The following is a 72,089-nucleotide window of genomic DNA, read 5'->3' on the forward strand; positions in this document are numbered from 1 at the left end:
CTTCTCCAGTCCAGTCTTCCAGACCCCACTAGCTGTAGCTCCTGTCCAGTCTTCTGAAACTAGCTGACTGCTACTCTAGTTCATTTTTCCAAAGCTGACTGACCTCTGTTTTTTCAGTCCAGGCTTCTGTAACTTACTAACGGCTGCTCCAGTCCAGTCTTCTGGAATTCACTGACTGTTGCTCCTGTCCAGTTTTCTGGAACTCACTGACTGCTACTACTGTCCAGCCTCCTGGAGCTCAATGACTGCTGCTCCTGTCTAGTCTTCTGGAACTAACTGCTGCTACTGTACAGTCTTCTAGAACTAACTGACTGCTACTCCAGTCCATTCTTCCTGAGATTGATGGCCACCTCTCCAGTCTTGTCTTGTAGATCTGACTGACTGCTGCTCCTGTCCAGTCTTCTGGAACTCACTGACTGCTAATCCAGTCCATTCTTCAAGAGATTGCTGGCCACCTCTCCAGTCTAGACTTCTAGACTGCTGCTCCTGTCCAGTCTACTGGAACTTACTTAACACTGCTCCAATGCAGTCTTCCAGAACTCACCGACTGTGGTCCAGTCTTCTCGATCTCATTAACTGCTGCTCCTGTCCAGTCTTCTGGAATTCACTGACTGCTACTCCAGTCCATTCTTCAAGAGGTGAGTGACCTCTGCTCCAGTCCAGTCTTCTGGAACTAACTAACTGCTGCTCCTGTGCTGCTCCTGTCCAGTCTTCTGGAACTGACTAACTGCTGCTACAGTCCAGTCTTCCAGACCCCACTGACTGTAGCTCTTATCCAGTCTTCTGAAACTAACTGACTGCTACTCCAGTCCATTTTTCCAGAGCTGACTGACTGCTGTTCCGGTAGAGTCTCTGGAACTTAAAACTGCTGCTCTAGTCCAGTCTTCCGGAACTCACTGACTGCTGTTCCTGTCCAGTCTTCTGGAATGGACTAACTGCTGCTACTGTACAGTCTTCTAGAACTGACTGCTACTCTAGTCCATTCTTCCAAAGATGGCTGGCCACTTCTCCAGTCTAGTCTTCTGGAACTTACTAACTGCTGCTCATATCCAGTCTTCTGGAACTGACTATCTGCTTCTCCAGTCCAGTCTTCCAGAGCTGACTGACTGCTGCTCCTATCCAGTCTTCTAGAACTGACTAACTGCTGCTCCTGTCCAGTCTTTCGGAACTCACTGACTGCTACTCCAGTCCATTATTCCGGAGATGACTGACCGCTTCTCCAATCTAGTCTTTTGGAACTGACTAACTGCTGCTCATATCCAGTCTTCTGGAACTGACTAACTGCTGCTCAAGTCCAGTCTTCCAGACCTCACGGACTGCTACTCCAGTCCATTCTTCAAGAGCTGATTGACCACTGCATCACTCAAGTCTTCTGGAACTGACTAACTTCTGCTACTTTCCAGTCTACCGGAACTGACTAACTGCTGTTCCAGTCCACACTTCCAGAGCTGACTGACCACTGCTCCTGTCCAGTCTTTGGGAACCTCTTCTCTGGTAGCGGCTACTGATTGAAACTTTGGTACGGTTCTCGCTCTCCATGGTCAGTGAGTGGCTATGAGAAGATCCCCTTTTGTAAGCAGTGGAGACTTCAATGACAGGTACCTAAGTGTTCATGCCTTGTCATTCAGATTTACAGGGCCTACTGGGTGCAGTGCCAGTGTCCGATGCAAGGGAGCGTTTTGTATTCTTTTGCACATTTGACAATCCAGATAAAGACATAGGTGCGAGTATGATGCATGGGAGAGGCACGGTGTCAGAAATGCTCCTTGTTGGGGCACGGGTGATGGTCAGCTCAGCTGCCCACCTACATAATGGTGTTGCACAATGTCGCAGTAGGGTGAAGGCGGAAATATACCACAATTGCCCTCCTTGAATGGGGCCTGTAGTTTTTTTGAGCAGAACCCTTATAATAGTTTCCTAGGGGGGCTTGATCATTATATTGCTACCTTCACACATAGCTATTGCAGGACATTTACTTTCTATACAACCTCTGTTATCTACAGTAACAGCGCTGTTGACAATGGTAGCACCACGACGACCTAGTGACCGTATCTCCGACGCGTCACCGCTACATAAATCTAGCCGGGAGTTATATTGTGGGTTCAGCCCACTGGAACTATTGTGCCGCATCACCTAAGCATTAATATCTCGGCTGAGATCGCACGTCACCTGTTTTTATTGCGCCTAAGTGTTTCCACACCGGTTGCAAATAGCTGTGTTCACTATTAAGTATCTATTATGGCTGTCATAAAGCTTTAACTAATACACTTTGTAGTATCTGCCTCTCCCTCAAGGCAGCCGTTACCGCAGTTATCTGCCAGCTTATTACAGGAACAGTTCCCCGCTGCTCCGCGTCCAGCCTCAACTTGCTGAGCTCAAGTTTGCTGCCGTCGCTGAGGACCTGGGCAGACAAAATCTCCTCAGCTTGTGGCCAAGCGAGAAGCTGCCCTATGCCTTCAGAATGCGGCCATTAGGTCTACAGCAGGGATGGGGAACCTTTGGCCCTCCAAATGTTGTTGAACTACACATCCCAGCATGCCCTGCTACAGTTTTGCTATTTGGCCATGCTAAAACTGTTGCAAAGCATGCTGGGATGTGTAGTTCAACAACAGCTGGAGGGCCGAAGGTTCCCCATCCCTGGTCTACAGGGATTAGGTTGACCAGTATAGGTCGACAGTCACTAGGTTGACACTTGAAATAGGTTGGCATGCATTTGGTCGACACAGTCATTAGGTCGACAGAAGCATCAGGTCGACTTGAGAAAATTCTAGACTTACTCGGCGCTTCTTCCCATTTACAAAGTGCCCGGGAATACGATGGTGCTATGAAAATCGATGGTCACGTTCGTCTTCTATCTAAGTTCAAGAACAAAAGATAACGCCGGGCATCCTCATACGACTGCAGGCGGGTGGGTGATGTCACAGGACGTCAGCTCTCCGCCCCATTTTTGGACCGGACTCCGCAAGTCTAAGGGAGCCTAAACTGACCAGCAGGGGATTTGCGAGCAGGGGAAAATTTATCCGATGGTCTGCAACCATCAAATGATTTTGCCCCATACGATACCCTGCAAATGGATGTCTATCCATTCGCAAAGCGGCAGTGATGTGTGGACCGTGGTTGGGGGCGGGCATTAGCACGCCTGGTGGGCGGCGTTAGAAAGCTTGCTAAGCAGCATTTGTGCCTCTTCCCTTTTTTCGTAGAGACCTTGTATTTCCTTTTCCAGAGAAAGCTGCCACTTGTGGCTTCTCCGCCAACCCCCGGCACAGCCAGTGCCCTGCGGATGAGAAAATAAAACAAAACCGCCTCCAAATAATTTTTATTATTATTCTTCAGGGAAAAGCGTAAGAGAACGGAGCTGCAGAAGAACGTCCCCTGGATCCGCTGCGTGCCAAGTCGTGTTGTTCTTACTCCTGTTATTCTACTTACTAATGGCAGAGGATCTGACGGGGTGCCAGCTTCCCCTTGGTACTGTCTGGTTCTGACTCCATGCCAGGGTTTGTGCCCCTCGCTGCTTCCTGCTGAGCCCCACGCGCCAGAGGGCCTCAAGGAGCTGTTTATCGATCACCTCTTGGGAGTGGGCGGGAGTGGCGAGGTCAGAGCGAGCTGTGATGTGCGTCCAGGCTTGTACATTATATTACAGGCCTGTTGCTCGCCCCTGCTGTGGTGACAATGCCGGGCAGGAAGGCATGCTGGGAAAGAAACCTTTCTCCCGGCTGGAAAAACAAAACAGACACATTTATTCTGAAATGAACGACTGCTGCGCGGCCTGGCGCTGTGATCGGTAACAAGTCGCCTGGCTGGTGGTGACAGGACGGCTTTGCCTTCCTCCGCAGCGTTTTTTCTGCTCTGTTATTTTCTTGTAGGAGATTAGGTTACGAAAGAAATTATTAAAACTTGTCGTTCAAGGTAAAGAAAATATGGGGCCAATTCAGACCATACCTGCCTCGTCTCCGGGAGGGAAACCTCATGCAATAGTGTTGATCTCCCAGATGGGTAGGAAAAACAGCGATGAACACGCAGGAGAAGAAAACGAAAAAATGTGTGCTACAAGAAAATGGTCGCCGCTCTCCGGTAAACTGATATTACCCTATGCATTTGTCATTTTTAGGGGATATTTTAGGGGATACCTTGGGATATCTCCAGTGGCAAGTGCAAATTAGTCAGAGGCGGCCATTTTTATAGTGATTTCTGTATGCAGTGCAGGGACTCCAGTACAGGACTCCGGAGGGATAAGAATAATAATAAGAATGGGTGCAGGTTGCATGGTGTGGTCTGACCGGGGTTAAAGTGAGAGGGAACAGGGTGGAACTGAGTTCCACCACCTCCTATGGTCAGGTGGAACATTTTACCCTCCACATTGGCCCTGTACAGTAATTTTCACAGAAAAGCATTCTAGATTGCTGGGGGATAACAAAAACCCTACCCCTGGCCCTGTCTCTGCCTAATAGGGGGAGGGGAAGGGGGTAATTAGGTGTTATAGAGAAATGAGTTCCCCCACCTCTGCATGACCACTTTTAGCCCTGGGTCTGACCTAGACTCAGGGACCCGTGCGCCCTGCACACCTTGCACCCATTGTAGAAATGAACCCGGTAGCAATTGCTTTCATGTCCCAGTGACCGCTGGGCTACTGTCTATGTGCTGGGCTACTGTTCTGTTCGCTGATACGCCAGGGGTGAGTCCCAGGGAGGGATCCCATCTGGGCCAAACTCTGAAATGGGTAAACTCGGCAATACAGCAGCCCCCCCATAGATTTCACACAGGAAGTCTGGTATACCCTGCAAAATTGTGTCCCCCCTCTCACTTATCATCTATATATATGTCTAGTGTCAGTGAGTCTCCGAAACACTGCCACCTGCTGGCAGAGAGTGAAACTACATCTCTTTCTCAAACAAACACAGAAGCTAGCAGACTAGCTTTCGAAGCTTTTGCTTCAAGCGGGCTTACTAGTATGAAATATTTTGCTGCATCTTTTGAATTTTATATTTTTGCAGGTTTGAGAGAACATGTATTTTCGGGAAAGGCAGCACTTCTGTTCAGTACTGTAGACGGGTACAGCATTAATCCTAGCAATTGCACCTGATTTTTGTCGCTGACACAGGGTCTATTCGAGCGGACAGCGCCACTCACTAAGCCTCTGGTTGATGAGGCTCCGAAGCTCCCAGTAGCTGATTGTGAGGTGCGTAGTGTCTCTCTGACAGCGAAGAGACTCATAGCGACACTTAGGAGCCGAAATCCATCCTGTAAAGCGGGAATCAATAGCTATAACTAATATTAATGATGATTACCCCGGCTTCATACAGCTCGGCAGCTGAAAACGAATGGTGTTAGAGACAGATCAGCAGCTGGACAGTGCACGGGGTGGGCTGGGGGGGGGGGCGGCACTTATCAGGAGATGGAGAAGATACAGAAATGGCTCAGAGGAATATCATCATTTCTCATGCATTCTTTATTGTCATCATCGTTTCCTTTGTAAGTGGCAAGAAGCACCTGGGACTCGTGGTTTGTCTGACGGTAGTGGCTGAACAGGTGCCACCCATTACAGGCCAGTTACATATGGCCACAGAATGAAAGTTATATAGTGTGCGGCTTTTGCCACTGCAGGCTGCCGCCAGCCATATCCTCAGATATAGGGTAGGTAAAAGACACTGCGCTCTCTGATGTATCCCAGTGATTGGGGTAGCTGCTGGTCTGAAGCAAGATGGCGGTGTTTGTGGTGGAACAGGCTTTGGCACCGGAATGGCAGGAGCGGGGAGTTCTTAGCAGGGCACGGGCCACAGGACTGTGCGCAGCAGTCAGAACCAGGATCTCCTGTTGTTCTGTTACGTTATGTTTCTCCTGGCAGTCAGTGGAAAGTAACTTTTATTTGCGAGTGCCTTCACGAAGACCCAGGCACACATAATCCCACCCGCGTAGCCATGAGAAGGCCCAGCATTTTCATGGAGATGCCCATAAAACTCTGTCCGCCCCAGGCCCACCCCGATCCCTGCGAACAGCTCGGCGACTATGCAAGTCGCCAAAGCCATACACAAAGGGGCACTGCATACGCGCATAAAAGACCATACACATGCGCAGTCCCACAACCATTGGGACGGGCGAGAGCAGGACAGCACCACCTTGATCCGCCTGGAGGTCGTGGGTATTATTCCAAGCCCAGCGCCAGCAGTTCAGGACCGGTAACTGGACTCTTGCAGCATTTACCGTCTAAACCTTTTATTAGAACTGATGGCATCTAGTTCTCAACTGGACTCTGTAATTACCCTCCACCTGTAGCTATAGGATTCAATGTGGCCCTACCTTTTTATTGAATGTATATGCTTATTTGAGAACTACAATATGTAAGTTCTCCACGAGATTGGGTAATTGTCCCATTTATATGGAAAGATTATAACCCTTATTCAGGTTCACCTGCAAAGGCAAATTTCGGTACTTATGTAGTATCTGGGCGCCCGATTTTAAGATCGGGTTGGAAAATCGCATCGAATCTTATCGAAATTGCATGTGAGATCGCATGCAATCTGATGCAATTCGATGCGATTTTTCATAGGATTCAATGTTAACAAGGTCATGTTCATTTCCCCACTATCCAAGTGGGCATAGAGTTGATTTTATATAGCGTGGCGAGCGCAGCGAGCCACCGTGCCCGAAGCGTGGCGAGCGCTGCGAGGGGCCTTGGATTACTTAAAATGTTTTCCGCGTCCCCTCGCGGGGCATGCTGCGCTCGCCACGCTTCGGGCTCGGTGGCTCGCTGCGCTCGCCACGCTATATAAAATCAACTCTATGCCCACTTGGATATGCCCACAGGACCTTGTTAACATTTAATCCTATGAAAAATCGCATCGAATCGCATCAGATTGCATGCGATCTCGCATGCAATTTCGATGCGATTTTGCCGAAAAATCGCATTGAATCGCATCTGATTGTATGCCTTAAGGCAAGGCATACAATCACAAAATCGGGCGCCCAAATACTACATAAGTACCCAAATTTCTTCTCAAATGGGCAAAACCATGTGCACTGCAGGTGGGGGGCAGATGTAACTTGTGCAGAGAGAATTAGATTTGGGGGGAGTTATTTTGTTTCTGTGCAGAGAAAATACTGACTGCTTTCTTTTTACACTGCAATATAGATCTCACTTTGAAGTAAAGCCCCACCCAAATCTAACTCTCTCTGCACATGATACATCTGCCCCCCCCCCCCTGCAGTGCACTTGGTTTTGTCCATTTGAGAAGGAATTTGCCTTTGCGAGTGAACCAGAATAAGGGCCTATATGCTTTTTAAAGGAATATTAAATGTGTTATGCTGTGACCATTGTTCTTTTATCTTTTATATAACATCACGGATGCTTACCTGAAAATTGAGGATTAATCCTTCTGTAATTGCGGATTTCCACAGGAAGTTAAATAAGGGGCATATTTTCTGTTTTACACGTGTGGTTGTGTGGAGGCGCAAGAATATAATATCTTTTTTCATTTATCTACATAAAGGGGTGTTGAGGAACACCCCATTTATTTTATTTATTTATTAACAGTTTCTTATATAGCGCACACATGTTCCGCAGCGCTTTACAGAGTATAGTTGAACATTCACATCAGTCCCTACCCCAGTGGAGCTTACAGTCTATATTCCCTACCACATGTACACGCACACACAGACATTCTAGGGTTAATTTTGTTGGGAGCCAATTGACCTACCAGTGCATTTTTGGAATGAGGGAGGAAACCGGAGCACCCGGAGTACACCCACGCAATCACGGGGAGAATATACAAACTCCGCACAGTTAGAGCCATGGTAGGAATCGGACCCATGACCTCAGCTCTGTGAGGCAGTAATGCTAACCATTACACCATCCGTGATGCATTTGTATTCAATTGCACTTCAGCTGACTCCGCCTTGTGCGCACTGTATGTGATTTCATATACCTTTATGTACTTGTTAGTCATAATTGTAATTTCACTTGTAGCTTCCCACCTCTTCGAAGCCAAGCATCTCCTAACCGCCCCATCCCCGCCCTTTCTGCAGCTAATACCTATACAACACTCATGAACTTAACTTGAGAGCTCTTTGTTCTTCTATCACCCTGTCCTTTATTGCATTTAAAGATGCTGACATACCCAGGATTCAAACCCTTCACCTGTGGCATTGCAATCCTACACTCTATTCATGATCTACTCTGTAAATATGTGTGTATAATATAAATTGTGTGTACTGTGAGTTCAGTTTTGTCATGCCTCTTTTCCACAAGGGCATAGTATCATGTGCCTAGCGCAGCGGGGTAGGAGCCAGGCACCTTGCCCAAAGCATGGCATGCATCTACGTTTTCACTAATCGTGGTCACTTGCTGTATGCACGCCTGGCGCCAAGTGGAACCTTTCCACCTGCTACATGTGATAGTACAGACGCTTCAAACACAGACCATGATGCCTTGCAGTAAACCAAGCCAATATAGTGGTGGTGGCATTACAGCATGCATATGTGCAGGGAAATGTGCTATTTTTCTGCGTTTGTTTCTTTTAAGTCATTTACACCCAATTTGGTGCTGATGCTATGGGGGGCATCGCCAGCCCCATAGAAGCATATGGGCTTATATCGCGACCAAACTCCGCCCCTTGCGGACCCCGCCGAACCCCCTCACCTGTGTTCAGGCAGCACAGCACTGTGGACCAGTGACCTCCTCCTCCCTGCACTGTAAATCCTCTTCCGAGTGCAGGGAGGAGGAGAGCCCGCCTGCAGCAGCAGCAGCCCCGGGTAAGGGAGGGAGGGTGGAGCCGCCGGGACCCGTCCCACATCGGCAGCCAGACCGCAAAGGACAGCTCTTAACGCAAGAGTTTTACAAAGTGGCCAGCGCAGACTTTCTGACCGATACGCTGAGAGCGAAGCGCGGGCAATGGATACGAACTTGCTCTGCAATTTAGAGACGGCCGCTATTGGGTGACACCATTTCAAAGATCCATAAACTGCCTTAAAAAAAATACACCCATCTTCATCTCCTTTCCCATGTCGGCTCATCTTGCAGAGACCCAGTTCTGATCCGTAGCGCCACCCTACCCCTGGGCAAATGCTAAATTAACAGCGCAACGTGTGCCTGTAATTTCATTAGCGCGTCTCATTGCTGGTGTGCTCCCAAAGCCCATAGCTACATTCAAGGCAAAAATCAATTAGCACGTGTGGTTTAATGGTGCGGAACATCTTCCCAGTTCTGGATGCTGCGAGACGATGTAAAAACCTCTTTATTTCTCCCCAAAAGATCTTCAGACGCCACTCAGGGAGACATTAAAGAACATAGGAGAAAATGGCCAAATTACAAATCTAACTTAATGCTTATTCATTTCTAACGCCTCCTGCTGATGCTGATGGAGTGATCAATTCTCCTCAAGAGGATGGGTGGAGGAGTTGCCTGTTACAGCCTATAATATACCAGATGTCATAGAATGTACTCGATAATTCAATGCCAGAAGCTGATTGGTACATACTTGCTTACCCTATCGGAAGTTGCGGGAGACTCATGGTTTTTTGGTTAAACTGCCATATCCCTGCAGAAGGCGGTGGATCTCCAACATCCCGGTCATATCCTAGGGAAGCAGGGTAGATGATAATTGCTGTAAGCGTGGCGCTGCATTGAGGATGCAAATGTCAGGAGATCCTGGATGTGTGCATACCGGGAGTGTCGGGAGCTGCGATCATGAACCCCCTGGTAATGAGCTTGTTACTCCCCTAGCAATGAGCATGTAATCCGTGGTAATGAGCATGTAAATGAGCAAGTAACCCCTGGCAATCAGCATGTAACCCCTGGCAATGAGTCAGAAACCCTTGGCAACAAGCCACAAACCCCTGGCAATGAGCTTGTAACCCCCTAGCAAAGAGTATGTAATCCTTGGCAATGAGCATGTAAGCCATGGCAACAAGCAATAAAAACCCTGGCAATGAGCATGCAGACCCTGGCAATGAGCACGAAAACCCTGGCAATGAGCATGTAACCCCTGGCAATGAGCAATAAACCCTTGGCTACGAGCAAGAAACCCCTGGCAACGAGCATGTAGGTAAAAAAATGATATATTTATTGTATGGTGGGGGGGACCTTTTTTGGCTGGGGGGGTGCAAATTTTTTAGCTATGCTACTGTGCGTGTTGGCACAACATTACATAAAACATCGAAAAAGCATTCAGTGGGTTTGCCGTGCCTGTAAAGATCAGGGCAACTAATCCCTATGAATCCCTTGATCCCTATAGATCCCTACGCAGGGTAAGCAACTGACCTAGTCCAGCACCTGTGTTAAACCATGACTGCAGGTGTCACACACACGTTGGCTGGGACCTCCCAGAAATAGTGGAGTAATTGAGGTCATCCGTGTAATATAACTATCATTTCTTTTTACAGAACAATGTAGACAAAGTAAACAATCCTGTTGATCGTCTAATTTATGCTCATTTGACTTCAATGTCAGATTTATTGGGTTAATCTATAAAAACTGGTAATCCTCCCTCTCATGTTTGTATTTGCATTTAAAGACACATTTTAGTGCAAATTGTTATTTTTTGGGGGTATGGGTAAAATCCGGAATCGGATAAGACACCGGAATGCCGGACTGGACATCAAACTCTGCATTCCGGAGCTTGTAGTATCCGGTCCGGGGGTGTCCTGTCCGGGGGTGCTCCATCTGATGAGGCTGCTCTCGCACCTGTCACCTGGGAGAGGAGAGGGGGGAGAATACAGCCTCACCGCATGGTCCGGGGGTGTAATAAAAACTGGAACGGTCCAGACCACACGGGGAGGCTGTAATCTCCCCTTCCCCATGTCCCTGGTGTGAGCAATCACAGGCATCCCCCCGGACAAGACACCACCCGCATGGGACACCCCTCGGACCAGACACTATAAGCTCCGGAATGCAGAGTTTGATGTCTGGTCCGGCGTTCCGGTGTCTTATCCGGGTCCGGTTTTTACTTAGTCCCATTTTTTGGGGGTTTTAAAATGCACTTAGAATTCGCTCCCATGTCCGATGGTGTGGGTTTGCAAGCCCACAGAGCGAACGTCTTCAGCGAGTTTCACACTCACTGGGGTGTTTGCTCTATAGTGGGCGAAATAGGGGCGGGCTTGAGGCGGAAGCAGGGAAAACATTTGTCAACACTGAAACAAAAAAATGCAAAAAACTCATGTCGTCGGTTTCAGGTGTCTCCCTTTGTTCATGTCAACCTTTTGATTTGGTTGACATTTTGACCGTGTCGACCTTTCCCATGTTTGACCTTTTGACCATGTCGACCTTTTGATCCTATTGAACCTTTTGGGGTCAACCTATTGCCTGTCTTTCTAGACACGGTATATCTAATAATCCACACCCCCAAATGGGAGGGGCGGGATTAATGTCACAGGCAGGCCCTTGCGACGGGGGGGGTGGGGGCCAAGTGGGACATCTGCCAACGCACAAAAAAAAATGCACTCCATTTTTTTATTATGCTGTCTGCTCCGCCGCTGGCTCGGAGAAGACAACAAACATGCAGAGCGATCACCCTCTCTCCTCTTCCCCCTGCCCCGGTTACCTGTAATCTGGTATCTGCCATCTAGCTGCGGAAGCCAGGGTAGGCAGAGGATGGCTCTGCTCCTGTATGCTGCTGAGCATGCAGCAGAAGCTAAAAGAAGATGGCTGCCCCCATACAGACTCCACAAAGATGGCCGCCGCCCACCAATTAGAAGCCAGGGTTTCCTTCTCCAGGAAATATAGAGAGTACCGAAAAAAAGGGGCGGGGCTTAACGGAGGAGTGTGAGGAGAAGATTTGCAGGAAAAAGGTCCAGAGAACCTGCTTAATGCCTACTCCACCTTTTTAATTAACCAGGTAAGTGCCTTGGGGAGGGGAGAGAGTTTCTATCTTTCAATCTATCTATCAGAAGTAGTTTGTACAAAAAAAAAATCTAGACACATACATACTATACAAACACACACACAAGCACACAAAGAAGGTTTTTTTTGGGAGGGGGCCCGGAGATGTCCATGTGCTAGGCCCCAAGATTTCTGTTGCCAGCCCTGGGCACTGGTGTGACTACGCCCATTTTTATAGGCATAAACTTTATTTGTGCAGGCGTACGCCGTGCAGGGGGTGCCGGTAGAGGTGTCGGTGGGAGCGCACACAGGGAGTGAGGAGAGAGGACAGGCTGCCGCTGCAGCAGCAGTTCTCTCTCTCCCTGCCCAACGGTATCCGGACTGATCATAGACTGAATCATGATAGACAGTCATATAGTTGACCACTAATGGTCGACAGTCACAAGGTCGACAGGGTCAAAAGCTTGGCAGTCAAAAGGTCGACATACAATAGGTCAACAGGGTCCATAGGCCAACATGTAAAAAATCGACATGGTCAAAAGGTCGACGTGGTCAAAAGGTTTTTTACAAAATTTTCAGCCAACATGTGCCGACAGGCGGTATTTCATGCCCTACCATCCACTGGGGCGTGGAGGGAGAATAAAATAGTGCGCCGAGCGCAGCAAGGCACCGTGCCTGAAACATGGCGAGCGCAGCAAGCCATGCGAGTTGATGCCGTACTCTTAGTGTCCATGTCGACCGATGTCAACATAGACACCTTAAAAACAATAAAAACTCATGTTGACCTTTTTCCATGTCGACCTTTTAACCATGTCAACCTTTTTACCTGTTGACCTTTTGACCATGTTGACCTTTTTAATGTCGACCTTTTACCTGTCAACCTTTAGACCCTGTTGATCTTTTGACCCTGTTGACCTTGTGACTGTCTCTTTTGGCCAGAAAAGTAATAAGTGACAGAGGATAGGATGGGAGAGAACGAGTATGTACTAATGGATAAGGGGCTTATTCAGTTAGTCCTGCGGATCTCCAAAAATCTCTATTCGCCCGTGAACATGTGTGGAGCAGCGACAACATGATGGGGGTCACCAACCAAACCGATAACGCAGGCATGTCTGACTGCACGGGCCGTAGTCAGACTCTGCCACCCAAAACATGGCCAGCCTGTGACTGGTATCGCAGCTGGGGGGGAACCCAGTAGGGCAGATGTTACCCCAAAGCAACCAATCAGCCTCTAACTGTCATTTAAACAATTGTGCCAGATAAATGGCAGACAGGAACTGATTAGTTGCTTTGGCCAACTCCCATTTTATCTCTTTCCGAGGCTTGGTACCTCTCCCCCTGAGTTTTGAGACTATAAACTAAGCTGAAAGGGCAGGAAGAAACTGAGGCAGCCACACGTCACGCCAAGGCAGCAGCAGCATAGCGGCCACTGATAGGAGGAAAAAGTGCTATTTGTTCTAGGTCTCCCTGGGGGCAATGAGATCAGCAGCCAATCAAATTATATATGTTGTTCCAAGCAGGGAGATGTAAACTCTGGTTGATGCTTATTGAGATTTATGGCTTCCCCTAAGCCTAATTGTCTTCAGGAGGCCTGGATGCAGCTTGGATAAGTGGAGATCAGAGCGATGGTGATGGGCCAAGCGTCGCAGTGTTATGGAGGCCGGAGAGCTGATGTATGTAGTGATGGGCAGGTGTCGGCTAATAAGACGTTTACACACCCGCCCGCTGCCTCTGAGAATAACCATTTAGGCGGTTCGGGGTGATTGGCGCATTATTCTGCTTTTTGCTGATATTTTTTTTTTTTTACTTTTTTGCTTCTTAGAGACCTTCAAAAGATAAAACAAAAGCGGTTGAGAAAACGCAAGAAAGTGCAATGTAGTTGACATGGTGAAAATGTCAACGCGGCAATGGTCGACTCGACACATGAAAATGCCGACCTGAGTTTTATTAGACTTTTTTATACTTTACAATCGATGTGGACTGTGACTGGTTAATCTTCCTGGAAGCATGGCGAGCGAAGCGGGACGTTGGACACTAACCTTTTGGGGTTGACCTAGACATTACCGGCCGTCTACCTATTATGCCGCACCCTGCGACACGGAGAGGATCATCTACAATATGGGTAAAACCAAGAGTGAGCATATTCCTTTCCATATTCCTATAAGTACGCAATAAGCATTCAGCCAATCATTTCAGCAGGAACCAGTGACATCAGTGGCGGTGATATTAGTGATGTCACTAATTCCTAATAATCTGATTATGTACCAATGAAGAATGGTTGTCTTTGATACAATCCAGTTGGTGGACGACTCCATATTAGGGATGGACATCTGAAGCCGATGGTTGGCAACTATCGATGAACCCAGGTCGATGAGTTTTCTCCAAGGGTTGCCGCACCTTTGCACATACATGACTTTCCAGCACCAACTGGGTTTGCATACCAAATAACTATCGATGGTTACCTTGTAATAACTGCATGCCACCCCAAGGCGTGCTGTGATGGCGATGCCAAAATTTTTTTCGATGCAATTAGCATCTTCAGGCTACATAGGGGCCCTAGTGTCGCAACTTATGGGGGTGCGCTCGCAACTTCAAAAACTAAACGGTACCCATAGCACCCTTTTCTTCCCAGAAATCTCCCCTTAATTGTTGCACATACCATAGACAGCATCTGTTCACCATGGGGCTTGGGTAGACATACTGTCTAACTTCCCAGTGGTCCGGAAAGAGATGCAAACTGGTGGCCATACTGGGACGACAGTGCAGCAGAATTCACCATCATTGGTGCGGTCATCGGTATAAAACCATTGGTTAAAGATCAATGATGAAGCCATCGAGGGTTTAACTTTACACAAGAGTCATGTAGTGCAGCGGGAGATCGATTAGCATATATGTTACTTACATAATCACATTATATTGCGAATCATCGATGGTTGATGGCCAGCCCTATGTTGGAGGAGGAATCACCCCACAAAATGTCTATCCCCCCTCCACACAGCATGTTGGGGACAGGCTGATGGAGTATAGTCAGCTGCGCACTGACTGTTATGCAGATATTTTGATTCTTGTTCTACCATCGATGGCTTAAGGTTTTTATTCAATCGATGGTTTAACTTCTCACCTGTGCACAGTACGGCCAGAATTTGCCACCAGGTCTCCGCTAGCAGCATATACACCATCACTGGCCTCCCATCTAGTTACCGTGGCCATTAGACCATTGATGAGTGCATTGATGGTCGATGCTAGCAGTTGGAAGGTAAGCGTTAATAGGTGGATTCACCCTACAAACGTTCTGCCGACCCTCCTCCTTGCAGTGGACAGGGTTTAGACCGGCAGCAAAAGGTCGACGTGGAGAAGGTTGACACATAAAAACATTGACATGATTTTTTTTCTTCACTTTTTTGGTGTCAATGTCGACACCTGACGACATGGACCCACCGTTCCCTTGCTCGGCATGCTTCCAGCCATTTTACCAGTTCCAATCAGAGTCTATGTGGATGTTAAATTATGGGGAAAAAAACATACAAAATTAAGAAAATCATGAAAAACTCATGTCGATCTTCATGTGTCAACCAATGGCGGGTCCAGGGGTGTGGCTGCAGCACAGTTCAACATTCAAATAGGTGAGCCACACCAACTGACACACTGGCAGTAGGTGTTTCTCCCCTATTTGAATTTTGGGTACTTGTTTCCTAGCACGGTGCCACCGATTTTAATTGTATGAAATCGGGTCGCAAAAATCGGGTCGTTCGCATCGTATGCAACCAAATCGCATGCGATCGACCTGACCGACCCGATTTTAAAATTTGGAACCAATGTTAAATGCCCCCCCAGACCCCATTTTTCATTGGATGCCCCCCCCCATTGTTAACGCCACGCCACGATCAATGTCAACCCGAAGCGTGGCGAGTGCAGCGCGCCCGCGACGGGCGGCCGTACGCGTCCTCCGACCTTTTCATACCCCCACTATCCACGTCGGCGTGGAGTTGATTTTATATAGTGTGGCAAGCGCAGCGAGCCACCGAGCCCGAAGCGTGGCGAGCGCACGCGCATTACTTGCGGGGCTTGCTGCGCTCGCCACGCTTCGGGCTCGGTGGCTCGCTACGCTCGCCACACTATATAAAATCAACTCCACGCCGACATGGATAGTGGGGGTATGAAAAGGTCGGAGGACGCGTACGCTTCGGGTTCACGTTGATCGTGGCATTGCGTTAACAATGGGGGGGGGGGGGGCATTTGACATAATTAACCATCAGGGTGGGTTTACAATTAAAAATCGGGTCTGGGGGGCATTTAACATAGGGTACAATGTAAAATCGGGTCTCAGGGACCCTTTTTACATTGGTTCCAATATAAAAATCGGGTCGGTCGCGTCGGATGCCATTATAATGCCATGCGATGCGACCGATTTTCAAAGTGCGTTAAAAATGTGTTTAAAGCCCCAAAATCGGGTCGGCCGGGTCCCATCGCATACCTTAAGTTAAGGTATGCGATGGGACCCGACGGGCGCCGTGCTAGGAAACAACCGAATTTTGAACTGTGCTGCAGTCCCCCCTCTGGATCCGCCGCTGGTGTCAACCTTTGCCACATTGACTTTTTGCTTGTGTCGCTGTTCCGCATGTAATAGGATTATGTTGCGTGCTTCAATTTCATGTCCATGATTAACCTGAGCTGTATTCTGCCTGACAATTTCTCCTTACATGCGGATCCTGCTGCAGGTGAGTGACCAGTTAATCTCCGCTGACACGGAACGCCGACTTGCTTTGTAGATGTCAGGCTCGGGGCTCTCATTCCTGAGAACGCAAAGCATAGCATGGGGATGGAGGCTGATAGCTGACATCAGCGGAGGCTCTGCTGCTGCTGGACCTGATAGAGGCAGATCCGGTGAGATCACCCAGGCAGGACAGTTAATAACAGGGAGATACATTAGCAACAAGGAGACAAAGAAGCGCTCGGATATGGCGCACGGTGACCTTCTGATCATTGTGCTGCATTGTGGCTGTGCAGACATGTAGACATGTTCATTATACTTTCCCCTGACTCATACAGAGGAGCCGCGACCGCCACAGGCGGCACAAAGCACCTATATTAAATGGCGCCCGCATTATTAATTGGGGGACAAGGTCTTTCTTTGTTTTTATTGTATAGAATGTTCCTGTCTGAAAACCTGTAAATAATGGGCCTGATTCAGCATGGATTATAAATGATAAGGTGCTCACAGCAGATTAGCGTATGTGATCCGAAGCAATGCAAAGGCAGGAGGAAGTGCATACAACCCCCACCCCCTTGCCTGCATTCCACCTCCTGCCTGCATACCACCTCCTGCCTACATACCACCCCCTGCCTGCATACCACCCCCTGCCTGCATACCACCCCCTGCCTGCATTCCACCTCCTGCCTGCATACCACTCCCTGCCTGCATACCACCCCCTGCCTGCATACCACCTCCTGCCTACATACCACCTCCTGCCTGCATACCACCCCCTGCCTGCATAACACCTCCTGCCTGCATACCACCCCCTGCCTGCATAACACCTCCTGCCTACATACCACCCCCTGCCTGCATACCACCTCCTGCCTGCATACCACCTTCTGCCTGCATACTACCTCCTGCCTGCATACCACTCCCTGCCTGCATACCACCCCCTGCCTGCATACCACTCCCTGCCTGCATACCACTTCCTGCCTGCCTACCACCTCCTGCCTACATACCACCTCCTGCCTGCATACCACCCCCTGCCTGCATACCACCTCCTGCCTACATACCACCTCCTGCCTGCATACCACCCCCTGCCTGCATACCACCCCCTGCCTGCATAACACCTCCTGCCTGCATACCCCCTCCTGCCTGCATACTTCCATCTGCCTTCATAACCCCCCACTTGCATACCACTTGCTGCCTGCATTCCTCCATCCCCTGCCTGCATACCACCTCCTGCCTGCATAACATCTCCTGTCTGCATACCACCATCTGCTTCATAACTCCCCCTCCCACCTGCATACCACCCCCTGCCTATATACCACTTCCTGCCTACACTCCTCCCTCTGCCTGCACACCACCATCTGCCTGCATACCACCTCCTGCCTGCACACCACCTCCTGCCTGCACACCACCCCCTGCCTATATACCACTTCCTGCCTACACTCCTCCCTCTGCCTGCACACCACTAGGGATGGCCATCGTTGCCATTGCCATCGATGGCAATTCTGCAACAGGCCATCGATAGTGCTAAACTATGCAATGGATAACCATCGATATTTTTACATATCGATGGTCATCCATTGTGTTTGATTGATTGGCCTGTGGGCCAATCAAAACATGGGGGCGGGCTTTGCGAGTGTCAGGGGGCAGGGCTATGCTCAGTGTCCCGGCACTTTGGAAAAAACCCCCCGACAAACATCGTTTTGCTGTTCCATCGATGGAGGGAAACCATCTGGTTCTCCCCCATCGGTGGCAAAAGTATTCAACATCGGCCATGAACCATCGATGATTTTGAATCATCAATGGTCAATGGCCATCCCTACACACCACCATCTGCCTGCATAACACCTCCTGCCTGCACACCACCTCCTGCCTGCACACCACCTCCTGCCTGCATACCACCTCCTGCCTGCACGCCACCTCCTGCCTGCACACCACCCCTGCCTGCACACAACCTCCTGCCTGCATACCACCTCCTGCCTGCACGCCACCTCCTGCCTGCACGCCACCTCCTGCCTGCATTCCACCGCTTGCCTGCACACCACCCCCTGCCTGCATTACCATCCCCTGCCTGCCTACCACCCCCTGCCTGCATTACCATCCCCTGCCTGCCTACCACCCCCAGTTTTTGTTTTTTTACTCTTTTTTCCCTATTATAAAGCACTGCAGCATATCTTAGCTCTACATGAATAAATTATATATTGTTGCTACTAATAATGCTAATGATAAATAATTCTCTAAGAGTCTCTTTAGCCTGATCTTGTTTTTACATTAATAAATGATCAGTTTACTAAACTCTCTGGGGAGCGGCAGAATATTTAACGGTTCCATTTAACCTCACATGGGCTGGAACGCTGCAAATTGGGAATAAGTGGATTATGCTGAACTGTCATTGAATTCAGTTACTATTATTCCGGCGGGTCTGCTGCAGCCAATTTCTCCTATTCCGTATCACATAACGACTGACTGACTGTACGGTACATTAGTAACAGTACTACAGACCAACACTGTGATGGCTACGTATGGTACTCCGCAGCATACTCATATGGCTACTGGCCTTCTGTGCCGACGCTAGTAGGAGACAAGCTCACTTGGCATTCTATTAGTATAAAAAGGAGGATCTGTTCTGACGCTGTAGCTCCGGAATACAAATTAAGCTCTGCAACAAATTAAGCTCTACTCCTAACACAGCAAGACGCAATGCACTCCTTCAAGCTTCTGTGACATCATTGGGCCCGCCCCTCTAACAGTGCACCAATCCACACACACTGCACCATGCTTAAGCAAGTCTGGGAAACTGGGCACAGGCAGGGCACAGACAGGACTCACTCGGCGACCCCCCCCCTCACCCCGGCCGGGACAGAAGGCACATCAGCTAGGGGGACCCCCGGCATTACACCCAGATGCCGGTAGGATCCCCCCAGACCCCCCCCTCAGTGGGCCGCACCAGCCCCAGGTAACTCAGCGGCGGTGCACACACACACACACACACACACACACACACTGACTCTCCCCCGGCCTCACTGACTGACTCTTTCTCCCCCCACCACCACCCACGCTACCCAAGGCTCTCCCTACAGGAAGATTAAAGATGGTGCCGCAATGGCTGCCTAGGAACTGTGCACCTCTTCCGCTGGCCAGCGGCGGCGCCGCTTCTCTTCCTCAGCCAGATGGCGCCGGAGGTCTCCTTCCTTGACTCCGGTGTCTTCTGGCCTCTTCTGCGGCCACCGGAGCTGTTCTCCTCGCTGCCCCTGTCTTCTTCCTCCAGCAGCGTCCTCTTCCCTCTTCTGGAGCACTCCTGTGTTCCGCTGGCGGGGGATCCTCTTCTTCCGCCTCCCGGCGGCGTGTGACATCAGACGCCGGGGGCAGGGTGTAGTACGACACGCGAGCGCTGATTGGCTCGCCGGGGCCGGTTTCTATTGGCAGCCGATTCGGGAGCCATGATTGGCTCCCAAATGGCACCAGGGTTTAAACACTGAGGGTGGCGTTTTCTATTGGCGGCCACAATGGCGCCAAGTTTAAACAGCCCACACGCCGCAGCTCGCGCTGTTGGCACAGGGATCAGACAGCTGGGGGGGGGTCACAGCACCATCTCTCCCTGTCCCTGCTGCTGCTGCCCCGGTGCTGGGGCACATTGTTACACCCCCCCCCCCCCTTTTTCCTTTGTAGTCCCTACAAAGTCCTCACTCCGATATCCGGGGGTTAGGGCATTCCGAGGTACTACTAGGGAAGTCGTCTTCGAGGGCCCAGCCTGGACCGACTGTGGCCCCACTTTCTTCCACAGGCTCGGGACTAATCTCCGTACCTCCTGACACTACTCTTCGTACCATCTGGGAAATTGGCTGCTTGTTATGGCCATTCACCATAGGCCACCAGGGAGAATCCTCTTCAATGGGTGCAGTGTCCACCCATGCTTCATCCTCCACCTGGTCCGGGTCGTCATCATGGGCTCCATGAGGCGGAGCTGACCACCATCCTATGGTGAATTCCTCTGGGGCATCTCTTTCCTCCCGGGCAATCGTCCCCATCGGACAAGCTTCTTCATGGGGCACCTCCGACGGTTCCATATCTCTAGGAACGGTGCCTCCCATGGAATCACCATCCTCTCTTTCCCCTTTCCTCACACGTCCTCCCTCCATGGTTCCTCCCATGGACAGCTATTATGCTCATGTCCATAATTCCCACAGAGCAAACAACAGGGCCGTTTCTTCTCTTGGACCTTCTGTCCACACCTTGGAACGACATCCTGGACCATCTGGGTCGTCTTCCTCGGAGGCATCTGGCGGGCTTCTTCTATCGCAGCCTCACTCCAGGGACAATCACTGGCGAAGTTTCCAAGCTGCTGACATGTCCTGCAGGGGGTAACAGCAAACTTCTTGCGCCCCTTCTCCCAGCGCTCTTCTTCGGCTCGCTGGATCGACCGCTGCACCATCATCCTAACTTCTTCTCCGGTTACCGTCACCCATCCGCCGTCGTCCTCAACCACACGGAGGATCCTTTCCCATGAAATCAGCTGGGGGGTCTTCCTGGGGACGTTCCACATCATGTCCATGGTGCGTATCCTGCCGACTACGCCAAATGTGAGAGGGGTGTTGGGGGCAGTGCAGTGTGGTGCCTGCTGCCCTGCAGGTGTCTCCGGACCACTTACCTGGTGCCACACCCTCTCACCTTCAGGCCATGTCAAACCACGGTCCTGGAAACTGCGGCACCTGGACACGATGGATCTTCTTCCCGATGGATCTTCTTCCCGATGGATTTTTCTACCGGTATTCTTTGCTATACGGGTGGTTGAGCAGGCTCCACAGTTCAACTCACAGAGGGTTGAATTTGGAGGGGGTGTGGGTGGCTGCGACCTTCACCGGCTGGGTGAATGGTCATCATTAGCCGGAGCCTCAGCCACCCAGTTTCACCTATAGGTGCTTGCGCACCCAGGTGTTTAGATAAGGGACTCACGTCTGTGTGCAGTCCCTAAGCCGGTACATAAGGGAAGGGGAGACAGACAAAAGTAAAGACTACTAACTCCCAGGCTCTTGTTACCTTGACGGGTGCTCTCCAGCACCTGTAGGGGAAACACAACCTCCCTATCCTATAACTTTCTCTAACACGGGGCTAACTGACCTACGCTCCCTTAACAACGTTACATTAAAGTGCAGATATCTAATTGCTCAGTACATGTCAAAAACACACAGACAATAACCTTAAGCAACAGAGAATACAATCAGTGGGAATTTACTTATCACCCTTCCCCTCACTTAACACCGGCTCTTCCCACGAACAGCGATGATGCGAGGGAACAGCTGTTCCCTTTTTCCTACAGAATCCTGGTCCCAGAAAGAGCTACCACAAAGCCTACTGTTCCCAGCGACAAGACCCTTTAGGGGAGTGAAAACCACCCCCAACCAAAGAGGAGACGCAGGCCGATATAGGCCCGAAACACTTCACAGGCCTTAAAAGGCCGAACAGACAGGCCTTAAGAGGCCTAAAATTCCTGACACGCCTGAAGCGATTGCGCAGGCCTAGAGCCTGACTAATCAATTACATTAGTGACTCTGGCCTAGTGCCAGAGACACTTACCATTTAATCACTCCTAACTGTGGCTCAGGCCTAGTGCCTGTCAGTAGCCACAGGCCTAGTGCCTGCCTGGGCCCAGGCCTAGAGGCCTAAATGGGGGCACAGGCCTGGGGCCAGATAGGGTGCACAGGCCTCGGGCCTGGTAATTGAGCCTATGGGCCTAGCGCCAAACTTAGTAGGGGCCACGAGCCTGAAGGGCCCGACTATATGCCACGGGCCAGGAGGGTCCAACAATTAAATACCCCGACTAATGTGGCCACAGGCCGGAAGGACCTGATTTTGCCTACGGCCTAATGCCCGAACACCCGGTGGTCTAGGGAGGGGAGTAGGTGGCCCAAGGGCCGCCTACCTGCTGTTGGGAGAGGCCGCGGGGGGAGCTTAGTCAGCTGTAGTGCTTTCCACCCCCGCTGGCCTCTCCAGGTCCGGCCGCCATCTTCTTCTGCCACTGGCCATTGCTGGCCAGCGGCGCCGCCGCTTCTCTTCCTCAGCCAGATGGCGCCGGAGGTCTCCTTCCTTGACTTAGAGCTATTCTCCTCGCCACTGCCGTCTTCTTCCTTCAGCGGCGTCCGCTTCACTCTTCTAGAGCGCTCCTGTGCTCCGCCGGCAGGGGATCCTCTTCTTCCCGGCGGCATCTGACGTCAGGCGCCGGGAGCGGGGTGGAGTACGGCGCGGCAAGTGCTGATTGCCGCTTTCTATTGGCTGCCGATTCGGGAGCCATGATTGGCTCCCAAATGGTGACAGGGTTTAAATGCCGAGGGCAGTGTTTTCTATTGGCGGCCACAATGGTGCCAAGTTTAAACAGCAGCCGCACGCATGAGACACTCGTGCGTCCCAGGCAGATGGAGCGCATCTCCGCTGGAGCCCACATGATCGCCTCTTCGCCGGCGTCCGCCAGTGCAGGGGATCTGTGTGAAAGGCACTCACTAGGCTTGCCAGGGATGCCGGGGACAGAGCTGCAGCTCGCGGGGACAGTACGGTGACTACGCAGGGCTACTGCGGGGACACTATGCTGACTACGCTGGACGGCCGTTGCCCTATGCTGACAACGTAGCTTGGCCTATGCTGACAACGTAGCATAGTGTGGCACCATGAAACTACACAAATACCGTCCCTATTTTTGGACAAAACCATAATGCATCCACGTTATGTACGTGGATAAGTCAGCACCGCCACCGCCATGTCACTAGTGGATCTGCAGCACACTGTGGGTAGGGTGGTTTGGACAGGGAGGGCACCAGCGTGAGAGTTCCAGGACACATTAGACAAGGACAGATGACTCATGTGATCTGATTCCATACTGCTCTTCAGCAGAGCGTACTAGTCCCCCCCCCCCCCCCTTTCCCATCCTTCTTCCTCTGTCATTGCAAGCTGCTCATCTGTCTCTGCACTGGTCGCCCCTGAATTCCCCCAGCACGCTCTTGTCACGCAAGTTTAAAGGACTCATGTTCAAGATTCACCAGAAGCGATCGGAAAAGTAGGGAGCGCTCAGCCAGACGTAAGTTGGGATTATTTTCTGGCCCACCATCCCGCTATTGGAGCAAGGCAGATAATTTAACCACTTCAGTGCCAAAGCAGCTCCTAGTCTATAACCCCTGCCGCCAATGTGTCCCGGGGGCTGCATCCCCTGCCTTTCTTGCCGACCCAGCTCTCAACTCTCAAATTCCCTTACAGACTCTAGTGTATATCTTCCATCCAGATTGCTGACGCTTCTATATGGGCGTAATTAGTGGGGGCATCTCCCAGTAAGCTGAGACTTGTGGTACCACAACGGCAGTGAGCCTACTCCTGCCTGAAAGGGCATTCTGCACCTTGTAGTTCCACAATATCTGACACAACTTCCGTTTCATTACTTTATGACTGTGGGTATACAGATCGCTCGCAGACAATAGGCCAGATGCACTAATCTTCAAAAGTGATAAAAAAGCCAGCCAATCAGCTCTTGTCTAACATTTTTAAACACAGCCTGTGAAGTGGCAGGTAGGAGCTGATTGGCTGGCTGTTTATCACTCTCCATCACTTTTTAAGCTTAGTGCATCTGGCTCAATGTCTAGGTCAACACCAATAGGTTGGCATAGACTATGTTGACTTTAGATAAAGGACGACTGGCACTAGGTCAACTAAGGTTGAGATGCACTAGATTGACACTGACAAAAGGATGACACAAGCACATGTTGACATGTGAATGGTCGACACGTGGGACTTTTTCAAGCGATGATACGCAGTACACTAATTGTGGGTCCGCCTGCTCAGGTATCGACATTAACACCATTAAACTCATGTCAACTTTTCTATGCGTCGGCCATTATCTTGTCTATCATTTTCTAGGATGCAATAGAGAAAAGAAAACAGGATCTCATTGGTTGCTATGGGCAACATCACCAAATTTACCGGCAAATTTACTACAGCTTCTAATCAGATTCTGCCTATCATTTTCTAGGATGCAATAGAGAAATTATAGACATAGGCCCTTATTCTGGTTCACTTGCAAAGGCAAATTCCTTCTTAAATAGAAAACATGTGCACTGCAGGGGAGGGGGGCAGTTAGATTTGGATGTGTTATTTTGTTTCTGTGCAGAGTAAATACTGGCTGCTTTATTTTTACACTGCAATATATATCTCACTTTGAAGTAAAACCCCACCCAAATCTAATTCTCTCTGCACAAGTAAAATCTACCCCACCTGCAGTGCACATGGTTTTGTCCATTTGAGAAGGAATTTGCCTTTGCGAGTGAACCAGAATAATCCACATAATCTGATCGGTTGCTATTGGCAACATCACCTCTTTTACGAGGACATTTACTAAGATGGGAGCTCTATTTCACATGTTGGTATGGGCAACCATTTGGTCTACAGCATGATGGTCGACAGTCATTAGGTCGACACCGTTAGGTCATAACGACCTGTCGAACTAATGACCTTTCGACCTAGAACCATGTCGACCTAGAACAATGTCAACCTAGACCCATGTCGGCCTAATGGTGTCGACCTTATGACTGTCGGCCATCATGCTGTAGACCAAATGACCGCATCCCTCAGATCCTATCTATTATCTTCTAGAAGATGCAAAATAAATAAGTGGTAGATTCCGATTGGTTGCCGATAGCAACAGCCCATGTGAAATAGACCCCCATCTTAGTAAATTTCCCCATTAGAAGCTTTAGTAAATATAGCCCTAAATGACAGAATTAGCGGATGCTTCCTTTTCTGTAACCTGCATTGTTCACATTTGTGCTGAAAACGTGTATATAAAAAAAAATACAATAGAAAAAACCTCAATGTAAACTATAGGCACTATACATGGCAATGTACGCATGACGTGCGCTGCTGGGCGGGCGCTGGAAGTGTTCACTTCCCGCAGGTTTAATTACAGTGTAATTGTCACTCTCGGAAAACACCGGTTGCTTTCAAGGCCGTGTCGTGCGGTAATTGTCATATTTGTTGGATACCCAGGTGACAGGCCAGCAGAGCATAATTTCTAGATGGATTTCGGAGCGTACACAAACCATTTAACTCCTTTCTGTCACACATCCCATCTCCTATCAGCGTGGTCCTCTTACGTGCAGTTTCATGGTACGCAGGCGCAGATTTAGTGGACTGGACGCCCCTGGGCACAACATTTTATTATTTTCATTATTAGGTGATAAACTTTTCTTTGGCGATATCCGACGTATTTTAATATAATGGAGGTGAGGGAGTACCCTCCCATCGCACGTCCTAAAGCCTCATTCTCGTTCTCGGATTGGTTCCACAAATGTCACACGTCGTCACCAGAGTCAGATGGGGCAGATGGAGAGATGGCTTGGACCTCCACATAAATATTGGCCCATCACCATGACAGCAGGATGACCATATGCTACCGGCTAGCCAAACGATTGGTCATAAATCATAAGTATTAAATTGTATTTCTAGTTTTCCACACAGAATGTCCAGGTTGGGCACGCTCCACAAGCCACACCTTCATTCATGGTAGCCCCACCCCACAATCAAACCACTCCCACTTCAGGCTATTGGGTCTGTCCATAATGAGACTTGTAGGACACACCCAGGAAGATAAGCAATAACCGTACCTGTGGGCGCTGCCTAAGCTGCTGCTCTATAACTATAAGATGAAACATGTTGGGCAGGTCAATATGGATGCTGAAATATTCTGTATATAGAGGGTATGGTACAGTCTTATTTAGGACCTAAAGGCATTCAGTCTCTATTAGGGTAGGTCAGATAAGTAGGTACATATATATATATATATATATATTATTAACAGTTTCTTATATATCGCAGCAGATTTTGTAAGTCCGTCTGGAATAGTCCGTGTATACGCAAATGGCACTCCGCAAGCAGACAGCGGAGACGGCAAGGTCCAAGGCCTCAACGGTGCAGGTGCTGGTCCGGAACACTGCTCCTGAGAAAAGTGTTAGCCTAACACCGAAACGCGTTGAGCATTTACCGCCACCTTTATCTTTGTTCCAGACCAGCACCTGCATCATTGAGGACTTGGACCCTGCCGCCTCCGTTGTCTGCTTGCTTAGTGCCATTTGCTTATACTATTCCAGACGAGGGAGTCCCCTGTAATCCGGTGAGTAGACGCGGTGCGCACCGCGTCTATTCCCGCAGCAAAGAGGCTGGGGGCTGACCAGCAGCTTACAGAGACGCTGGTCAGGCCCCCACAGCGGTGAAAATGGTGGGCGAACTTTCAATTCAGCTTAATCTCAGGGTAACCCAGGGTTGCCCATCCTCCCGAAAAATCGTGTCCCCCTCCTGGCTCCCTTCTCCGCATCTTGATGGTACCGGGCTGGTAACGTCATTAAATAAATAACATTTCTCAGTTAGAATCACCTCCTTATATCTTGTCTGCGTTTGTCTCCAGAGAAGGGAGCGGTCCGTCCGTATGTCATAGAGGAACCTGTATCTTATCACGTTCTATCTCTGCACTAATCCCATACATCAGCACATATAAAGGGGATCTCGCTGTGATACAAGTAATCACTGGCGCACCTCCGGGGCACAGCTTTCATCCTGATAATGTTGTCTTTGTGCCGCTAAATACTTCATATGGAAAAGATAATTCTTCCATTCCATTAAGATGCTGGAAACACAAGGCACAGGGCCTAATTCTCATCTCTGGACTGCTACTATTCGGAGCCTAGCCATCAGTTAGCCGCCGCCGCCCGCCCGAGTGCACAGATGCAAATGGCATCGCCGCCCTGAAACCTGGCAAATCAATTGACTGGCTTTTATTGTGAGGAGAGCTTGCGCTTGCGCACTACGATATGCAAACGTGCACAGTCTGATCATCGCTGGGGCTGCGAATTTGCTGCCCAGCATACGGGCCAGAATTAGATCCATAGAGAACCAGCCTCCCATGCAGGAACCTGTATCTGTCTGGGGACGGTGATAGATAGATAGATAGATAGATAGACAGATAGATAGATAGATAGATAGATAATGATACATAGATTAGATAGACTGACAGATAGATAGATAGATAGATAGATAATGATACATAGATTAGATAGACTGACAGATAGATAGATAGATAGATAATCATACATAGATATGAAAGATAGAAAGATAATGATACATACTGTAGATATGATAGATAGATAGATAGATAGATAGTAAGAAATGATAGATAGAAGTAAGAAATGATAGATAGATAGATAGATAGATAGATACATACATACATACATAGATACATACATAGATAGATAGATAGTAAGAATAGATAGATAGATAGATAGATAGATATTGCAGGAATGGGATGGATATATATTACACACAGGGAATGTTCTGCGGAGAGCGCGGCCAGGCTCCATCCTATCACATGATGCGGGTTAATATGTTGCTTAGAAACCAGGTGACACAATGTTGCAGATGCAAATTACAGGCAGTAAATGTAATTGCAGAGATGGATGTAGACACTCTCTGTCCCCAGACGTCTGTATGTGACGTGACCACTGCTGTCTGCTAAAAAGCGACAGATGTTTCTCACCGAGGAAGAGTATAAGCATGGCGCATGCAGCGGCTGTAGCGCGCTGCGGGAATGGCTCAGAATGTACTCAGTAACTGCTGGACAACACAAACACGCAACGTGTGTGTGTATGTATGTGTGTGTAATAGTTATACCAGTCTTTGGTGTGCCATCGGTCTCTAATACACGTGAGCCTTGGTGCGTTCAACCACCAAAGAAATACATATATGATTGCATGACCAGTGAAGTACAGATGTGCTGCTGTCAGTGAGGCAGGGATGTGCTGCTGTCAGTGAGGCAGGAATAAGCTGCTGTCAGTGAGGCAGTGAGGTGCTGCTGTCAGTGAGGCAGGGATTCACTTCTGTCAGTGAGGCAGGGATGCGCTGCTGTCAGTGAGGCAGAGATGTGCTGCTGCCAGTGAGACACGGATGTGCTCCTGTCAGTGTGACTGGGCGCTCCTGTCAGTGAGACAGGGATGCGCTCCTGTCAGTGAGGCAGGAATGGGCTGCTGTCAATGGGGCGGGGGTGCGCTCCTGTCAATGAGACGGGGATGGGCTGCTGTCAATGAGGCAAGGATGTGCTGCTGTCAGTAAGGCACGGATGCGCTGCTGTCAGTGAAATATGTATGTGCTGCGGTCAGTGATGCAGGGATGTGCTGCTGTCAGTGATGCAGGGATATGCTACTGTCAGTGAGGTGGGGATGTGCTCCTGTCAGTAAGGCAGGGATGTGCTGCTGTCAGCAAGGCAGGGATGTGCTACTGTCAGTAAGGCAGGGATGTGCTGCTGTCAGCAAGGCAGGGATGTGCTCCTGTCAGTAAGGCAGGGATGTGCTGCTGTCAGTAAGGCAGGGATGTGCTACTGTCAGTAAGGCAGGGATGCGCTTCTGTCAGTAAGGCAGGGATATGCTGCTGTCAGCAGTGGTGCAAGTAGGATTTTTTTATTGGTGGTACTGATAGCCTCCACCAAAAATGGGCGTGGTTATGTGTCAGGAGGGGGCGTGGTCACACAAAGCTAGAGGAGTGACTAAATGACAATAGTAGCATGGAATCAGAAGACAGGGAATGAAAAACAGGGAATGACTGGGGGTGGGTTGGCTCTTGCTTGGGGGAGAGCCGGGCAGATTGTGCTTACAATTGTGGAGCCTGCTCTTCATGCTGTCGGCGCTGCTGATGCCTGTCAGTGTGACAGGCTAAATCAGCAGTAGCCGGTAGCTGCATACAGCACCAATCATAACGCTGGGTGGGGGGGCTGCGGTTGCATTATATTTAGACTTAAAATAAAAATAGAATTGACAGTGGCTCAGGCAGTAAGTGGTACTGCGTACCTGCAACATATTTCTTACAGGTACTCCGTACCACGCCGTACCCCCTTACTTGCAACACTGGCTGTCAGTGAGGCGGGGATGTGCTGCTGTCAGTGAGGTAGGGATGTGCTCCTGTCAGTAAGGCAGGGATGTGCTGCTGTCATTGAGGCAGGGATGTGCTTCTGTCAGTAAGGCAGGGATGTGCTGCTGTCAGTGAGGCGGGGATTTGCTGCTGTCAGTGAGGTGGGGATGTGCTGCTGTCAGTGAGGTGGGGATGTGCTGCTGTCAGTGAGGTGGGGATGTGCTCCTGTCAGTAAGGCAGGGATGTGCTTCTGTCAGTGAGGACCTTGTACTTACCGTATATCATGGTGTATGCACTATTTTTGTTTCTTGGATATTCCGATAAGGGCAGCAGGGAGTCTGTCCAGGTCACGATACTTTTTAGTGGGGAGGTGGCCTCATTCTGGAAGACGTGGCCATGCACCCCTTAGAATAAAATACAGGAAAAATAGTACACTAAAATAGTACAGCAGTATGTGCTGGATTGAGAAGATCTGCTGCTGCTGCCAGGTAATATGGGACCCCACTGTTCCCCTCAATCAGACCTTGGCCCAGGCATATTGGTAAAGAGGGCTTAATTCAGAGACGTACGCAAAGCAAGAGGGGCAGAAGCCAACGCGTTGCCACCAGTCATTCTTTAATACTCAAAAAAACAGACCACCCCATTACGTCCCTGATCCCTTTCATTGCAGCGACCGTTCCTTCATTGATAAGTATTTCAGATAAAAGAGCCTAATTACTTATAGTGGGGTAAGGACTCTATAAGGACTCTATACCCCTACAGTTAACTGTGTACTGTCTCTTTTACAGCCACTCTGCGCCGCCAGACACGTGTAACATTTACATCGGCGCCCACTTCTCTGATGATATGCCTGTCAATATCTATGCCATAATATTATCTTATAGTCAGCCACTTGTATCCATAACTAAGGGAGGAGGAGGTGCGGCTGCAGCATTGTGCAGATTACTCCGACGGAACGTCTTCGATGGATTGGAGAGTCAGCTGAGAGCCGGGGATCAATGCCGCCTCCTCCAATAGCCACTTACAATGGGTCTCCTAGAGCCGAGCACAGACGCAATGAGGGTCTAATTACAGCCAGGCCAATAACGTAACATAAAAAAGCACTTTCTCATCTCCATGGCAAACTATTTTTGAAGAATAAACAAAGCACTCAAGTAGCATTACTGCCTACTTCCCCAACTCCAGAGTAACAGATTGCTGCTTTATTTCGACAAATGTCTTACGGAAAACATTTCTAGCCCAACATCTTTTTTTTTTTTAAACCTTTTAGGAGATAGATTTAAGCCATGGGTATTGTGTTATCCCGTCTCTTTCCCTGTCGCTAAGTAAAACAATAATCCACCTGTCGTTGTGAGAACAGTAAAAGATGGCTGTAAGACTACGGCGTCTATGTACTAAGCCTTGGAGATTGATAAAGTGGACATTCATTTTTCAAGCACAACCTGTAGCATGGCAGTTAGGAGCTGATTAGCTGGTACTTCATCTCTCTCCACTTTAGCTCTCTCCCCCTAGTACAGGAATGAGGAACCTTTGGCTTCCAGATTTTGTTAAAAATACACATCCCAGCATGCTCTTCTACAGTTTTGCTATTTGGCCATGCTAAAACTGTTGAAGGGCATGCTGGGATGTGTAGTTCAACAACAGCTGGTAGACCGAAGGTTCCCCCTCCCTGGTCCTAGTACATAGGGGTGTGGATTCAATGGTCTATAGTGTGTAGGTAAACAGTCAATAATTCGACAGCAAAGGGTCGACATGCAGTACCTCGACACAGAAAGCGGTCGACGCGCGGTAGGTTGACAGTGCCGAAATGTCGATGTGCAATCAATCAAAAGGTTGACACAAGCAAAATGTCGGCATGGATTCTTTTTTTTTCTTGTTTCGCTCTTTGGTCAATGTTGATCTACTGCATGTCGACCTTTAGTCAAAAAATTCATATAGACATATTGGTGCCATCCCAAGCTGTGACAGTGTGACAGACACAGACTGATATCTGGAAAGGTGTGGTGAGCACCAGCCACCCCTTGGCCTGTCTCTCTCAGCTATGTGTGACATGCGGCCCGCTCACAACTGGCGGGTGATGACGATCACACACATCGGACTTGTGGGAGCAAACCCTTTCCCTGACTTGTCGCTGTTTTCTCCAGTCAGCTGTGTTGCCGTTGTCCTTGGCAGACTAACTCGCTGACAATGGGTCCCCAGACGGGCCGCAGCCAGAGGAACACTTCAGATTAGGGATAAACCAATCTCGCGATTTTATTACATGGCGGTTTATTGGACGACCATCTCCCATAAAGTTCCTAAGACCTCGTGTCCAAGTTTTACTGCTGTTGTCTTTCTGGTCCATTTAGGCCGTTTACAAGAGCTCAGTGACACACACACATATACATACACACATACACACACACACACACACACAACAGCTGTTTCCATCTCTGTTTAGCTATGGGTGTGCATGAAAAGTTAGCCTATTAAATATCGACCAGAGACACTTTCAGGCTGCACGGATGGGGTAATAGTTAATTTTACTAGTACTAACTACCGCAAAAATATACCCCAATCCCCCCCCCCCATTGTTATCACTATAATTCCCCCTAGCATGTTACCGAGGGGAATCGGCGGGGGGGAAGCAGGCATCAGCCCATGGGAGGCGTCTCAGGAACTAGCTGCAATGTTCACAGTTTATTGAGCTAGCAGGTCAACTTCAGCGATGTCCAGAAATTTGTGCAATTTCCACCTCTCCCCCCAACCCCAAATTTAAATTTGAAGGAGTAGATATTGGGTGTGGTGGAAATTGCTTATATATGAAGATGTTATTAAACATATTTGAAATTCACCCTTACCTTACACAAGACAATGCTAAAACTCTAATCCATGCTCTCATCATCTCATGCATTGATTATTGCAATAGTCTCCTTATTGGCCTTCCCCAATACAGACTCTCACCACTACAGTCCATCATGAATGCAGCTGCGAGGCTGATCTTCCTAGCCAGACGTTCATCGTCTGCAAAGCTACTCTGTCATTCACTTCATTATTTCCCTGTATTCTACCGTATTCAATACCAAATTATTTTACTTACACACATAGCCATAAACCAAAATACAATAACATACATCACTTCTCATATCTCGAAATATCTTCCAAATCGACCTCTACGCTCCTCACAAGACCTACGTCTCTCAACCACATTCATACCTCGCTCCCATTCCCAATTGCAGGACTTTCTTCGGGCTGCACCCACTCTGTGGAATGTTCTCCCAAGCACAATAAGACTCTCCTCCAGTCTCCAAACCTATAAGCGTTCCCTGAAAACTCACCTCTTCAGGCAAGCTTATCAAATTCCAGAACCAGTCACTTAACTTTCAGGTACTTGTTTCCTAGCATGGCGCCTACGATATTCAGTCGTATGGCATCTTATACATTGTATAGCATCGCATGCCATATACCCGCATGCGATGCGATTTTAAAATTGTATAAGCACCCTAATGGGTTTTTTCAATGTTAAATGGTCCCCCTATAAGATTTTTAATTGTATAAGCACCCTAATTGGTGCTTACAATGTTAAATGCACCCCCATGCCACCCCCACTATCAATGCCAACCCGAAGCGTGGCGAGGGGCGGCGGTACGCATCCTCCGACCTTTTCATACCCCCACTATCCACGTCGGCATGGAGTTGATTCTATATAGTGTGACGAGCGCAGCGAGCCACCGAGCCCGAAGCGTGGCGAGCGCAGCGAGCCCCACAAGGGGACGCGTATTACTTTACATCTATTCTTGCGAGGCTCGCCACGCTTCGGGCTCGGTGGCTCGCTGCGCTCGCCACACTATGTAAAATCGACTCGACGTGTATGGTGGGGGTATGAAAAGGTCGGAGGACGCGTACAGCCGCCCCTCGCGGGCACGCTGCGCTCGCCACGCTTCGGGTTAGCGTTAATAGTGGGGGTGCTTTTAACATTGTAAGCACCCATTACGGTGCTTATACAAATAATAATCTTATAGGGGGCCATTTTACATTGAAAGCACCCATTAGGGTGCTTATACAATTTTAAATCATATACCATCGCATTGTATGGCATTGTATGCCATATACAATGGTATACGATTTTAAAATCGGGTGCCATCGCATCGCATACCATTGTATGGCTTATGGTATATGATGCGATGGGCACCGTGCTAGGAAACAAGTACCAACTTTCATATACCGTTCCTATCTAATCACATGCCCACTGTACAGTCCACACATATCCACTCTTTCTTTTTCACATTTTCCATCCTCCTGACCCCTGGCCAAACTGCTGGGTCACCGTATCTTACAGCACACCAGGAAACCTTGCATTCTGGTGGAATTAATGCAATAAAGAGTATCTATCCTTGTGTATCAGTGCCTATTTCCCTATAGATTGTAAGCTTGGGAGCAGGGCCCGCATACCCTTGACTGTAAAGATCCAGTTTGTTGTAGCGCTGTGGAATATGCTGCGCTATATTAGAAACTGTTAATAAATAGATAAATATGCTGCAGAACAATAATTGTCACTTCAGGACAATTACACAACACAAATAACCACAAAAAGGAAATCTAATCGTAAACCGATCAAATTGCAATGATCATGAGGACGGACCACGTCCAGACTGAATGTTGGAGTGCAGATACAAAGATGGCGGCCCGTACTGCAAGCAGGTGCTATTCTGCACTGTTACTCCTTGTAATGAGCCCATTCCTGATCTGAGCAGCTCCACACACATGTATGGTGCAGTAATGTAAGACGTCTGCAGACCCCAGGAACTGCTCCACTTCATGTGACGGGACAGTAAAATAACTGGATTTATTTATTTTTAAGTATTTCACCATGTTTAGCCTTGTAGTAAAACAGTGTGCAATTTATTATCGTGTAATTATATCCTCCGTGCTTTATGGTCTGTCTTAGGCTGAGAAGTCAGTGCTGGCTGAGATTTTTTTTCTTTTCACTTTCTTTTATTGGTATTTGTCCCATGATTACATTGTTTCCTCACCGAACTGCATCCGTCTCTGAGGTAAATGTACTAAAGTGGGATGTTGGCCATAGCAACCAGATTCTAATTCTTATTTATTTAGCACCTTCTAGAACAGGAATGGGGAAACTGTTGCTGAACTACACATCCCAGCATGCCCTGCTACAGTTTAGCTATTTGGCCATGCTAAAACTGTTGCAGAGCCTGCTGGGATGTGTAGTTCAACAACAGCTGTAGGGCCGAAGGTTCCACCATCCCTGTACTAGAACACAATACAGTATATCGAATCTGATTGGTTGCTATTGGCAACAGCCCGTCTTCAATACAACTCCCATTTTAGTAAATTTACCCCAGAGTACCTCCAATGACTACACAATTCTGTCCTTTTCACCCCCTTGCACATCACTTCTCACGCCTTGATGATGTCACTAGTTCCCGCCAGTTGGCAGCCTTCATTCTGAAGTCGTTGGCACGGCTCGATCAATAGCGGCCTCCAGTGTTAGTAGGCGACGTGTGTTCAGTCCCTGAAATCTCACTATAAAGTAAAGTACCAGTTAATCATCTCCAACCCACCAGATTACAGGCTGTGTTTGGAAATGACAGTTAGGGGCTGGTTCTTTATTTTCAGACACCTTCGGGGGGATGCACTAACATCCGCAGCCCCAATCCACCGCACATCGCCAGCTACCGCATAGATAAATATCGCATATGCACTAACATATGCAATAGTTATCTCAAAGGACAGCTCTTGTGCTAAGAGCTGTCCTTTGTGATGTGCCCGGCGATGGCAGCGGGTCCCGGCGGCTCCCCCTGCTCCCTTTCCAGGCCGGCTGATGCTGCTGCGGGGCGGCTCCGCCTTCTCCTCCCTGCACCCGGAAGGGGATGCAGGGGCTAGGGGGGAGGAGGTCACTGGTCCGGGTAGCACAGCAGACTCAGGTGAGGGGGGTGGCATTCATTGTTGCAGTACGGCACTGGTTGGTTGGCGTGGGGCAGCCTGGGTCACGGTAAGAAGCCCATAGGCTTCTATGGGGTATCGACAGGTTTTGCTGGCGATACCCCATGACGCAGTAACCCGCGGTAAAAATCCAGATGACGGGGGTTTTACAGCATTTTTTGCATTAAGGCATGCTCCCCCCCCCCCCCCCCCTTTAACTCTCGCCGAAGCTTGTCATGAACAAGACCATGTAACAGCCTTCAGTAACATTCCTGCGCCGTCCCGGGAGTAAACAGACTATAGAGAAACGACGGCGTTCTTGTAAATAAGCCCTCAGCGCATTACGTGCAGGCAAAACGCCTCCAGATCTGCAGCCTGTTACTCTACAGATATTTCATCGCATGAATCATGGCAGGTGTTGAGACCTTTGATGGAGCAGTTGAGAGGTTATAGAGAGTTGAGGATCCAGCCTAGGACTTTCTCTCCTTCATCTCCAGAACGCTCCTTCCATCGAAATTGACTCCATAGGGAATTACGTCATGTCAGGTCCCGTGAAAGGTGTTCAACCCTTAACCCTCAGTTTGGACGTTAAGCAGAAGCTTTAGGGACAGAACGATGCAGGACTCATAAAAGTGATTTTAAGCAACTCATAAGATGAACTTTCAACCCGCTCTGTTTCCTATTGTGGGATTTTTCCCCCTTATTGAAATATGAAGCAGTCTGCGGATTTTATCCTGACGGTGTAATTTGAGGAGCGCTTATGCTAAAGAGAGAAAAAGAAAAGAAAACGTATATATAAGAAGAAGCCAAAATTCCTTAGCAATAAGTAGTTCTGCCCGTTCCTTAATGCACCGCCCACCAATGAATAAACAACAAACTGGATGCGTTGCTAAGGGGTAGATATATGAAGCGGTGATAAGGGAGGAGAAGTGAGCCAGAGCCGGAAGTGGCCCTTGGCAACCAATCAGCTGCTCTGTATAATTTGATATTATGCAAATTAATAGATGTTACTTCACTGCTGATAGGTTGCCACGGGCCACTTCTCCTCTGACTCACTTCTCCTCATTTATCACTGCTTCATACATCTGCCCCTAATCCTTAAAGAGAGATAAAGTGGATGACAATAAAGCACCGCAGCTCCCAACTGCCATTTTTCAATCACAGCCTGTGGCAGCTAGAAGCTGATTGGCTGGCACTTTTTCTCCCCCCCCACTACACACACACACACACACACACACACACTGGCTGTGGTTCGAAGGGTTGAAGGTGTCTAGGTCGACATTCATTAGATCGACACCAAAAGTTTGACAGGCACAAGGTCGACATGGAAAAAGGTCAACATTGACAAGGGTCGACACAAGGAAAATGTTGAAGCGAGTTTTTCCACATATTTTTCTGTTGATGTGGACATCTGAGGACACGGGCCCCCCGTTAGCGAAGGGCGCACCCTCCTAATGCATCACTTTGCTTGACACATTTCTAGCACTTCCCTATAATTGTCCACGTAAATCGTAAAGCATTGAAAAAGGCCCAAAAATGTCACATTTTCATGTCGTCGCTTTTCACGTGTCGACCATGGACACAGCAACCATTTAGTTATGTCGACATGTTGTCAGTGTTGACCTACTGTATGTTGGCATTTTTTTTACATTTGCGACCTAGTGCATGTTGACATTTTGTTGTTGACCCCTAGACACTGTTGACCTATCATTGGAATAGCCCCGGGACTGTATCCCTTAGACAGCAGAGAAACAAAAAATCATGTTAAAAAATGTGCTGGAGACATGGCGGCGAGAATTACAGCAATGCCGTTTCCATGACGACAGAATGCTTTCTGTAATCTGACAGAACACTCCCCTCTGTCCCCATGTAATTGCCAGTGTTCTGGTCTCTGGTGGTATCTGACTATACTATTATTACACCAATGAAATGAAGCCTGCGCCGTAGATAAATCACCGTTGATATGGCATTGGTTCAGGAGAGAAATCTACGGGGATATGGCGTCTGCGCAGTAGAAAAATCACTGGGGAAATGGTGTCTGCGCCATAGAGAAATCCCTGTGATAATGGCACAGGTAACATACTCAGGGACTTTGGTGCCATACACCCTGGCACAGAGGGGGGACATATAGAGACTGCACACAGGCCTCCTCTCGTCCATATGATGTGTACAGTATCATCGTGCCCCCCGTGACCCACCCTGACTACAGTGAGTTGTCCTTCCCTTCCCCTGTACCTGTCACTCCTGTCTGTGACTGTAGTGTGTGTGTGTATATATATATATATATATATATATATATATGATTTCTACTCACTGTGTCGCATTGTAGTAATGATTAGTTTTAACGCCTACCTCTTGTACAGCACTAAGGGCCCAATTTAGACCTACGCATTGGCTGCGTATATTCGCAGCGTAGCGTGCAGTTTAACACCCTCTCGGCAAATGCATGCCCCCCACCACCACCCGAGTCACCTTGCTTTGCGCCCACACAGAGAAAAATATGGAATCTAATGATTTTTTCCTCTTTTCACAGCTAACAGTAACCCTGGACTTAGTTTTCAGCTGGCGGTCTTCTGCGACTTTGGGGCAGGCACTGACGTCATGTGACGTCATTTGTCCGCCCCGGGCAGGCAGGGGCACTGTTTTTGTGGGCATTCCCATGACATGCATAGTGTCTACCCCAGAACGCCCACTGCCTGTAATTAATAATTAGAATATTGGTGCCTAGCAATTAATAATTAGAATATTGTGATTTTTTTCATGCCTGCTCAATTTCCCTATGTCTACATACCGGCTTCCCAACATATTGCTCCAGAAAACGTTGCCCGCGATGGGTTTTCTCACTTTACCCTGACTCTTTGCACTGGCTGTAACTAACTGGCTGTAACTAACCCATAGTACTAATAGCAGCTGTTCCAATGCTGTCCTTACATACGTAAGTCTTTCTCCCTCGGCAAGGAAGGGGTTAATGGGAGACTAATGCGTTACTATTTACGATCCGAGTCCCCTGTGATAGAATGTTCTGTACACTGCATCTCTGCAGCGATCCATTAGGGCTCCGTCTCATCCACGCTGAGTGGTCCTACCATCAGCTACAGACTCTCGCTGAAAACCTCCATTTCCACCTATTTCTGCACATTCCAAAAAGCATGCCAGGATGACTCATACGCCCGCATGAATGAGGCTTTTGTGCAGACCCGATGGAAAAATGGAATACAGCGGATGCAACCAATATTGGTCGTATTTAGCTGAATATTCTATAGAACTGAAAATGCTCTCAAGAGCACTAAGTAAAAATCCTTTACTGCAAAAACGAGCATGACAGCGATCTAGTAAACAAGTCAGTGTCTTATACATGCTCTTTATCCTCCTTAGACATGATCATTTATTGTTTAAGTGAAAAGCACTGATTTAAAATATGTATATATATATATATATATATATTAAAGTTGGAGAGCGATATAAATGACATCATCATGTTGGCATGCAATGGCAGTTGGTCTGACCCCTCCCACCAGTGTCAGTGATGTCACTGCCAGAGATTTCCAGCCTAACACACATCTACAGTGTCCAAATACTCCTGATATTTCCAATATTTACTCATCACATCACACCTTATGGTGACAACTCCTAATAATCACCCAATAATAGCATTATCTACAATCAGTGCAAAGAATGGGAAAGGCACACAGAGGTGCTGAGATGTACTAAAATAAACCTTAACCAAATCTCCTATGTAGCTTTCCTCTTCCTCTCAGTACCCCTCTGCTAACATCTGCACACCTTCCAACCTCATACAGTATCTATCCAAGAAGAACGTCTTCAAACTAATCTTTTTAGCTGATTCTGATTCGCATACTTCCCATCCCAGATACAGCAACCAAAACCACGCACAGTAACTATAGCCACAGATGCTGATTGACATATACTTCCTGCGTGGCCAGCCTAGATACAGCAAATTAAACCACGCATGGTAACTATACACACAGGTGCTGATTCTGATTCTCACATACTTCCTGCGTGGCCAGCCCAGATACAGCAACTGAAACCACGCATGGTAACTATACCCATGGATGCTGATTCTGATTCTCATATACTTACTGCATGGCCAGCCCAGATACAGCAACCAAACCACGCATGGTAACTATACCCACGGATGCTGATTCTGATTCGCACATACTTACTGCATGGCCAGCCCAGATACAGCAACTGAAACCACACACGGTAACTATATATATATATATATATATATATATATATATATACTAGGTGATTCATCGCGCCCTACGGGCGCTCTTCACACCGTCGTAAGGGATTGCGCCCCCTTAATTTGTGAACATTTGTATATGAGAAAGATGGTTAGAATTGTATGAAAGATGCCTGTATTGCAACTTCAGTTATAGGTGAAATGTGTTAAATAGAGAGCATATGATGTGGAAGGGGGTGTGTATTGTTTTGTTTAATTAAAAAGCGGTTACAGAGTAAGATGTACATTGATAGTGTGGATGGTACAGTGACATTTGTGGGTGTGGGGGGGGGGCTGTGTGTGCATGTTGTTTAGGTGTGTGTGTGTGTGTGTGTGTTTGTGCAATAGTATAGTAGGGTGTTTCTGAGTCAGCGGCTCCCCACTGGCGGAGATCACGACACAGGAAAACAGGAGGCTGGGTAGTGATAGGGGTGTGTGGGAATAAGGGGGACTAAAGATGAGGGTGGGAGATACTGTGCTGCTTCTGCCAGTGGGTGAGGGTCCAGTGTGGCAGCACAGGAGTACAGGATGGTGGCCCTTAGTCAGTGTCTCCTCCTACTGGGTGGGAGTTCGGGTGCATGAGAGCAGGAGGCTGGGCTATGAGGCATGATAGGGGCATGTGGGCAAAACAGCGTCAGCGACTCCCCAGTGGTGGAAGTTACGGTTCAGGAGAGCAGGAAGCTGGGTAGTGATAGGGGTGTGTGAGTATACGGGGGACTAAAGAGGGGCTTAGGGGTGCCGTGAATTGCGGGAGGGGCGCGGGGGGTGCCGTGAATCAAGGGAGGGAGGGGGCGCAGGTGTCGGCGAATCGCGGGAGAGGGCGGGGGGTCCACAAAGCGTGGGAGGGGGCGTGAATTGCGCGAGGGGGGGTTGCGAATCGCGGGAGGGGGGGCTGGGGTCCGTGAATTGCGGGAGGGGGGGGGGGCACGGGGCGCGATGAATCACCTAGTTGGTTATATATTCTTGTAGAAGGATGGTAGGATGTTGCTGTCATTCAGAATGCATTTACATAAACAGTAATAGTAGCAGTAAAAGGTCTGACTTAAAACACCTACAGTAAAACAGAACAGGTGTTATATATTATACAAAGACATCGTGTAGGTTGACGTGCACATAGTTCATAGTTGTCACTGGCAAAAAAATGCTACAAGAAAAAATCAACACAGAAAGTTCAACACATGTAAATGTGACATAAGTGTGGCACTTCATCAGTGTCCATGTCGACACATGAGAATGAATATGAAAACATTCAAAAAAATAAAAATAAATCTTCAAAAACTCATGTCAACCTTTTTCATTGTCGACCATAGCCGTGCCAGTGTTTTGCATGTGCCATTTAATCCTGGGGTTGCCGTGAATCACGCGCGGGGGTGGGGGAGGGAGGAGGTGAGGGGTGTCCGCGAATCACGGGAGGAGGGGTCGCGGGTGGATGCCGTGAATTGCGGGAGGATGGGTCGCGGGGGGGGTGTGGGTGCTGCGAATCGTGGGATGGGGGGGCGCAGGGGGTTGCAGTGAATCGCGGGAGGGTGGGTCGCGGCGTCGGGGGGTTGCCGCAATTACAGGAGGGGGGGTCAGGGTTGGGGAATCGCGGTAGGGGGGGTCGTGGGGGGCACCGTGAACCGCGGTAGGGGGGGGCACCGTGAACCGCGGGAGGGGGGGCCCGGGGGTTGGCGCGAATTGCAGGAGGGGGGGTGTGTCACGGGGTGGTGCCGCGAATCGCGGGAGTCACCGGGGGTGCCGCGAATTGCGGGGGGTGTGCTGCAAATCGCGGGAGGGGAGTCGCGGGGGTGCCGTGAATCGCCACAAGAAAAAAATCAACACAGAAAGGCCAACACATGTAAATGTTGACATAAGTGTGGCACTTCATTGGTGTCCATGTCGACACATGAGAATGAATATGAAAACATTCAAAAAAATAAAAATAAATCTTCAAAAACTCATGTCAACCTTTTTCATTGTCGACCATAGCCGTGCCAGTGTTTTGCATGTGCCATTTAATCCTGGGGTTGCCGTGAATCACGCGGGGGGGTGGGGGAGGTGAGGGGTGTCCGCGAATCACGGGAGGAGGGGTCGTGGGTGGATGCCGTGAATTGCGGGAGGATGGGTCGCGGGGGGGGGGGTTGCTGCGAATCGTGGAATGGGGGGGGCACGGGGGGTTGCAGTGAATCGCGGGAGGGTGGGTCGCGGCGTCGGGGGTTGCCGCAATGACAGGAGGGGGGGTCAGGGGTGGGGAATCGCGGTAGGGGGGGGGGTCGTGGGGGGCACCGTGAACCGCGGTAGGGGGGGCACCGTGAACCGCGGGAGGGGGGGCCCGGGGGTTGGCGCGAATTGCAGGAGGGGGGGGGGTGTCACGGGGTGGGGCCGCGAATCGCGGGAGTCACCGGGGGTGCCGCGAATTGCGGGGGGTGTGCTGCAAATCGCGGGAGGGTGGTCGCGGGGGGTGCCGTGAATCGCCACAAGAAAAAAATCAACACAGAAAGGTCAACACATGTAAATGTTGACATAAGTGTGGCACTTCATTGGTGTCCATGTCGACACATGAGAATGAATATGAAAACATTGAAAAAGTGAAAAATAAATCTTGTCAACCTTTTTCATTGTCGACCATAGCCATGTCAGTGTTTTGCATGTGCCATTTAATCGTGGGGATGCCGTGAATGGGGGGGGGGGGGGGAGGGAGGGAGGTGCATACCCAATATGACCATCTCCAGGAGGGACACATTGCTCTGTTTCTGGACTTTCTTCTTAATTTATGGATTACCATTACCTGTGCTTAAACACCTTTCTTATCAATTACCCTGTTTAAAATGACAGGTGATGACAATCATAAATTAAGATGGAAGTCCACAAACAGAGTATTCTGTCCCTCCTGGAGAGGGTCATGTTGGGAGGTATGGAGGTGTGGGGCGCTCACCTGGTGTGTAGCTGTGTCTTTGCTGTGTAACATGGAGAGGCAGAGGGTGGCACTGTCTGGCACTGTCTGTGTAGCCAAATATATAAGAGAGATATATATATATATCACCCCAGCGGTTGAATATTTTTTGTATGGAGTGCGATCTTATTGCATATATATATATATATATATATATATATATATATATACGGATTCTGATTCGCACATACTTCCTGCGTGGCCAGCTCAGATACAGCAACTGAAACCACGCATGGTAACTATACCCACGGATGCTGATTCTGATTCTCACATACTTACTGCATGGCCAGCCCAGATACAGCAACTGAAACCACGCATGGTAACTATACCCACGGATGCTGATTCTGATTCTCACATACTTACTGCATGGCCAGCCCAGATACAGCAACTGAAACCACGCACGGTAACTATATATATACGGATTCTGATTCGCACATACTTCCTGCGTGGCCAGTCCAGATACAGCAACCGAAACCACGCATGGTAACTGTACACACAGATGCTGATTCTGATTCGCACATACTTCCTGCGTGGCCAGCCCAGATACAGCAACTGAAACCACGCATGGTAACTATACCAACGGATGCTGATTCTGATTCTCACATACTTCCTGTGTGGCCATCCCAGATACAGCAACTGAAACTACGCACTGTCACTATACCCACGGATGCTGATTCTGATTCGCACATTCTTCCTGCATGGCCAGCCCAGATACAGCAACCGAAACCACACACGGTAACTATATATATATATATATATATATATATATATATATACGGATTCTGATTAAACTCACCATCAGGTATCTCCAGGCCCACACTTTAAAACTTACAAAATCAACCATAACTTAACCTTAACTTATCGAATAACTTAACCTAAAATAAAGACACAAACACAAGTGCTGGTGTTTAAAAATGAATGTCAAAATTTATTTTGACAATTAACTATATAACTATAATTGGTGGCAGCACCAAAGAACGGTCAATATAGGAAAGTGGGGGTTAAACATGCATACACATCGCTGGTGATCACTCTCCCTACAAAAACCACCCGGGCAGATGGTGTGGCCATCCCCCGTGCAGAAGCATATCCCATGACAATCGATGTCAAGGGAGAGTGCACCCACTATCTACATACACACAGGTCTATTAGAGATGACCATTCTTTACCGCCGCCGAAGAAGAAAAATAGGGAAGGGTGGGTGGGGCTTCTCAGGACAGAGGCAGATCACTCTAGCACGTGATCACTCCTAACCATTGTAATCCCTCCCCCCTGATAGGCCTGATGGTCTTAAAGGGGCTGCAGTCTATCAGGTGTGTCCTGGACACCCTGTGAGGTACTATAAGAAAGAAATGGATAGACTGCGCTCACCTGTGATGCGCTTGTGATGAATATACAAATATAGTGTGTAGATGTAAGCAAAAGAAGAGAGTAAGATGGTAAGTGGTTAAAAATTAATGAATTTATTAAATAAAAATGAAGTCGCAGTGGGAGAATGTGTGGAGTCCTGGTGATGCAGGAATAGGCCAGCGGGGTATCACTCCACTAGGCCTATTGTTTAGGTGTAAGAGTGACCTAGGTAGGACTCTTTAACCATAGGTCCCTTAATAGGAACCTATGTGGGTGACCGCAGCGGTCTGTATGGGCAAGGGGATGGGGGATTACGTTTATACAATGTCCAAGTGCACAGTATTGCGGGGTGCAATTGTCCTGTGGTACTGTGTCAAAGTCTCATATTAGCGGTGTTACTGCAGGATAGGAACGAATAAGGATGTTGTCCAAAACTGTGTGCCAGCCCTAGTGGCTGAAACGCGTTGGTACACCCACAGACTTCAGCCTCAGACTTCAGCAAACATCAATCTATGTAATCCACCCCCTTCTGCCACAGCCTCCTCCCAGCCGGGAGTACGAGCCAGCAGTACGCTGTCTATCGTTTCCAAGGGAACTGTGCTCTCACGAGAGCGGAACCCGGAAGTCACGAGGGACAGACACTGTGGAGCCGGGTGCCGGCGCACGGCTGTGCATCCACCCGCGCCATCGACAACAGCTCCCTAGAGGCGGCAGAACTCCTACAAGGATCCGGTAAGAGTACAAAGCGGGACGCCGCTCACTGTCCTCCACCCCGGTCATTTTTCCTGGCACACAGTTTTGGACAACATCCTTATTCGTTCCTATCCTGCAGTAACACCGCTAATACGAGACTTTGACACAGTACCACAGGACAATTGCACCCCGCAATACTGTGCACTTGGACATTGTATCCACGTAATCCCCCATCCCCTTGCCCATACAGACCGCTGCGGTCACCCACATAGGTACATAGGTTCCTATTAAGGGACCTATGGTTAAAGAGTCCTACCTAGGTCACTCTTACACCTAAACAATAGGCCTAGTGGAGTTATACCCCGCTGGCCTATTACTGCATCACCAGGACTCCACACATTCTCCCACTGCGACTTCATTTTTATTTAATAAATTCATAAATTTTTACCCACTTACCATCTTACTCTCTTCTTTTGCTTACATCTACACACTATATTTGTATATTCATCACAAGCGCATCACAGGTGAGCGCAGTCTATCCATTTCTTTCTTATAGTACCTCACAGGGTGTCCAGGACACACCTGATAGACTGCAGCCCCTTTAAGACCATACACATACCTATAGGACCTACGCTAATGATAAACTTGAGCGCATATTACCTAATATTCACTACAATGAGACGTGCGGCTCTACACCAGGCACTTGCATGAAGACGCAGACATTTGTACAGCAAAAAAACACAGACAGGTATGCAACTACAAGTATAGAATAAGCCCCTTTGTGTTTATAGATATCGAAGATTTTTTTTTTTTACACAAATTATTTTTTTAACAGCTGCATAATGGGGTAAAGTGCAATAAGGGAGATTGCTAAAACCAGTCAGGGAGTTAGGGAGATTGATTCTCTTTAAGGGAGTCTCCTAAAGAATGCAGTGCGGACAACTAGTCAGGAAAGAAAACCATACGCTCGTCTTTTGATTTGACTGTGATAAGTAACTTGCCTCTCACCTACATAACTGTCTGCAATATCGCCAGCTCTCTTAGAAAATCAGTGCTATCATAACTTGGCGATGATGTTTGTGCTTAGTAACCCCTGACTGGCCCGGATCTGCTCAGCGTCTGAGCAGCCATGTTATCAGGAAGGGAAAACGAGGGGAAAAGCTAATTAGGAGAAGACTTGGAACGGTCACAATTAACAAGTCTGCATATCTCATTGCATAACAGTGACTGCACAAAAATAGCACAGGAGCAGACAGGGTCCCTCCCAAAATATGCGGAACAGGAGTAGTCTGCAGCCAGACGCTGGCTGCTCGCAGACTTTTATGGGGCTGCTGTGTCTTTTTCACTATTTCTGCCCCAGCCAAGAAAATATTGTACAAGCTGGAACGTGCAGCAATCCCCCAGCATGCAATGCGCCCAGGCCCAGCCTCTCGCAGTCCGTGGGTTAAATTTTAACTCATTTCACATGTTTTTTGTGAACTTTGCCTGACATCTTCAGGCATGCAAATTCTGTCATCAGGTTACACTTAAAGAATCACTTTGCAGGGGCTCACTTTGAATCAATTAAAAACACACAGTTTCTGAATCTTGCTTTCCTTGGCCCCGGGGCACTTTCTGCAAGGAAAGTTTCCATTCAGAGTATAGAAGGAAAGGGTGAGACTGAAACGGAGGGCAGAAATGCGCAGAATATAACGGGATACATGACCCCTGTACTTTCAGTTTTGGAACCACATGTGGAATTTTTGAATTTATATGTGCTTTTTTTTTTAAATATTCCCAATGTAAGGGAAGTACTGATTGTGCTTCAGATATGATAGGCCTCATCCGAAGTCAGAATCTGCGGCTGCTTCATTGTTAGCCTTATACTACAACTACATCTGCCCATGTATACTGAAAATCCCTGCGTCTGAATGTGGAAGTCCCTGTACTTTGCTGTCTGCAAATCACTCACTTTAGTCCCTTAACTCAAGGGTGTAACTTCCATAGGTGCAGCTGCTATGGGGTCCAGATCTGAGATGCGCCACCTTCCCTGTCACAGTTATGTACATGTGTTATATACAAGGTATACTGTAGCTACCATAGGTGCAGGGGGTGCAGCTGCTATGGGGCCCAGAGCTGGGAGGGGCCACCTTTCCTGTCACAGTTACATGTGTTATATACAGGGATGTAGATACCATAAGTGCAGGGAGTGCAGATGCTATGGGGCCCAGAGCTGAGAGGGGCCACCTTCCCTGTCACAGGTACATGTGTTATATACTGGGTGTAGCTACCATAGGTGCAGGGAGTGCAGCTGCTATGGGGCCCAGAGCTGGGAGGGGCCACCTTTCCTGTCACAGTTACATGTGTTATATACAGGGGTGTAGATACCATAAGTGCAGGGAGTGCAGCTGCTATGGGGCCCAGAGCTGAGAGGGGCCACCTTCCCTGTCACAGTTACTGTGTTATATACAGGGGTGTAGCTACCATAGGTGCAGGGGGTGCAGCTGCTATGGGGCCAGAGCTGAGAGGGGCCACCTTCCCTGTCACAGTTACTGTGTTATATAGAGGGGTGTAACTGCCATAGGTGCAGGGAGTGCAGCTGCTATGGGGCCAGAGCTGAGAGGGGCCACTTTTCCTGACACAGTTACATGTGTTATATACAGGGGTGTAGCTGCTATGGGGCCCAGAGCTGAGAGGGGCCATCTTCCCTGTCAGTTATATGTGTTTTATAAAGGGGTTTACCTACCATAGGTGCAGGGGGTGCAGCTGCTATGGGGCCCAGAGCTGAGATGGGCCCCCTTTCCTGTCAAAGTAACATGTGGTATATATTTTTTTTTCCCATTCGGTTGTACATATGGGCCCTTACAAACTTTTGCTATTGGGCCTACAAATATCTAGTTACGCCACCGGTTGAACCCCATTCTGCCGCAGGTGTCCCAATTTATGTCTGCAGGCGGAAAACACATCCTTGTCACATGCAATCACATAGTCACCACCAAGTTACTTCCTGGAGTCAACAGGCGGGACAGTTGGTACAGTATGTACTAACAAGTTCTGTTTGTGTGCGGACTGTGTTTTTTATCCCTTTGGCGTGGGCATAGGTGCCAATTTATGTTTTTGCTGGTGGGTGCTCAAGCCAAAAATATAGGGGAGTGGCTTCATTGGAAAGGGGCGTGACCACAAAATAATACTGATTTATATTATGCAGCACAGTTGTCTCTAATATTCAAATTCTGGCAACAGTGCAAATTATGCCCACACAGTGCAGGTACAAAAATCCCCCCCACAGTGCCAAATACATAAATGCCCCACACAGTGCAGGTACATAAATGCCCACACAGTACCTGTGCCAGCGAGGAGGGGGAGTGCAGTGGGACACGGGCGGGTGGGCCGCTGCTGAGCGGGTGGGTGCTAATCAATTTCCGTAGGCGCTCGGGCCCTCAAGCACCCACAGAATCGGCTCCTATGGGTGTGGGTGCAGTATGCAGATGCCCGCAAGATCCATATTCAGGTCTTTTGCTTTTTGGGATCCTCTTTGCTGGGGATCCTTACTGTCAGGATCCTGACCGCATCCCAACATAACATATAACAAAATGGTACATTAGATGCTTAGTTTTGTTATCTTTCCCTCTGAGGAAATAAAAAAAAACAAGTTGCACTCAGCCTCTGATTATGAAATATTGGTTTAATGGTCTAATTAGCAATATAATTACTTACAAACATCGACATTGCTTTGCCTGGGCTATTGTGCTTGGGGCTCATGGAAACTGTAAAGCACATGAAACATAAAATACCCATCGATGTCCTCTCCACATACCTACAGTATGTAGCCAGCAAACCAGACATTACATGGACAGTAGGAAGACAACAAGACTCTGGACATCCAAGTCCATCATGTTATCATCCTATAATTAGCTGGTTATATACACAGCTCACGAATAACCCTTTTACACCAAAACGCCGGGTCGCACCCGGCTTTTTTAGACCCAGGTTGAAGCCGGGTGCGACCCGGCGTTTAGTGCAATTTACACCGGTGCTTGGAGATGACAGGATGATGTCATCTCCAAGCGCCAATCACCGCCGCCGCCGGACCGGAACGCTGCTGGGGGCAGCCCAGCACTAAAGGTGCCCATACACTAGTAAGATTTATCATCAGATCTGGCTGGTTGGAACAAAAACATGGTTATGGATGAGTGACAGTTTTCCAGCATTTCCAAGCAAATGGTCAACTGTCATTTGCACTCATCCATAACCAGGTTTTTGGTCCAACCAGCCAGATCTGAAGATAAATCTGCGTGTGTATGGCCACCTTTAGGTAAGCTGCTGGGCTGTCCCCAGTCCCCGCGCACACTCCCCCCGCCGTCGCACAGGAGGTGAATGGATGCCGCACACAGGCATCCCTTCACCTCCCTCCCCCGCCGCCGCTGCTGTCTGCAGGGTATAGCAGACAGCAGCGCCGGCTGTCAGTGTCAGGCTGACAACCCGTCCAACATGCGGACGCTGCGGTCCGCAGGTTGGACGTTCCCCATTCATGTAAATGGGAGCCGGGTCATCCGACCCGGCGTTCCCATTTACACCGCCCTCTACCCAGGTCCTAGCCGTGTTCTACCCAGGTCAGGACCTGGGTAGAAGTCCCGTGTAAAGGGACACGGCGTTAGGGATTTACACCGCCGAAGATCCGGGTCTGACCCCCCGCTGACCTGGATTTTTCGGCGCTGTAAAAGGGGTTTAATTAGACAACAGAAAAAAGAGGAAAACATCTGAAACACAATTTTAAAAATTAATCAGTAAAATAAGATTATTAGGAAGCTACATGACTTTTTTTATATTGTGTCCTTTGCTGGCTTCACCGTTCCATCTTATTACACCTTTGCTTGGCTTTGCAAATACATCTTGGTGCACCTCTGTACAAAGCTCGATCACTTTATCTTGGTACACCTTTGTATGGCTTCAGCAGTTTTTCTTGGTGCTCCTTTGCATGGGTTCAGCTCTCCATCTTGGTACACATTGGCGTGGCTTCCCATTTCCCACTTGGTCCACTTTTTGTTTGCTCCACCATTTCATCTTGCATGTATTCCCATTCCATCGTACATTGCATCACCTCTCCAGCTGCACAGTTCTACTAAACATAAGCTTCTAGCTCATCGCTGGTACCAGAAGCTTTCGCTAGCACTCAGCTTCCTGATTTGGCTCCAGGACTTACTGGGGGAGCCCTCCACGAAAAAATAACAATTCCCAGATACAATAGCCCAAAGCCTATTATAGGACTTAGATGCCGGGTCCACGGAATGTGTAGAATTCTAGAAATTGCTAATTCCATCTGCATCACAGCTGCCATAGAAACATAGAATTTGACGGCAGATAAGAACCATTTGGCCCATCTAGTCTGCCCCTTTTTTTACCCTTCAGGTAATCTCAACCCTTTTTGATCCTTATTTCTTTTTAAGGATATTCATATGCCTATCCCAAGCATGTTTAAATTGTTCTACTGTCTTAGCCTCTACCACCTCTGATGGCAGGCTATTCCACTTATACACTACCCTTTCTGTGAAGTAATTTATTTCTAACATTTCCCCTGAACCTACCTCCCTCCAGCTTCAGTGCATGTCCTCGTGTTCTATTACTTTTCATTTGAAGAAAATGTCCCTCCTGCACTATGTTAAAAACCTTCATATATTTGAAACTTTCTATCATGTCCCCCCTTTCCCTTCTCTGCTCCAAACTATACATGTTAAGATCTTTTGGTCTTTCCTGGTACATTTTGTGATGTAGGCCATGCACCATTTTAGTTTCCCTTCTTTGTACAGTCTCTAATGTATTTATATCCTTCTGGAGATATGGCCTCCAGAACTGGACACAGTATTCCAGATGAGGCCGTACCAATGACCTATAAAGTGGCATTATTACTTCTTTTTTTCTGCTACTGATTCCTCTCCCTATGCGACCAAGCATCTGACTAGCTTTCCTCATTGCTTTGCTACATTGCTTTCCTGCCTTTAAGTCACTTGAAATAGTGACTCCTAGATCCCTTTCCTCCTCAGCAGTTTCCATTATAGTACCCTTGATACTATATTGAGCTTTTGGGTTTTTGAGTCCCAAGTGCATAATTTTGCATTTTTTAGCATTAAACTGTAGTTGTTGCCATGCTCTTGACCAATTCTCAAGTTTACCTTCCTGGGTTGCTTTGGTAAACCCTGGACATCATAGATATTTGCAGGTGCAACCTTTTCAACCACAAAAGAGATGAACTGGTTTAAGTCAGGTGTAGACATAAAAAAAGAAAAAAGAAAAAAAAATACATTGTGAGACTACAGGAGGAGCACGGAGAACTCTTTCTGCAAGGTGGATGTAAGACATGTCCTGTGTCAAGGACATAAAGGCCCCAGAATGTTTTATGTAATTCTGGGCTTTCAGAAAAATGAATCAATTATCTAAATGCATCTTATAACACTAACTAATCTAGAGCTGGCCGTACATCTACAGATTTATTGTCCGATATGGGTGGGTTATTTGTTTTGAAGAATGACGTAGCGCTACACTGAGGGATCAGCCTATCTGGGCATATTGAGATCTGCCCCCAGAATTCCTTCAATAGACAGTAAGAAAGTGTGGTTAATACCCAGCAAATGGGCGCTCCCCTTTCTGGGCACACAAGGGTGTATCAAATTGAAATAAAATAATACTCCCCTTTATGCGTTATCCTTGTGTCGTCATAGAAATTCTTCCAAATCACGGTGGTTCCAGGTGGTCAATGTGGTCACGATGGATATGTGGAAATGAAGTACATAAGCGTACATGCAATGGGTGAATCTGATTAAATTCTTATAGTTTCTGTACAACCTCTAAAGACAAGATGCGTACCAAACTCACACGAGTAATGGTATGATAACACATAGAAAGGTATCTTTATGAAAATAATGGATGACGTACCGGTACTCACGGCGTATGATGAAGTTATACGTCCCTAAAGGTTTCTTTTTTCCCAAAATAAAAGTATTTATTTTAATACATGTGTGGTAAAATGATTTAAAAGTCAGCTAAAAATAGGTAGAGGCCTCGGTGGGGTGGATGGGTGTAGCGGTACTCCCCAAGGAAATCAAGGATCCGGATCTGTTCTCACTTGGTACACCGCAGACTCACTCACCCAAAAACTTCAGCCTGTTCCTATACTCGCACACTGAGTATGATCAACATGTTTCGAGATCCATAGTCTCTTCCTCAGGATCCATTCTTACGCATCTTGTCTTTATAGGTTGTACAGAAACTATAAGAATTGAATCAGATTCACCCATTGCATATACGCTTATGTGCTTCATTTCCACATATCCATCGTGACCACATTGACCACCTGGAACCACCGTGATTTGGAATAATTTCTATGGCGACACAAGGAAAACGCATAAAGGGGAGTATTATTTTATTTCAATTTGATATACCCTTGTGTGCCCAGAAAGGGGAGCGCCCATTTGCTGGGTATTAACCACACTTTCTTATTGTACAATATGGCTGGTTGGAACAAAAACCTGATCATGGATGAGAGCAAATGACAGTTGACCAATTGTTTCGAAATGTTGTAAAAATGTCAAACTGTCATTCAGATATTACCAGGTTTTTGTTCCAACCAGCCAGATCTGACAATAAATAAAGGAGCATCGGGTGTTCACAATGCATTTCCCAGGGGAAGAGAGTGGAGAACAAGTCAGGAACGAAACCTATCTGATTGACGTCTGTAGGCTCACCGCCATTGGGTGCCTGAACCACACCCCATATACTAGCCACACCTCTATTACTGTGTTATTCCTGTCTTAGGGCATAATATAGGGCCTTATTTTGGTTCACTCTTTCTGACAAAATCCTTCTTAGATGGACAAAACCATGTGCACCGCAGGGGAGCATATGCAAAATGTGCAGAGAGAGTTACATTTGGGTGGGGTTTTACTTCAAAGTGAGATCTATATTGAAGTGTAAAAATAAAGCAGCCAGTATTTACCCTGCACAGAAACAAAATAACTCAACCAAATCTAATTCTCTCTGCACATGTTACATCTGCCCCCCTGCAGTGCACATGTTTTTGTCCATCTTAGAAGGATTTTGTCAGAAAGAGTGAAACAAAATAAGGCCCATAGAGACACTGGGCCATTGCTACAGGTATCCGGATGATAAGTCGACAGTGTGTCTACAGGTTAACACCAAAAGGTCGATGTGCACAAGGTTGATGTTGACAAAAGGTTGACATATGCAAAATGTCAACGTGCCAATGGTTGACACATGAAAAGATCGACATGAGTTTTTCCTGATTTTTGGGGAGCCATTTATGCTGACTGCACACTGTAATTGTGTATCTTTGCGGATTTAATATGCAGCCTGTATATGGCGCTTATGTATTCTGTTGTCAGATGTACGGAGCAGCAGAACCCTTGTGGCGCCTTATAAATGAAAGGTAATACCAGTCATTGTCATCCTCTCTCACAGAGCTTTGGAGAAACAGACACCAGTCATCTGGTTCAGCACTGAATACATTTGCAAAATACAATAATGATTGCACAACGGAAATAATAACGGTGTCAGTGCTCGTATGTGTCTTTGCACCAGTTGCCTGATTTTGCCTCCTTTGTTCTGTGCCGCTGCTCGGCGCGCTGATTTACTCCTGGAAAATAGTCATGCACAAGTAGCCGCCGCTTCCGCCACGCCTGATAGTGGTAATTATAATAATAAAACTAAACAGCTGTTGCTGAACAGCAGAATGAGGCTCTGGGACAGTTTGCGCACATTGCCTAAATGATCAGCTCGCGGGAGGACCCAGGGAGGGCTACCAAACCCACTGAATCTTAAGCTAATTATTTAAAGAGGGGAGGGCGGAAAAACGAGGACATGAAAGAGGGGCCCAGATGCCCAACCTGACGTTTATGTTTCTTTATCAAAGATTTCTGCTGCATAGCAACGCGGAGAGATGGGGGTGAAATCAGGGGGCCGGATTCCCCCTATTTACATCGCCTGTCCCAGGACAAGCCATGGAACAAAGAGACAACATCATTTTTCAAGTGTCCTTCTCCATTATTCCCCCCTCTTTTATATCAAGGCCTGGAGCGCCCATGTGTCCTGTGCTATCCCAAGAGAAGAACAAAAGGCACAATCTGAGAATGTGGCATCTCCTTAACGCTGTCACTACCCAGAGGGAGGACGGAATACTCCGTCCTTTGTCTCCCCCCCTGCTCCCTTGGGAATTGGTTTACTGGACTTGCTAAACTGTAAATGGTTGACGCCTCGGCCAGAATGAAGATCACTTGAGGATGACTTGGCCTGAAGCTTCGGGATCACAGCTAATTGCTATCATTTCTATACCTGACGAGCATCAAAAGACGCGGCTGGGCCTTCCCGGGCTGAGGCGGAAAATATTAAGGCACTCAGTCAGCGGTGACAAGTTTACGAGCGTGGATGTCACAGCAAGAAAGAAAGTTTGATGGCCACATATTTTTTAAAAAATAGTTTGTGAAAGTGTGACGGGTAATTATTACAGCGCCAAAATATTATACGTTAGTTATCCCCCCGCAACAAGAGGAGCTTGTAATCCTTATACATTAACACTCAGGGCTGCCATCATAAATTGTGGGGTCCGGGACTAACGAAATAGGCAGCCCCCCACCCCCCATCCGGGGTCTGCAGGAATGGCCACACAACTCTATCTCTACATTTCTATAAGAGAAATTTCGACTGTGGTTATGAAATTTATACTTGATAGACTCCAGCACTGGGCCCCCTTTTTTCCTTGGCCCACAATTGGAGTCCTGGGGAGTCCCCCCTTATGGCAGCCCTGGTGGGACTGATTCCTAATCAGATGGATCTTTGTGTATTAATGCAAGCTGCACATTGGATTGCACGCAGTGTTTGCACAGATCAGTTTTCCTGTGAAATTGGGTGATTCGGTGCGGCAATAAATGCAAGCATAGGGGCATAGGAAAACTGATTCTGACGGATCCCTTACGCCTGTCATAAGGCTAATAATGATGGTTACCAATGATTACATTAGCTGAAGGTAGCAAAACAGGATTATGTGGCTGCCAGCAACTATGGCCACATTAACTGTGGCTCAGAATGAGACCTGGTAGCTATAGAGTGAAGGTAAATGATGCAAAAAAAATGGGGCCTAATTCAGACCTGATCGCTGGGCTGATAATTTTCAGAGCCCTGTGATCAGGAGCCCCACCAGAGTGACATACCGCCCTGTGCAAGCTTGAGAATGGCGCGGTTTGTGAAAATATTGCAGCCCTGCGGTTATCTGAATATCCAACCGCAAGCCGCTCGCCATGGAATGATTTCCCAGTGTGCCCAGTCTGTGCGTAGCCCAGGACTTACTCAGCGGCTGCAATAGAAACAGGCTGATCGGGGCCAGAGCTGACGTCACATGACTTCCTCTCAAACAGCTGGCCACGCCTACGGTTTCCCTGAACCCAGTAAAAGGCCGGATACCTCCCCCAAACTCCGGCTTCCTGTCAATCATCTTGCGTATTAATAAAGTAGCTGGATTCTATCGCAGGATGGCCTCACGCATGAAAACTGTACATATGCTCAGTCTATCGATAATCACTTGACCTTCTCATTTGCAGACATGCGATCAGTACTGAATCAGTCCCCTAGTCCTTTGCATGTTGCAACGTAATACTGATTGACATATTTATTCCCAGTAGTTGGGGAATGCCAAGAGGCCTACCCCAGGCGTTGCATTTCCACAGCAATCTGTGCAAGCGGCAGTTTTCCCCTCTCTTACATGGATGTTTAAATTGTGGGGGGGGGGGGGGGAGGTGCTGGTCCCCCAGCACAGCCATCTCTGGGTGTAAGATCACAGCCTTTGGGACCTTGCTCTGCCTGCAGAGTAGCAGAGGGAGTCGCTTTGTGCATCTCCCCTACGTGAGGGCTTTAGATATCAATGAGGGCACATTTGTCGCTGTCAGTAGACGCTGCTGATACATAAAAGCTTTTGTCCTTGCATCAGATCAGGCTGCACCAAGTGTCCTGTCTATAGATGGGAAGGTGACCTTGCCATGGGTCCCTCATGACTGTGCCCAAATGACCTGTCTCTGACCTGGGAGCATTTACGTGAGAGGGCCTTTCCCCTACTCTGACAGGACGCTTATGTGATGGAGGAGCTGATGATGTCCCTTCTGTCTCCAGTATGTGGGGTTCCAAGGCAATCATTAACGGTCCTGAGCCCGGGGCGGTCGCTGTTTGTCAGCTTAAAGGGTAGCCACTGCTTACTTCTGGAGGTTTGATTCTGCCTTACAGTATATTGCTAATAGCATTCAGAACGTTGTGTAAGGAGGATTGTTTTTGCTCTTGGTTATTTTTAGGCCCGGAGAGCATTTTCTCTTATATGCTTGTTTTTTTAGGTAAATATGAAGGACCCCCTGAATGCATTTATGGGGGGGGGGGGGGACTGCACCAGAATCCTCTGAGCCTCCATTTTTGTTCACAAAAGCCTGTAGGTTTCTATGGGGCTGCTGATATGCAGAATTGGGCAATCGATCCATAGCCTGGTCCCAGGAGCTGATGCCAAGCTGAAAAACCAATCCGGGAAACACCTTGGAGGTAGCCTTCATAGAAGCGGGGTCTGAGGGGAGGGGTCTGTTGAAGGGGTGGGATCATAGCCTGCCACTTTGTACCCCCGAACACACCCACCCCAGCATGCCACCGTTGACCCGTAACACAGCCAAGCCACCAGTCTGTCACCTTCTACCATCTCCCAGCCACCAGGGACTCTTCCCTGTCAATCCAACCCTGGCCCGATCTTGGGTATAAACCAGGCATGTCCAAACTGTGACCCTCCAGCTGTTGTGAAACTACACATCCCATCATGCTTTGCCATAGTTTTAGTATTCCCTAATATCAAAACTGTGGCAAGGCATGATGGGACTTGTAGTTTCACAAAAGCTGGAGGGCCGTAGTTTGGAAATGCCTGGTATAAACCATTTCACAAACCCACAACGGCATCTGGATTGTTATTCTTAGTCTTGATGATTTTAAGATTAGTAATGGTTCATTATAATGCCTCTGTTTGCAAGGATGTACACGATGACCACTCAGGCATAAATATAATTGTAGCAGAACAAACACCCCAAGGCCCAAAGTCACATGATGGTCTAGGTCATCATTCTTTATCAGTAAATATAGTCTGGTCTTATGCGCATCCCGGCATTGACGGCGTTAACAAGACCCTATATGAATCAAAGGCTTTAGTGCGTTTTTTTTTTTTTTTATTCCATCAACTGCTAAATAAAAAAAATCTGCAAGTGGTATTTTAAGAATTCCTTTTGATGGCTGCTCTCTCGCCTGCAGAACTTTGAAATCCAAATCCCGCCTCAGATGGGGAGAGTTGGGACGTGGAGAAATTAGCAATTTACAGCAAACGTGTTGTCTGTAATTGAAGCGGATCACACTCTCGTCCCTCCATGCCTAAGGTGGATAATCAATGACAGGACCCTGCAGACATATCCTGATCGCTCAGCAGATGAAAGTATCCAGACAAGTCCAATATACAGCTTCATCCCATCGCCACACGTGGAATGGTGCGGGATGCAACCAATCACATCACGCACCAACACCTACATGAACACTAGCAGCCAAGATGGCGTCCGCTGCCGCTGTGTTAGGGTTGCCATCGCCTTCTCAGACCTTAAGGCATTATAGGGCTTAAGTAATGACCTGGTTCCACAGGTGCTATCAGAATTCTGAGCAAGATTCATTGATGGGCATCTACAGTACACAGATCACGTGATGACACATGGTACAAGAAACATTAATGGGTGTGATGCCAGTTTAAGTAGGGTATCTTATAAGAATTTGCTGTGCTCGCTATGACCAGCATAGTATGCATGGGCATCTCAGACCTTACACATTCGGCCACACCTCACCCTGAGAGGCATCTGGCACATGTACAGGCCTCCTATTATACCTATAGATTGTAAGCTTGCGAGCAGGGCCCTCCCACCTCTATGTCAGTTTGTTTCTACCCAGTTTGTATCATAACTGTTGTTTCCAATAAAGTGCAATGGAATATGCAGCGCTATATAAGAAACTGTAAATAAATAAATAAATACAGTACATCTGCCCCAGTATACCCACCTCACTATCAGGTGCATGTGGCACATGTACAGAACGTCTGTGCAGATAGTCCACCCTCAGAGTACCAGCCTCACCCTCAGAGGCACCTGGCACATGTACAGTACATCTGCCCACATATCTCACCCTCAGAGTACCCACCTCACCCACAGAGGCTCCCGGCACATGTACAGCACATCTGCCCCAGTATACCCACCTCACCATCAGGTGCATGTGGAACATGTACAGTATGTCTGCCCAGATATTCCACCCTCAGAGTACCAGCCTCACCCTCAGAGGCACCTGGCACATGTACAGCACATCTGCCCCAGTATACCCACCTCACCATCAGGTGCATGTGGAACATGTACAGTATGTCTGCCCAGATATTCCACCCTCAGAGTACCAGCCTCACCCTCAGAGGCACCTGGCACATGTACAGCACATCTGCCCCAGTATACCCACCTCACCATCAGGTGCATGTGGCACGTGTACAGTACAGTACGTCTGCCCAGATATTCCACCCTCAGAGTACCAGCCTCACCCTCAGAGGCACCTTGCACATGTACAGTACATCTGCCCACATATCTCACCCCCAGGATACCCACCTCACCCTCAGAGGCACCTGGCACATGTACAGTACATCTGCCCACATATCTTACCCTGAGAGTACCCACCTCACCCTCAGAGGCACCTGGCACATGTACAAAGTGCATCTGCCCCTGTATACCCACCTCACCATCAGGTGCATGTGGCACATGTACAGTACAGTACGTCTGCCCAGATATTCCACCCTCAGAGTACCCCCCTCACCCTCTGAAGCACATGTCACACATACAGAACATCTGCCCACATATCTCACCCTCAGAGGCACCCGGCACATGTACAGTACATTTGCCCAGATACTGTATTACACCTTCAGAGTATCCTCTGAGATTTTTTACTTATGAACATTGATGCTTGTGTGGCCCCATAAGTTACCATGGGCAACTACAAATGCTTACAGATTCATTGTTTAGCTGTTTGCCCAGTTCCCCCCTCATCTGTGTCTAATGCCAGCGGTATTCTGTCAGAGTCATCAATAAATGACTTGTGGTCTAGTTGCATCTGTGGCGGAATGTATACTATCTGTATTTGGCTAACACGTCCATGTAGAGTATTGGGTTCCTTTTAATGACAAAACTTTTTTTTGGGAATGGAGGCAGCCGTGTCTGCTCCTGTCACAATCTGATAATCAGACCAGACAGAATTGACCGCTCTTATGCAACAATTTGTCACTGTCTAACAATTGCTACCGTATGTAGCAGGAGAACGAAGTGTGTAACAGAGTGAATGTGTAACAGAGAGATGCTAATACTAATTATTTTCACATTTCCAACATGGTTTTTAGTATTTTTTTCCCTAACTCTCTGGGTTCTGGATCATAGCTATTAAAGTCAAATAAAACCATACAGAAATGCTCTTTGCCAGCTCCTCCGCATCCTGTGATGTCCCCGCCCCTGAGGAGCACCACACAAGGAGGTGGGGCCTATAGAAAGTGTAGGGCAGATACAAAAAGAAAACATACCTATCTCCCTAATGATGCCCCGAACAATGTTTTTATTCCAAATGGACGAACAAAAGGACTTGAAATGTTATACATTGTTATATTTTTATTGCAAATAGTGTGTGTCAATGATATTCTTTTATTCCAATAAACACAAGTTTCAAAAAAGAAAGTGTAGGGCAGCCCTGGTACAGGGTGACACTACAAACTGCAGGGTGCTGCAACATCTTTGATTGTCAATGTTGACATCTGTCAACATGGATCCCCAATAAAGTGTATTGCGTACCCTCACATGGCAAGCGTCAGGCCAGTTGCCTTGCTGCACTCAGAACACTTTGTCATTCCCAATTGGAGTTCATACAGTATGAGAAAGTCCACAAAATGAAGAAAGAACTCTCCTGAAAAACGAATGTTGACCTTTCATGTGTCTTTTGGCATCGGCATTGTCTGTCAGCCATCCGGATACCGCCTCTAGATACATGCCTGTTATTAACATGTGAAAAATGAAAGGTCATCACGTGTACAGTATCTACATATATACAAAAGGCTATATACTCCTCACCTCTACGAGGTGAGGTACTGCCACTGACCACTAGAGGCCACTGGAGGGACCAAATTACTCATTTGTGTGCTAAAAGATATAACAGAAAGTGAAACCAATTTTTGCAGGGACACTGATCTGTTTCAAACTTGCTGAATATGAGAGAGGGAGCTGGGAAGACAGAGATTGGAGGTAGGAGCAGATAGGAACTGGGAGTGGGGTGGAGGGATTGTGGGCTAAAAACTGTCACCGCTCAAAGCTAAAGTAAAAACGGTCACAGCTCAAATATGAAAGTACATTGCAGAAGCTGTCATTTTGACAGGCTTTTAACTAGTTAAGAAATATTACAATAGAAATATCGGTACTCTTTACCTAGCACGGCGCCCATCGCGGGCATCGCATGCACTAAAAAAACGGGCAGCGAGCCCGCGAGGGGCGGCGGTACGCGTCCTACGACCTTTTCATACCCCCACTATCCATGTCGGCGTGGAGTTGAGAATAGAATAGTGTGGCGAGCGCAGCGAGCCACCGAGCCCGAAGCGTGGCGAGGGGACGCGGATACCTTCACAGGTAAACGCGTCCCTTCGCGGGCTTCACAGGTGTCCGCGTCCCCTCGCGGGGCTCGCTGCGCTCGCCACGCTTCGGGCTCGGTGGCTCGCTGCGCTCGCCACACTATTCTATTCTCAACTCCACGCCGACGTGGATAGTGGGGGTATGAAAAGGTCGGAGGACGCGTACCGCCGCCCCTCGCGGGCTCGCTGCGCTCGCCACGCTTCGGGTTCACGTTGATCATGGGGTGGCGTTAACAATTGTGGGGGCCATTTCAGACTTCAGGGGGACTATTAGGGCTCTGTGGCCCATTTAACATTGTTTCCTATGGACAAATCGCGGGCATTGAGGCATTGAACACAAAAATCGGGTCCATTGACACTTTTAACATTGATCCCTATGGGAAATCGCGGGCATCGCGTCACACCCGTTTTTTTAGTGCATGCGATGCCCGCGATTTTTTACCCCCGATGACCGCGATGCCAATCGCGGGCGCCGTGCTAGGTAAAGAGTACCGAAATATCTGACCCAGATTAAAAAAAAAAAAAAACATTAATTGATAAACTTAGTGTCCAGATGTGTGCCATCCCCTGGTGTGCCAGGGGTTCAATGCAGAGATGCCATTTCGCCCATCGCTGCTGTCACTGCCCTGTGCGCGGGCAGGCGAGACTTCCAGGCCTCCCAGGGGTGAATCCGCACCAAGCTGGAAGTGACTGGGACTCTGGATACAGACAGCTAGTAGAATGACACTTGCTTTCACCAGTTGCTGAGTCCTCTCTGCTCAGACACAGAAGAGGAAATCATTTGCTGGGACCTGAAGCCAAATCCAACACTTCTATAATCTGCCCTTATCTGCTGCAGACCACAGGACATAATATAATTGCCCAGCTAGTTTGCTCTGTGTTATACAAATGGCCACTGTGTTGGCATTGCCCTCACATTCGCTCCGCTCCCCGGAGAATTTTCTGTGCAGCAACTGAAACAAGATTTCATGGAGGAAGAGATTGCTACAGACATACGCCCTCTCGTGTTTACAGTCTATGCGGGAGATTTATCCCAGCTTGGGGAGAGATAAAGTACAAGCCGCACAGCCCCCAACTGTCATTTTGCAAACTGCCTATAAAGTGACAGTTAGGAGCTGATTGGCTGGTACTTTAGTCCTTATTCGGGTCCGTTCGACCGGTCAGGCAAACCAACCCGATGTGCAAGGGAGGGAGAGTGTTCCGGTGGACTCGCAAGGCTGCAAAGTCACAGCCTTGCGAATAAACCAGAATAACCCTCTTTATATCTCTCCAACAAGCAATACTAACCAATAGGGTAAGAAGTGGGAGGTAGGTATCAGTTATAGCTCTGCACATTAGACTAGGCACCGGTTATAGCTCTGCACATTAGACTAGGCACCGGTTATAGCTCTGCACATTAGACTAGGCACCAGTTATAGCTCTGCACATTAGACTAGGCACCAGTTATGGCTCTGCACATTAGACTAGGCACCGGTTATGGCTCTGCACATTAGACTAGGCACCGGTTATAGCTCTGCACATTAGACTAGGCACTGGTTATAGCTCTGCACATTAGACTAGGCACCGGTTATGGCTCTGCACATTAGACTAGGCACCGGTTATAGCTCTGCACATTAGACTAGGCACCAGTTATAGCTCTGCATATTAGACTAGGCTCTGGTTATAGCTCTGCAGATTAGACTAGGCACCAGTTATAGCTCTGCATATTAGACTAGGCTCTGGTTATAGCTCTGCAGATTAGACTAGGCACCAGTTATGGCTCTGCACATTAGACTAGGCACCGGTTATGGCTCTGCACATTAGACTAGGCACCGGTTATGGCTCTGCACATTAGACTAGGCACCGGTTATGGCTCTGCACATTAGACTAGGCAGCGGTTATAGCTCTGCACATTAGACTAGGCATCGGTTATAGCTCTGCACATTAGACTAGGCACCGGTTATGGCTCTGCACATTAGGCTAGGCACTGGTTATAGCTCTGCAGATTAGACTAGGCACCAGTTATGGCTCTGCACATTAGACTAGGCACCGGTTATGGCTCTGCACATTAGACTAGGCACCGGTTATGGCTCTGTACATTAGACTAGGCACCGGTTATGACTCTGCATATTAGACTAGGCACCCCTTATGGCTCTTCACATTAGACTAGGAACCGGTTATAGCTCTGCACATTAGACTAGGCACCGGTTATAGCTCTGCATATTAGACTAGGCACCGGTTATGACTCTGCATATTAGCCCTCGGGTTCTGCGGAGTTCATCACATCTATCATGAACTACACCAGAGAATAAAAGCCTATTTTCCCGGCTTGTGCGTCTGGCCTTAGGCCTGACTGACGGCAATCACAGCGAAAACTTGTACTTTGCCCTGGTCTTTTTTTTTTCTTACAGAGCATTAAATCCGTGTTCTACAATCCAGAGTGTAATATACAACTCATGCCCCATACTATAATAACAGGCAGGGCAGTAGAGAGACTGGCGGGGCCCAGGTAATTTTTTGAGGTGTGGCCTAATAGCAGGAGGTGTGGCCATGCACCCTTAGACCCTTCTGCTGGTAGGCTACAATGGGCTAGTTCTGGGACCAGATATAGAGATTAAATTGTGTGAGATAAATGTACTAGCCAACCAGCTTTGCCTTACATTTGACAACCATGTGTTTGAAAAATGACAGTTGGGAGCTGATTGGTCAGTACTTTACCTCTAACAATTTTATCTCTCTACAGGTTTTTAGAAATCCCTTGCTAAACCCCATTTAGATGCCATCCCAGTGATGGTCATGGCGTTGACTTACTATTTACTGCACATATGTTATGTGACCTTTCCTGCCCCTGTGGAGCTTACAATCCGTTATCCCTGTCACAAGTTTACTATGGAGGAAAGTCATGTTAAAATGGAGAGAACATATAAACGCTACACAGATAAGCCATTGTTTTGGAATTGAACTCGGGACCTCTGTTCTGTGAGGCCACAAAGCCAACCAGGCGGCAGATGTACATAGTATATTGGTTTTCTGGTGCCCAGATGCTAATCACAGATAAAGCAGCGGCTAATTAGGGCCTTTATATGGCTTTATTTCACCCTATAATACCATTGTGCTGCCTCTTTTAATGTATAGATCTAATGCTATTATCTGATAATCTGTTAGCGCACTTTACCCCTCAACGACGTGCTCACGTCCGTAACCCGATTTGTATCATTGTTATGAGCTTAGAGGCAACGGCTGGAGACCATTGTGTTACACAGAATATCCAAAATGCATTTCTCCTTATTGTCCAACACGTGTCCGGGATCACTGCGCCGTGGGAGCTACGCGCTGGGGAACATGCAGCTGCGGTCAGCTCATGATAATATCGGGGGGAGATTTCTGAAACAGGGCTTTGGGGCAGTAATGAGACATTGATTTCCCAGCATTATATCAACTGATTCACTGTTTCCATCAGGTATTGATTGTTTATTAGAATTATTATTACTATTATTATTATTAATAATAATAATTATTATTATGAAATATAATAATAAGGTACTTGTTTCCTAGCACGGCCACACCGATTCTAATCGGGGGCATCGCAGGTAAAAAATCTCATCGGTCGCATCGCATGCGTGCTAAAAAATCGCATGCGATGGTCCCGACGCGATGCCCCCGATTTCCCATAGGGAACAATGTTAAATGCCTCAATTTACCCAAATGAACAGGGAACAATGTTAAATGGTCCAGAAACCCCCAAAACACCCCAGAACAGTGAAATGGCCCCCCAAAATTAGTTAACGCCACCCCACGATCAACGTAGCGAGCGCAGCGAGCCACCGAGCCCGAAGCGTGGCGAGGGGACGCGGATACCTTCACAGTTATACGCGTCCCCTCGCGGGCTTCACAGGTGTCCGTGGCGACGCGGACACCTGTGAAGCCCGCGAGGGGACGCGTTTACCTGTGAAGGTATCCGCGTCCCCACGCGGGGCTCGCTGCGCTCGCCACGCTTCGGGCTCGGTGGCTCGCTGCGCTCGCCACACTATTCTATTCTCAACTCCACACCAACGTGGATAGTGGGGGTATGAAAAGGTCGGAGGACGCGTACCGCCGCCCCTCGCGGGCTCGCTGCGCTCGCCACGCTTCGGGTTCACGTTGATCGTGGGGTGGCGTTAACTAATTTTGGGGAGCCATTTCACTGTTCAGGGGTGTTTTGGGGGGTTTCTGGACCATTTAACATTGTTCCCTGTTGATTTGGGTAAATTGAGCCATTTAACATTGTTCCCTATGGGAAATCGGGGGCATCGCGTCGGGACCATTTAATGCTTATTTAGCCGCATGCGACGCGACCGACGCGATTTTTTAACTTTTCAATGCATTTCAATGGGAAATCGGGTCCATCGCGTCGGGGGCCACCGCATACCACTATTAAGGGCACAAGATCAATGCGATTGTGGCCGTGCTAGGAAACCATAATAATAATAGATAGTATGTTAGGCAGATTAGGGAGGAGAGGGCCTGTGTTCAACAGTCTACTGTGCATGTGCAGGAAACATGCCCCCCCCCCCCGCTTCTCATTCCTGGGGCATCTCTACTGCACATGGGGCAGGTCTCCAGGAACATGGCGCTCTCTATCCATTACTGGGACAATTCTACTGTGCATGTGGAGGATTCCAGAAACATGGCACCTGATCCTCTCTCCTGGGGCATCTCTACTGCGCATGTGCAGGTCTCCAGGATCATGGCACCTGCAACCCACTGCAACATGTGCAGGTCTCCAGAAACATGGCCACCCGCTCCTCATTCCTGGGGCATCTCTACTGTGCATGGGGAAGGTCTCCAGGAACTTGACACAAGCAATCCATTACTGGGACAATTCTGCTGCTCATATGCAGGTCTCCAGAAACATGGCCACCTGCTCCTCATTCCTGGGGCATCTCTACTGTGCATGTGCAGGTCTCCAGGATCATGGCACCTGCAGTCCATTTCTGGAACAATTTCACTGCACATGTACAGGTCTCCAGGAACATGGCGCTCACAATCCATTCCTGGGACAATTCTACTGCGCATGTGCAGGTCTCCAGGAACATGGTGCTCACACCTCATTTCCATGACGCTGGGAAGATGAATGCAGCATTTTTCCTGTGATTTCTGTCTGCAGCGCTGACTGCCGCAGGACTCTAGAGGGGTAAGTATAGTTATATGGGTGAAAGATGTGCGCTGTTTGTATGTCACTGACAAGCTACCTAACAATCTACCATGTACATAGAATAAATCTGATTTATCTGCATCAGCCTCACAGACGAGTCATTAAGAGGAAACAAGATGATAAGATTATCTAATAGATAAATTATACTGGATTACTGGGATAAGAACAATAGGGGCGAGGCGTGAGATGAATCCACACTAAATACCTATTGATCCTAAACTTTCAGGGCCAGATGGGGAGGAACGGGCCAGATGGGGAGGAACAGATTAATCTGTGGAGAGAACTTATTGGTAAAGCTGTTGTCAGGGCCGGTGCAAGGCACCGGAGCGCCCCAGGCAAGTCGGGGTGGGGGCGCCCCGGTGCCGGGTACCTGTTGCGCTGACTGGGGAGCGAGCAGGGGGTCCAGGCTGGCGTCTGACAGGAGCCAGCCCTGCAGTGGTGTCCTTGCCGCACGGGTACCTCCTGCGGCGCCGAGTATAAAGCTGGCGGCGGTGGGGGGTCCCTTTAGTGAATAAGAAATCACTAGCGCTATGCGGCGGCGCGGGGAAGCGCTTCTGTTTTGAAAACACTGGCCGCACGGCGCACGCTGATTGCCGTGCGGCCAGTGTTTTCAAAACAAAAGCGCTTCCCGCGCCGCCGCATAGCGCTAGTGATTTCTTATTCACTGAAGGGACCCCCCACCGTCGCCAGCTTAAGCTTTATACTCAGCGCCGCAGGAGGTACCCGCGCGGCAAGGACACCACTGCAGGCTTCTGTCAGAAGCCGGCATGGACCCCCTTTGCACGGGGGGTGAGGGGCGAACTGCCGCCCTCCAGTGTCCGGCGCCCAAGGCAAATGCCTAGCCATGCCTAGTGGTGGTGCTGGCCCTGGCTGTTGTAACAATACATAATATTCAGTCTGTTAAATATTGTTTGATACATTTTCGAAGCTCCGTTATTTTGATCTTACGTCAACTATTTCAGGACCATTCATAATAATCATGATGGGATTGGTTAGCAAAGATTTCATCCTCAAGCATAAAGCTAATCTGAACACATGGCTTCAATCCACTACTGGGTGAAACGCGTTAGTGAAGTTGTAAACATCTCCAGTCGCTGAGTTTGACCACCACAGGCTACCGTAGGCGTGCACCCCATAGCCACGAGAAGCCAATTGGAACACATGACTCTATAGGCATCCACTACTGGGTGAAATGCGTTAGTCAAGTTGTAAACACCTCCAGTCCCTGAGTTTGACCACCACAGGCTACCATAGGAGTGCATTCCATAGCCACGAGGAGCCAATTGGAACACATGACTCTATAGGCATCCACTACTGGGTGAAATGCGTTAGGGAATTGTAAACACCTCCAGTCGCTGAGTTTGACCACCACAGGCTACCGTAGGAGTGCATTCCATAGCCGCGAGCAGCCAATCAGAACACATGACTCTATAAGCATCCACTACTGGGTGAAACTCATTACTTTAGCTGTATACACCTCCAGTGACTCAGTCTGACCACCACAGGCTACCGTAATAGTGCATTCCATAGCCACAAGGAGCCAGTCTGAACACATGACTCTGTATGCATCCACTACTGGGTGAAACGCGTTAAGATGTAAACAGATGCTTGTTACCACAGTCATTTGGCCACAAGATGGCTCCCTGTTATTGCCCCGCACTATGCAATTTTGCATTTAATAAAAGCATGAGAAACATGTGCCCATAACAAACTCCTGGATGTTTTACAGAAGCATTATAGGAGGGAAAAAAAATCAATACTTATAAAGACGTTCTATTTTCTCTTCATTGTGTACAGTATTTGAGAAAAGCAGAGAGTGTGACATCGCCAGAGAGACATTTACAGTCCCGCATCCCTCAGGCATCTGTGTCTGGACATTTGCTCCTGTTATATAACCCTGTCTAGGCTAAATATAGCAGGCTGCTGATCCATAGTCCCGTATAAGTGCCATTTATAATATAATGGCTACGAGAGTAGATCTGCGGCGTGACGCGGGAAGACTAGCCTGCGGCAGACATTTACATCTACAGCAAACATGTAGCACATGCAATATCAATCAGGCTGGCACAACATGAATATATAAATATATACGTACGCTCGGATACATGGAGGATTACTAACAGCTGCGCGGTTCCGCATCTACAGGAGCCTGATGCAGTATTCCTATCACAACAGACTCCTGGGCGGCATCACCTGAGGGGGAGGGGGAATGTGCACATGGCAGTCACAGACCTTATGGCTACACTGTGATGGAATACAGCATTCAATGCCTCATTGTGGGGAACGGAATATTAACAGTCGTCATCAATGGCTGAGTATCATCCTATATGTGCGGTGTAAAGATTAGGGTAGGGCAGACATTCTGGGTCAGAATCTAGACAGTCAAGATGTCGACACCTGAATGTGGACAGGTTTTGAATGTAGACATTTACGTCAGCATGGACATTTAATTGATATCCACTAATATTGACGTTGTTGATATGTCCTAATGTTGGTCATTTGTGTGGCGACATCAAAATGCTGTAATTTTTAGGATTAGGGGTTAGGATTAGTGTTAGGTTTAGGATTAGGGGTTAGTGTTAGGATTAGGGGTTAAGATTAGGGCTATGGTTAGGGTAAGGGGTTAGCGTAAGGATTAGGGGTCCTAACCTCTTTCGCTCCTCCTATCCTGCCTACCCTACCCCTCCATCCGTTCCTACTTATCCTATTGTTTTTCGTTCGGCCACCCACCTCCTTTTAGTCTGATAACTCTTATGAGCAGGGCCCTCCTTCCTCACGTACTCACCCTACCTCTTTACCTCACCTGTGCTCCTGCCCTGTTCTTCCCTTCCTCTACTTCATCTTCAGTCTCCTCGACAATTTCCACACCTACTTCAGAACTGATGCAGATTTTAGTTCTACCAGCTATACCCCTATTTATGCTGTATTTTATCAACACACCCTGTACGTTACCTTGTAATTTGTTTTTGTTTGCTATGTACGGCGCTGCGGACACTTTGTGGTGTCTTATAAATAAACGTACTACTACTACTTAGTGTTAGGATTAGTGGTTAGGGTTAGGGCTATGTTTAGGATTGGGGGTTAGTGTTAGGATTAGGGTTTAGGGTTAGGATTAGGGCTATGATTAGGATTAGCGATTAAGAATAGAGGTTAGGGGTTAGGATAATGGGTTAGTGTTAGAATTAGGGGTTAGTGTTAGGATTAGGGGTTAGGGCTATGGTTAGGATTAGGGGTTAGGATAAGGGGTTAGTGTTAGGATTAGGGGTTAGGGCCATGGTTAGGATTAGAGGTAAGGGCCCTGTTAGGATTAGGGGTTAGGGTTAGGATTAGGGGTTAGTGTTAGAATTAGGGGTTAGTGTTAGGATTAGGGGTAAGTGTTAGGATTAGGGGTTAGGGCCATGGTTAGGGGTTAGGGTTACGATTTGGGTCTAGGTTTATGGGTTAGGATTAGTTAGGATTAGTATTAGGAGTTAGGATTAGGGGTTAGGGCTATGGTTAGAGTTAGGGGTGAGGATAAAGGGTTAGGCCTTGGTGAGCATCAGGGGTTAGTGTTAGGATTAGGGGTTAGGGCTATGGTTAGGATTAGGGGCTAGTGTTATGATTAGGGGTTAGGCCATGGTTAGGATTAGGGGTTAGGGCTATGGTTAGGATTAGGGGCTAGTGTTAGGATTAGGGCTATGATTAGGGATTAGGAATATAGGTTAGGGGTTAGGATAATGGGTTAGTGTTAGGATTAGGAGTTAGGGTTAGGATAAAGGGTTAGGGTTAGGATAAGGGTATAGTGTTAGGATTATGGGTTAGGGCTATGGTTAGGATTAGGGGTTAGGGTTAAGATAAGGGGTTAGTGTTAGGATTAGGGTTAGGATTAGTGGTAAGGGCCATGTTAAAGGGTTAGGATTAGGGGTTAGTGTTAGGGGGGTTAGTGTTAGTATTAGGGGTTAGGACCATGGTTAGGGGTTAGGGTTACGATTTGGGTCTAGGTTTATGGGTTAGGATTAGTATTAGGAGTTAGGATTAGGGGTTAGGGCTATGGTTAGGATCAGGGGTTAGAGTTAGGGGTTGGGGTTAGGATTAGGGGTTAGGCCATGGTTAGGATTAGGGGTTAGGCCAAGGTTAGGATTAGGGGTTAGGCCTATGGTTTGGATTAGGGGTTAGTGTTAGAATTAGGGGTTAGGATTAGAGGTTAGTTTTAGGATTAGGGGTTAAGGTTACTGGTAGGATTTGTTACTAGGTTTATGGGTTAGGATTATTTAGGATTTGGATTAGGGGTTAGGTTTGAGGTTAGTGGTTAGTGGTTGGGGTATGGTCATTAGGTTGACCCTATTAAGGTTGACGTGCATTGGGTCAACCACTGAAGGTAGACATGGCTTAGGTCAACACATGAAATAGGTCGACATGGGTTGGATGGTTGATTGATACAAGCAATGGGAAGGTCAACAGTGCTGAAGTAGGCATGAGTTCTTCACGTTTTATGCCCCACCATCCACTGCGGCATGTGGGAGAATAACATAGTGTGCCGAGCGCAGCGAGCCATGTGAGAGGATGCGGTAGACTTTCACAATGTCCATGTCGACTATGTCAACATTGGGGGGGGGGCATGTCAACCTCATTCGTGTGTCGACCCAGTGCATGTCGACCTGATATAGGTCGACCCAATGTCCCATTCCCCTTTGTTAACTCCCTCTCTCGGAGGCTTGGGGCTGTCCTGTGTAGTGGGTGGATGGGGCTTGCAGTGACCCGATCACCTACCTACCATACAGTGCAGTCACACGATTGTCGGTCTGTCCATAACTACTCCCGGCACCGTCTGCACCAGACTGTGTATAACCTACAGTTCTAAGTGAAACGTTTTCTTTGTTAACCTGTCTGAAAGGTTTATTTAAAAAATAATAATAATAAAAAAATAAACAGCTCATTATAATCAGATTACGGGGAGAAGTGTTTTCTCGGGGCGCACGTCTACCTATAAACACATTAGTTATGAAAATAAATGGCAGAGCTTTGTATGGTCGATGCGCGGATCTCTCGCCATTCCAGACATTAGATGGCTGCTGCTTTATAATGTTTGGCCTTATTCTGGTTCACTGTTTCTGACAAAATCCTTCTTAGATGGACAAAACCATGTGCACTGCAGGGGGGCAGATGTAACATGTGCAGAGAGAGTTAGATTTGGGTGAGTTATTTTGTTTCTGTGCAGGGTAAATACTGACTGCTTTATTTTTACACTGCAAAATAGACCTCACTTTGAAGTAAAACCCCACCCAAATCTAATTCTCTCTGCACAGGTAACATCTGCCCCACCTGCAGTGCACATGGTTTTGTCCATCTAAGAAGGATTTTGTCAGAAAGAGTGAACCAAAATAACCCCCGTTATGTGGGTGGTGGGGTTCTCAGGTCATAGGCCACAACCCCTCACCCCATTGGTCAGTAATCAAGTGCTGCATTAGCCGAGCCTGCGCAGTATAGATAAATATATAAAGTGGAACAGAGGTTTCCACTATCATTTTTTTGTGGCAAGTATATTTTATGGGGTATTCAATGTTGGGTTACGGTTGTCGGGCCGTGGCCCTGTCCCATTCTCGGTCTGCTCGACGGGATGAGAAGGGGGCGTGGCCACGGGAAGCGGCGAGCTGCAGCCAGGAGCTCGTCAATTCCCGGCCATTCTCAGCAGAACGAGCCTGACTTCTTGTGTAGTCGAGCTCATTCTGCCGAGATCCCCTGTTCAATGCTGTCGGGGTAGACAGCATTGAATAGGACCCCGCAGCAATCTCCCCTGTTGGGAATGGCTGCGGGAGGATTAAATACCCCTTTTATCTACCAACTGCTTTGGGTTTTGTGGGACTGTTTTCATGATAGCCGTATGTATTTTAAAATGACTTTCACTAGAAGCTTTCCTTCCCCGTCCTGTGTTCTTCGGGATGACAGTCATCGTACCCTTAGATCAGGGGCAGAACTACCTTTGGTGCAGCTGCTGACGTTCACCAGACCCCCATGCACTGGTCCGATTTCACCTGATTCAACAGGATACGGTCATTAAGTCGTCACATGAAATAGGTCGACATGACTAAGGTCAACAGGTTTGGAGGGTCGACACAAGCATTAGGTCGACAATGACTATGTCGACAGTCAAAAGGTCGACATGAGGTATTCACATTTTTTTGGAGTCGACATGTGCCGGCGGCCCGTATTTCATGCCCTACCATCCACTAGGGCTTAGAAGGAGAATAGAGTAGGGCACCAAGCATGGCGAGCGCAGCGGTACACTTTGACGGTGACCATGTCGACTATTTCAACATTCGGGGGGAAAAGGATGAAAAACTCATGTCGACATTTTGAATGTCAACTGTCCCATTGCCGACCTAATGCTTGTGTTGACCTTCCTGCTCGGGGGGCGGGCAGCCGGGAGTGAAAAGGGGTGGGGAGGGGGTGGAGCCACACGGGTGGCTACTTGTTGGGGTTTGGCCAGAGCGATAGACCAGTTTTAGCCACGCCCCCTGACGTGCAATGCTGTTTTCATGGCATTGCACTGCGGTGGGCGGGGTTAAAACGGCGCTATTTGCGTCATTTGACCCGCGGATGGGGGGTTGCGGGTGCCGGCTGGGGGG

General features: G+C 48.1%; 1 long non-coding RNA gene across 1 annotated transcript; it reads left to right on the plus strand.

Annotated features, from left to right (window-relative positions):
- Positions 1-11,604: 11,604 nt before the first annotated feature.
- Positions 11,605-59,256, plus strand: LOC146035250 (uncharacterized). The gene is made up of 3 exons (XR_014460608.1): positions 11,605-11,825; positions 13,632-13,943; positions 56,891-59,256. It is a non-coding gene; the product is annotated as an uncharacterized LOC146035250 (long non-coding RNA).
- Positions 59,257-72,089: the final 12,833 nt, after the last annotated feature.

Source organism: Crinia signifera, chromosome 9, assembly GCF_055691185.1.
Source record: "Crinia signifera chromosome 9, ASM5569118v1, whole genome shotgun sequence".
Lineage (NCBI taxonomy): Eukaryota > Metazoa > Chordata > Amphibia > Anura > Myobatrachidae > Crinia > Crinia signifera.